This window comes from Melitaea cinxia, chromosome 6 (assembly GCF_905220565.1).
Source record: "Melitaea cinxia chromosome 6, ilMelCinx1.1, whole genome shotgun sequence".
Lineage (NCBI taxonomy): Eukaryota > Metazoa > Arthropoda > Insecta > Lepidoptera > Nymphalidae > Melitaea > Melitaea cinxia.
The window spans coordinates 9,468,847-9,540,935 of record NC_059399.1 but is presented as its reverse complement, the minus strand read 5'-3'; the positions used below and the strand labels follow the sequence as shown (position 1 = coordinate 9,540,935).

At 32.2% G+C, this 72,089-nt stretch overlaps 5 protein-coding genes across 5 annotated transcripts; 1 reads left to right on the top strand and 4 right to left on the bottom strand.

Moving 5' to 3' along the window:
• Nucleotides 1-17,003: 17,003 nt before the first annotated feature.
• Nucleotides 17,004-17,697, bottom strand: LOC123654658 (larval cuticle protein LCP-17-like). Its single transcript, XM_045590549.1, has 2 exons — nt 17,686-17,697; nt 17,004-17,488 (listed from the first exon to the last, which is right to left on the bottom strand). The coding sequence occupies exons 1-2, from the start codon at nt 17,695-17,697 to the stop codon at nt 17,117-17,119; spliced, it is 384 nt and encodes a 127-aa protein (XP_045446505.1). The 3' UTR covers nt 17,004-17,116.
• Nucleotides 17,698-21,937: 4,240 nt separating this feature from the next.
• Nucleotides 21,938-26,391, bottom strand: LOC123654569 (endocuticle structural glycoprotein ABD-4-like). Its single transcript, XM_045590469.1, has 3 exons — nt 26,368-26,391; nt 25,679-25,766; nt 21,938-22,403 (listed from the first exon to the last, which is right to left on the bottom strand). Exons 1-3 carry the CDS (start codon nt 26,389-26,391, stop codon nt 22,042-22,044), a joined length of 474 nt encoding a protein of 157 aa, XP_045446425.1. The 3' UTR covers nt 21,938-22,041.
• Nucleotides 26,392-29,565: 3,174 nt separating this feature from the next.
• LOC123654568 lies at nt 29,566-39,405 on the bottom strand. The gene is made up of 9 exons (XM_045590468.1): nt 39,185-39,405; nt 38,463-38,553; nt 38,190-38,265; nt 37,525-37,811; nt 36,003-36,031; nt 31,778-31,797; nt 30,696-30,825; nt 30,100-30,220; nt 29,566-29,727 (listed from the first exon to the last, which is right to left on the bottom strand). Exons 1-9 carry the CDS (start codon nt 39,403-39,405, stop codon nt 29,566-29,568), a joined length of 1,137 nt encoding a protein of 378 aa, XP_045446424.1.
• Nucleotides 39,406-54,199: 14,794 nt separating this feature from the next.
• LOC123654567 (larval cuticle protein 1-like) lies at nt 54,200-54,740 on the top strand. Its single transcript, XM_045590467.1, has 3 exons — nt 54,200-54,208; nt 54,308-54,435; nt 54,521-54,740. The coding sequence occupies exons 1-3, from the start codon at nt 54,200-54,202 to the stop codon at nt 54,738-54,740; spliced, it is 357 nt and encodes a 118-aa protein (XP_045446423.1).
• An 8,440-nt stretch (nt 54,741-63,180) lies between these two features.
• LOC123654624 (larval cuticle protein 16/17-like) lies at nt 63,181-64,249 on the bottom strand. The gene is made up of 3 exons (XM_045590519.1): nt 64,184-64,249; nt 63,959-64,086; nt 63,181-63,677 (listed from the first exon to the last, which is right to left on the bottom strand). The coding sequence occupies exons 1-3, from the start codon at nt 64,190-64,192 to the stop codon at nt 63,464-63,466; spliced, it is 351 nt and encodes a 116-aa protein (XP_045446475.1). The 5' UTR covers nt 64,193-64,249; the 3' UTR covers nt 63,181-63,463.
• Nucleotides 64,250-72,089: the final 7,840 nt, after the last annotated feature.

Genomic DNA, 72,089 nt, shown 5'->3' with positions numbered 1-72,089 from the left:
ATACACAGTTAAACCTTTTCGGCAAAAGAGTTATGAAACTATTTCTCTGTAATTTTATGATAAAAGGTAATAGTTTTGTTTATTTTATATATTCAAAGAACTTACCGAAACTTCTTTCTGTAAATGTATTGAAATGTGTCTAATTTTCCTTTTCTTGAAATGTACGGAATAAAGAAAGCACTGAATTTTCTCTAAAGAATTATATAATGTTGACAAATTTTATCTGTTTCAATGAAAATATTAATAAAAATAATTATTTTCTTATTTTTATTAATTGTAATAATAATATATCGGCTTATAATCTAATCGGTTTTATTAACTGACTAGTAGAAATGTTTATGATAAACAGTCGTTCGATGTAAATTTGTCATATATTGTAAGGTACGTGAAAACCTTTTATATAAACGGATAAAAAGTATGATTCTTTGAGGTTTTTTTTTTTAACTTACTATAAATTTATTTGTACCATATTTATTTGCTAATTGGTATTAATGCAAATATTATGTTAAATTTTGATGCAAATTTTATTTAAAATAGATTCAAAGTTCAAGTGAAAAAAAAACATGAAATGATATATAAAAATTAAAGCAACATTTGAGATTTCAAATTAATCATCCTTTTTTAACATTGTTGACGAAATGTATTGATATATACATAGTACATAGTACGTATACAATAACTAGTATGTAGATTGAGGTATATTATGTACTACTTTTCAAGTACACAAGTCTAGGATACAGGCCATATGTAGGTAATATTAAACTTTAAGGCGTCGTATTTTGTACAAGTTACGATTTAATTATTGTTTATAATCTTTGTATTTGTTATTTTGTTTTAGAAATGTCAAGGGTTTATTATATTGAAATCAATTTTACATTTATTAGACGAGTGCTAAACCACGAATCAGCCTGTAATATCCATCTGCTGGTCATAGTCTTCTTTCTCTATGTAGGAAAAGTATAGGAACAGTATAAGAGAGGTAGGGCACAGCCGAAAATCTCCTACTCAAAATATGGAGCAGCCCGACTGGGTTAGTACCTCGACCTTACAGAAGATCACAGCTAAATAATAATGCTTTCAAGCGATATTGTGTAGGAGGAGTTGGGGGTAGGGTCGGCAACGCGCTTCCAATGCTTCTGTTGCTGCAGGCGTCTATAAGCTACGGTAATCCTTTACCATTAGGTGAGCCGTACGCTTGTGTGCCGAAATAGTTGTATAAATAAATAAAAACCTTGCTCCACTGCGGGTTGGAGGACATATTCCCTACTATAAGTAACGATCGCTATCAGGTAGGTGTATACGATATCAACCGGGCCCGACAGCTTAACGTACTCTCCGAGGTACGGTAGGGAGACCCACAAGTACCGACGTCCAAACCGGAAACAAAAATTTGTACAAATTAAAATATCTATCCCGAACAGGAATGGAACCCGCAAGTCCCCGGTATTTTAGGCGCCTATACGTACCACTACACCAGAGTAGTTGTTGTGCTGAACAAGTTTGAATAGGTAAAATTAAACGTTCTGTTATTTTGTTATTTAATATTTTTATTTATTGTCTTTTCTCACTTTTCAGTTTTAATTTTATTTAACTTTACTATTTACACATATATACACATATATACAGAAAAATAAATAAAATATTTTCCAAAAAATTTAAGGATATTACACAAAAATGTTTAGCATGTTTGTATATTAAACGTATAAGTTATTAAAATTTCCATGTAATGTCTCTGTATATTACACAATTATGACATCATTATCTTTACGTTATGCCATTATTACAGCATAAAGTTTTACGGTTGTCCAAAACTTCCGAAATTTAACGAAATGCCGCTCATATTACTGCAATTCTGTATCAAACAAGCATTAAAATTCATTCCTCAACTATAGTTGCCAACAAACCAAGCCAACAATTACTAAACTTCGTTTGAGTTTTCTTATTAGCATGATAGTTTTTTTAAAAGAGATAAAACAACTATGTACGAGGTAGGGACAGAAGGAAATATCAATTGAAATCTAGTACCTCAATGTCACTCAAAATCACACAACAATTAAATAATATGCTCTTTAAAACTATAACAACTCTAGTTATTTTCTTGTGGTGAGTATGTTAACTAGAGCTCCTGGGGGTGTATTGTGTTGCTTCTGATTTAGTAAACGGCCATGATATGTAGTGCAATTCGCTTATCATAAGATTTAAGTACTCGTACTTAGTTTGAATTAATTTTAAAAATTAAAATCAAACAGATCAAGTTATTTAATTTTCTTGTCTACATAGGTAAGGCAGGTAGGCTTGTGTAATGACTTCTTATGTTGATAGTGAAAGGTTAATAGGAAAAGTTTATTTTATTCTTTTTAGCCTTTTTTAATAAAGGCTTGTCTTACTTTTTTTATTTTTTAGTTATCACTGGACAGATTTTTCAGTCTGGTATTGTGGTTTGTCATCTAAGAAATGCACCAACTTTTTTTTCGAGTCACCCTTAGCAAGCCCTTTTATTTGATAACCTAGTCTGGCGTCTTTAAAAGTCCGCCATATTGGTTTTAGAATGACGTTGAATAGCTTAGCATGCATTGTCATCCCAACTAAACGTTATTCAAAATTTCAGCTCAATCGGCTAAATATGATTCGAAATTAAGTTTCAAGATTCCACCCCAACAAACATAATAATATTTAAATACAGATTTTTAAATACAAATTAATACCGAAAGAACGTTTTTGAAGAAATGTTTTAAAAGGAGAAAGACAGCTTACTACCATAACTAAGGGTGTAAGGTATGTAACAACAATAGAAAATAAAATTTTAATAGCATATAAAAAACATATATTTTTATATATAATAACCAAACGACAGACCTATAACAAAAGTAACATGATATATCTGAATTAGGTAAATTTTATTTTAATGAAGGATATATCTGGTACGTATTACCTATTTACATCATCATCGTCATCATTTCAGCCTATCACAGTCCACTGCTGGACATAGGCCTCCCCGCTCCTGGGAGGATTGAGGATTGGGTCGGCAACGCGCTTGCGATGCTTCCGGTGTTGCAGGTGTCTATAAGCTACGGTAATCGCTTACCATCGGGTGAGCCGTACGCTTGTTTGCCGACCTAGTGACATCACTACATAGTATAAAACAAAGTCGCTTTCTCTGTCCCTGCACATGTATGTACGCTTAAATCTTTAAAACTACGCAACGGATTTTGATGCGGTTCTTTTTAATAGATAGATTGATTCAAGAGGAAGGTTTATATGTATAATAACATCCATTAAATAGTGGAGAAATACTGTTATTTTTGAGTTTTCTAATGTTATGTCGTAAATAATTATTATTTTTTCGCTTAAATTGCAAACGCAGGCTGAACCCTTCGAGATTTATCAAAATAATGTACTAAGTATTGTACACATTAAAAAGGTCTACAGAAAACTCCGCTATGGTGTATGTCTATCTCTTACGGATATCCCACAATAACATTTTTTTGTCATTTACTTTTTACGACAAATAATGGCTAATTTTCAAAACGATTTTAACCAATACAGCATTAATCTTTATCTAATTAAATACCTTAAATACATTGTTGATTTAATATAGATCTATATGTCCCTTTACAGCATATGATTTAAATGAATATTTTCGAAGATATTACAGATTTAAAAATTGCGGTACGTAGCGTTTGCGGCGGTTCCGGCCGGCTTTTACTCTAAAGTTAACGCGAGCGGGCCACGGGCAGTAATGAATAAATCAAAATTACTGGATCGATTATAATCATTTTTTTAGTGAATGATATACGCTATAATTATATTTTATACCCGTGCGAAGCCGGGGCGGGTCGCTAGTAAAAAAAAAAACAAGTTCACGCCGAAAATGGCGTGAACTCATGTGTTTTGCCCATAGTCACCACGCTGGGCAGGTGGCTTGGTGACCGCAGGGCTGGCTTCGTCGCACCGAAGACGCTGCTGCCCGTCTTCGGCCTGTCTATTTCAAAGCCAGCAATTGGATCGCTATCCCGTCATCGGTTGGCTTTATAAGCTCCAAGGTGGTAGTGAAACTCTCTTATCCCTTAGTCGCCTCTTACGACACCCACGAGAAGAGAGGGGGTGGCTATATTCGTTATCATTGATGTTATCATTGATATCATTGATGATTGATAAATAATTTTTGTATCATTCTTTTTGCGCTTATTAGGTAGACATACGTATTGATAAATAAATGAATGAATTCTATTTGTTAATCTTTTGGGCTATCGTGTACATTACAGGTAGATTTTTTTTGGGAGGTTAAATTTATGTTATTTCTGACTCTACCTTAATTTCGGTGCTGCGGTAAGTGTACTCATGTCCTGTACTGCGACTATCATGCGTTATTTTCGAACAAATTTACGTAAAAACGATCTTTACTGCAAGATCAAAATACGATACGAACTGACCTTTAACGACTGACAAATAGACACTTTTAAACAAAATAACGCGTCAGACATAATATTCTAATAAAATTAGTAACATTGCGTGCTAGAACATAGGTATAGAAATTCGAAAAATACCCAAAACCGAATCGGAGCACTCCACTGTCCACGTGGTCTTGGTTTGCCCTACCCCTAGAGTGTTTTTCTTTAAGCCGGAGGCGCGGAGCGCAAGCGTAACTCTATATACCTTAAAGGTGGTAGGTTAATTTTTTCCGATTTTAAAAATTGCACCTCAAAACTTCAACCACGATATCTCTGTAAAAACGGGGTTTACACGAAAATAGTTGTCCGGGGGTGTGAAAAACCCACACTTGTTTCCCAAATAAATAAATTAAAATAAAATAAAATTATTAGGTATTCAGGATAAAAAATGAAAAACCATTCCGGAAATATTATTAAGTGAAACATAATTTTATAGTACTTGGTACTTCACTGATTTCTTAAAAATATAAATCTAATGTGACAAATAAAACAACATGACAAATAACACTTCCATGTTATCGTATTTCAATAAAATATGATAATACGTTTAAAGTTCGTATCCGCAAAGCGATATAAATGTCGTGGTAATCTTACTATACTTCAAAAACTTTAAAAAAATCATATTTATATAATCTATCCAAATCACAATTTCTATTATTCAAAAATAAACACAAGGTTAATTTATGAATTATGACTGGATTAGAAATTATTGTCTCTATTTGTTCATTGATATCTGGGTCTAAATTCAGATATGTCAGCATTATATTGACATTACAAAGTATACCTACATAGTAATTTTCAATTACCAACTGTACTTTAGTGTGTGACCTCTAGCTATATTTAAATTTTACAAGTAACATGCGATTCCTTGTCAAAAGTATAATTAAATTAGACTTGCAAAATAAAATAACGTATAATATAATACTTTAATTTCTCGTTTTAACGATACACGTCTATTTTTAGGGCGTTGTAATTTTGTTGATTAGTCATCACGATAAAATTTCAAACTAACAACAGTTAAAATAATATTAATAGATAAGGCTTCGTAATTCTCTAAAAATATATAACTTAAATAATTTAAAATGAACTCACAACTTTTCAGTGTTCGTTAATCTTCAAAAAATGTTTTAACCGTCATGTAATGTGTCAATTAATAATAATTTTACAAATTCAGTTTTTCTTACGTTCTAAAATAATCCATACCTTAATATACTGTTGCTACTGACACAATCTAGCACTTAATGGTTACGTATAAATCTAACGCAATAAAACTCCTATAAGCTTCATTGTGATTAAGCATCATTTCTATGTATATCAAAATTTAATTTACAATGTAAATATTGTTATAAAATATTAGATAATGTTATAAATATTTCAAACTAGAAAATAAAACTACAACAATAGAAAAGACCACAAAGAAAAAGCAATAGCAATGGACGAAACTGTTCATTGAAGTACACCAGACATTATTTATTGTGCACGATTTAAAAAATATAATTTGTTGTTTTGATTATTATGTCTATCCCGAATTTCCACGACTTTTTTGATTATTTTATTACACGATCCAACAGGAAAAATCCGGGGCCCGTCTGCATCACTATTGCCTGAAAGGGTTCTCAGTCGACCGAACCTTGGCTCGACAACACCAAAGACAATAAGATCGGTCTCGATCACTGGGCTGCGACTGTCCCACCTCCTTGCAGGAACTACCGCAAAGCGAAGCTTAACAGCGTCGAGCACAATGCTTTTAGCAACAACTGTCTGGTAAGAAGGAGGTGGGATGAGCTGGCGCGATCATCGGTCGCATATTGATAAGGGCGCGACGTTCGGCTCAGGGGCTCACCAAGAAAAAGTCTCCAGTCCCCTGGCGAGATGTGCGCGGGACAGTCTGCGGGGGTCTTGGCTTCGGAAGAAACTTGTAAGTTTGTTGCGGAACAAGACCCTCGCAGAACAAGAGGGGAACGCGCGTCTTCCGACTCTCGTGCAGAAGATCCTAGCTGGGGTAAAATGGGAAACTTTTTTAGCTAGACAGGGACATTTTTAGCTATATCAGTAAAAATTTTCGACTCCTATGAATAGGCAAATAAATAAATTGTAATCAATGAAGCGATAGGCATGTTGAATAGTCGATAAGAAGGGTTGGTAAATTTTTAGTAGTCAATAATAATGTTAAAAAATTGATAAGTATAGTTGAACAACGATTTCGAGTAATAAATAGAAGATAAACAAGCAGTTGTAAGTTAAAATAGTCAAAATATGAAGATTAACATACACAAATTTTAAGTTTGATTAAAGGAAGTGATGTAAGAAATAACATATGAATAGAACTTAAGGAAAAGCAGCAATTTTTGAATTAAATTGTTTAAATAATAAAGATGGAAAAAGTTTATATAAAAATAAGAACTAACCCTGTTAAATCTAAAAAAGCTTCTTCCGTTGTTTTAGTACCCTTGCGTCTATTATTCGAAATAAAGTAAAGGTATAGTTCGCGTCATGTAAAAAGAACGCTGAAAGAAACTGGAGGGGGTGCGTTTGCGCATGGGTATACTCGCGCACAAAAGTACTACTGTTTTATTTTTAATTTGGCTTTTACTCGCTGCTTCGTATAATGGTTATTGGTAGGTACATTAAAAAATACTAAAAACACCAGTGCGAATAATTCGGACTAAATAAGTATAATAATTATCACTTTAAAAAACTACAATTTTTTTTCAAACAAAAGCAATAACAATTTTTTTAGTTATTGAAATGTCGTATTATAAAATATTAATTATCTGCACACTCGATATTCGTATCTTAATAGTTTTTATGTGTTTAAAATGATAAATTGATATATTTTTTTAGTGAAATAAATAGTAAATGGAGTTTTACGAGTGTCCGTATGCTAATGTATTGTGAAAGTGAGTGATAAATGCGGAAAAAACGTGAATTACGATTGACAGTGGTTTGTTTACCAAACAAGACTGTTCCAAAAAATGGACAGTACGAAAAAGTTTTTTCAAGAGTTGGCAACACTATAAATCGCCTTTGCGTATTTTGACAACCAGCGTTCTTTTTACATGACGCGAATTATTTATTATAAATAATTTTTTTCACTTATCTATGTAAAACTATTCCGTAATTTAAAACTTTTAGCGCGATAGTATTTTGAGTCGATGTCGAACTGTCCAACCAATAGCACACCGGCAAGCATGCTACACGTCATAAACACGCCCGCCCGCTACCCCATACCACCAAATAGACCGATAAATCGCTTCTGCGCAGCTTCAAGGCCAGCGTTCTTTTTACAGGCCAGGATAGGCCTGTGTGCGAAGACGATGAATACTAGAAAGAGCGACGAAGTACGCAGAATGCGAAACGAGTGGAATAAATGCGAGAACTGCTATGAAAGAGAAATAGCTAATACCGAATTTCCTAAGGTACATAGGAGGTATAGAAAAAAAATGGAGTACGATACTTTGTCTCCAGAACGACCGACTGTTTGGCGTTGATGGCCGAATCAGGGATACGGGTATTGCCCAGGGTGATTCTCTGTGCGCAATTGGCAGTGACCATGCACCGGAAAACACTATTAACCTCCTGGCCCGAGTCTGAGGTTAGAATAATTTCTCGGCACCAATTAAACTAATATAAAACAAAGTAAAAGGGTGGAGTGCGAACACTTTAAAACCCTTATATCTTAATTTATTTAATTTTTTATATATTAAATAGCAAATCAAAAACAAAAAAAAATGAACACAAAAACAACATTACAAGAAATAAATTATTCAATGACAAAAAAATTACTTAATATCAAACGATTATATTAAAAGTTAAGGTTACACCTAAACGGTAGAATATATATAATCCATAACCTATTTTGTAATTCACAATAAAAAATGTATTAAAGAACCTTAAAGTGCTGCTAACCATAAAAATAAATATATTAAAAACTAGCTACGCCCGCGACTTAGTCGTGAAAAAAAGGGATGCGATAAATAATATTAAATAGATAATTCAATCACAAACCGCTTGCTACGAAATAACTATGAAATATATATCCATGATAAAATACACGTTTTAAGACGCGTCTAAACCTTAAATATTATATTATATTTACTTAAAAAAACACAAATATTTTCTTTGATGTTTACAGACCTATTCGGAAAATCCTAATTGGTCGATTACTAAACAGAGGTATACTCTTCTACTGGTAAAAAAAAATTAAGTGTTATCGCCCACTTTCACAATCAATCACTCAAATTAAATAAATATATGTAAACTAGCTGGGCCCACGGTTCCACTCGCGTTGATTTGAGAAAAATATAGCCTTCCTTCTAAAAAAAGTTTAAATTTTTTAGCTATATTAGGATGACGGTAGAGCAAGCAATTTTTATCTATAAAATGATATATAATTTATGTGGAGTAATTGTGAGGTTTTTTTCTAAAAAGGGGATATATGATGTGTCTGAATTTTATTTGACATCCTTCAAAATTTTTCACCAATATAGAAAAAATATTTAAACTAGAGTTTTTATATTGGTGCTTACAAGTTTCCTGTACCTCAGATTTGAAACTAATTCGACGCACGTAATTGATTAGTCATCACTTAATGTAATTCTTCTAAACACTTATTTAATGTCATGGTTATAAAATGTAAATAAACCAATAATTTTATGATAGTAATATTGCCACTGACTTACAATGAATGCATTAAAATCAAATTATGTTAATTGTTTATAATATGAAGCAGTCATCTCTAATATTTCTTTGACTTGTTAAATTCCTGCTTTATGAAGATTATATCCGGGTTTCTACATAAATCTATGCAAATCCTCATAAGATATATAAATTTTAATACCTTAATGAACATGTGTGGTAACCATTGTGTATGATATATAATTTAAACCAGTGATTCCCAAAGTGCTCTATATCGACCCCCAGGGGTCTATGACAAGCTGAAAGAAGTCTAAGTCAGCGAAAAAAAAAATTGGAGAAATTGAATGAAAATGGTGATACGATAGTGGATCTCAACATACACTGATAGTACCTATTTACTTACTACTACTACACTATCTTACAGTATAAAGACATATACATTATTTATAAAAGTATCTATGAAGTTAAAAATTTACTATATATGTGTTTATATGTGCAAAACAATACACTTGTTACTTATCCCGCATTATGAAATATAGCGAGGAAATATTTAATTTCCCTTCCATCGTCATACCTAGTGGAAAGGGGGTTTAGCGCTGTTACCAATCTCCTAACAAAAAAAAGAAACAGACTCGACATCATTAGCCGAGGAGATTTAAGATTAAACCTTACAAAACTGATGCCAATTGTTCAGATTTATCCTTCTCACTAAAAATATATACTTATTGCTTAGTTTATTTTATATTTATTTTATGTTACGTATATTTTATATAACAGATACAAAATTTTATTTTGAGTAGTTTTAATTTAAATTCAATTAATAAATGTATAAAACTTAACATGTGTTTTTACTTAAAGTTTTTAACACTTAACTTTACTAAAGTTATAAACTTACAAAAAAAAAATGAATATCAGGTTAGTAGGCGGTCTACTCAAAACCGAAAAACATGGCAACGGGTCTACGACACAAAAATGTTTGGGAATCTCTGATTTAAGCTGTAGACTACCTAAGTAATAATATGCTTGCTAAAAATAAAAAAAAAAATAGGGGTGACTACCCTTAACATTTAGGGGGATGAAAAATAGATGTTTTTCGATTCTCAGACCTACCCAATATGCATACAAAATTTCATGAGAATCGTTCGGAGGAGTTTAACTACAAACACCGCGACACGAGAATTTTATACGAGTATATTAGATAAACTTCTTGTTAATGAGTAAACCTATTTAACTCTTATACATAGGGACGTATAGGTATAATGGATTTAGAAGTTTATAAATAAGACTAAATGATGTAATTAAAATATTTTACTATAATCTTATGATGAATTATTATATAATTTTAATTTAATCCTTTTTTGTATTTTTAGCTTTTAATTATTTTTATACATAACCAGCTACCAATCGGTTTTCTTTTTACGATTAATTTGTTATCGATCGCCTTTGGTAACATTAAAGCAATTCGTACAATTGCAGTTTTGCAAAGTCAATCTATCAGGACTTTTAAAAGTAACAAGGAGAAAGAACGAAATAAAAAAGTATTAATGAATATTTCTAAACATTCTAAAGTGTTCCAATAGTTACTTTAAAACCGTATATTTTTTTTTTCAAAAGATAATATTATATATATACATTTATATTTAACGTATTTTAAAAAAAAAAGGAAAGTATTTAAGTATCTATATATTAAATATCGTACATGTTTATAAACTACTAGTTAAATTTAAAAAAATATGAAAATAAAGTATTCCAATTCCAATTTTAAAACAGTATAATTTTTTTTTTCAAAAGATAATGTTATATGTATACATTTATATTTAACGTATTTTTTTTTTTAAAGGAAAGTATTTTAGTGTCTATATATTAAATATGGTACATGTTTATAAACTACTAGTTAAATTTAAAAAATATATGAAAATAAAGAAACTTTTTTTAATTTTTCAATTTGACTACAGACTGACAATCAACAAAGGAGTATAATATTCGTGTATGTGTCAAATACTTGGTAGTGTGTGTAATGTATTTTTTTTATTATTATTGATTCAATATATTTCTATGCATAATTTAAAAAAATATTAGCATTCTGATCTCCTTCTCTATGAACTATGAGTGAACGAAATTTCATACTACTCCGTTCGCGCCATTTTCGTAAAAAGGGGTACAAAGTTTTTACTTCACGTATTAATATCACGTATTAATATATAGATTTCTAGGGATTTACATATAAATTTCAATGTTATTTACCTTTGCGTATAATTGTTGTTCGTATAATTAAAGAATTCGTATAATTTAAGAGTTAAGGAATAAAAAATAAATAAACGAATACATCTATTTAAGTGTTCTTTCTTTCTTTCTATTTACGTTTTTATACATTACCTATACAAATAAATAAAATTGGAGTGTCTGTTTGTAATATTGAAATAACAGCTTTTTATTAAATGCATGTGGATGTTTACACGGTACATATACCAACATAACATTTTTTTTTTTTATAATTCTGTTGTCTGCCTGTTCCAACTAATCTCTGAAACGGCTGAACTGATTTTGACAAGACTTTCACTGGCAGATAGCTGATGTAATAAAAAGTAACTTAGGCTACTTCTATTTTTGAAATTTTTCATTTATAATTCTGTGAACTGAACAATAACTTTTTTGTTAAATTCCACATGGACGAAGTCGCGGGCATAGCTAGTTCATTAATATAGTTATCACAGAAAAAAAATCTAAATCATTAAATCATATTCTTGACGTCTTATATTTAAATGATTTGAGAAAATGTTTTAATTTAACGGAATCGAAACTGACGGATTAAAAAAGTCGTTAATTAATTATTTATGAATCAGGGTAAATGAATTCTCTCTAGTAGGGTTATAAAATAAATATTAGGTCGGGGAAAAACTTTATTCCTATTCAAATTTACAAGTAAGATTTTACAAAATTTATTAACATGAAGTTTATTTAACATTAATTATAATATATATTATATATGTACCATTTTGTTTGATAACAGACAGGATTCCGTTGCCGTAGAAATTTTGGGACTTCTCATTTAAAAAAAACTGCGATAAGTAGTTTTGACTGTCCTCTTTCGAAATTAACTTTACACTACCTAAAGAATTGTGAAGAGACCGTAACAGATGAAAACCTATGGGTCCAATATCGGGGCTATTGGTTGGATGCATTAAGACTTCCCAGTCAAACTCTCTCAATTTTCGTTGAGTGGCTAAAGACGATGTGGTCGGCGTTGTCGTCACTTATTCTCGACTTCTTGCTCAATTCTTATCGGCTATTGACAGAATAAATACAAATCGATAGGTTTGCTTTACGGTTAAAGCTCCTAATGAATTTGCAATAGTCTGTGCAACTTGACCGACCTTTGACAACGATTTCGTTCGTACAATCTTATCGTAGATGATCCGCTTTTTGTCACTTATTGTGTACACTTTCAATTAGGCTTCTTTTAGTGAGTTCATGTGGTACCCATATATCGAGCCTTTTTTGTATAGGCACCCTTATTCAAATGGGTCAAAACTGTTTTATGGTCCATTCTCAGATCTTCAGATATATCATAACTAGTAAAATATCAATTTAGTTTCACTTTTCAAAATGTCGTCATCAATATTTTCTGACCGAAATTGTTTAAACCAATTACGTGCTACTCTTACTGACCCTGCATAGGTTCATAAACGTCACAAACTTTTTTCGCGGCTTGAGTCGCATTTTTCCGTTTTTAAAGTAAAACTTTAACATGTACCGAATTCTTTTATTGGATTTACCTATTTTGGCGGACAAAAAAACAAATGAAAGGTGGCGGAACTGTTTTTTACTTTTTAATTTCATTTTAAAAATGTCAAACAACTTATATATAATACTTACTTACTTATATATTACTTATTTACTTATACAGTTATAGTGAGTATGTATATGTTTATGTATATGTATAAGTATATTTTGTATTTCGGTATGTATCTTTATATGTATTTGTTAATATGTAGTATGTTACATTTTTTTAAATATATATAAATTTTATTATCTCATATTTATTATTTTTTGTGTTTTTTTTTCTTCTTAATAAATAATTCTTGTACTATTTGCTTCGCAATATAAAACACTTACTCGTGACCATGGGTTGACTGGAAGAAATCTCGTTCAGAAATAAGTCCACCTTTGCCATAAACCTTACTATTATTTTATGTTTCTATATGTATTTTTGAGTGCAATAAAGTATATATATATATATATATATATATATATATATATATATATATATATATATATAAACAATACAAGCAAATAGATTTTTATTTTTTTATACAACTTTTTACTTGAAAATACGAAAAGACTTTCTTCCCGACCTACTAGCACCCAGAACATTGTCACATAACTGTATAAAAATAGCATTAATAAATACTTTAAAATAAAAGAAGAACTGAAAACAATCTCTACTTGTTAGTACCTTTTTTTACGTGAGGAAAATCCACCATAGATACCCTCCAGCGCAGGGGCGCCAGAGGGTTATGTCAGACTCCCTACTGACTAAAAAAACCACCACGTGTGAGCAGTCTTCCGCCTGGGTGGGCGAGATGAGGTCGCGCTAGCATTCGCCACCTAACTTGTTAGTACCCATGACAACGTAACGAGTAGATTGATTTGACAGGTTGTTAATGTACGTATTTTTAATTAAATTAATACAATTCGGAACGTAATGTCTATTATTTCGAGGTATATCAATTTCTACTTATTTCAACAGGCATTTTTTTTGTTATATTTTTCATTTCTACATTCAAAATTAAAATATCTTATGCCCATTAACTGAGCTTGATAACCTTCAAGTAACAGACGTACACATGTACATAAATCACCGCATACTAACTTTTAGAAAAACCGAAGACAAATTGAAGATGTCCGCACCCAACGGCCTCTAAAACTAGTTTTTTTTTTAAATGTCAACGACTATTATTATTAAGTAAAACCTCGCAAGAGGTCAGATGGGAAGTATATATATAGTCTACGTCCTCATTGGGGAATATTTGAGTATGTTGAATGAATACTTCTGGTTCAAATAAAGATGCTATTCAAGGCAATTTACAAGTGCGACATGCTAATAATATTTTAATAGAATTAATCATTTTATCATAATATTTATATATATTGTTCTGAATCTTAGTTCATTAATTATTTATGTCTATGTTTTGGAAAGTTTGTACAAATTTAAATTATTTGTCCGATAATTGAAAAAGAGAGAAAATAACCATAATATTATTGAAATTAAGTAATTTACATTGTTATATATGGTTATATGATACAGTTGTACGGTCATACTTAATATGGTTATATGATACAGTTGTATAAATGATATTATTTGATGAGTGCGCCATTTATAATATGTAATTTAAAATATTTTAAGCTTAAAATTTACTGTTGGGCAAAGGCGTCATCTTCTATGTAAAAGGGTTCCGCTTGTTTTATTTTGCTGCTCCGCTGTAAATGCTTTTGTAAGCCCCACTAATCATGCTAACATAGTATAGGCATTAAGATTCATCCTCTAAACTATATTATACAAATTCCGTCTGTTTCATCTCCCGAATTTTATATCCATAAAAATGTTGCTAAGCGCATAACTCGAGAATGGCTCGACCAATTACTATATTCGGCTCGGCTAATTTCTTTTTCGTATGTTCCTTGAGGTCCACAAAGGGTTTTAATACAAAAAAATAAATTGAAAAAATCTATATAAATAAAAATCTATTAACTTTTGACAGAACTAAGTCTGTCCGGGCAACTAGTGTTAAATAAAAATTAAAAGTTTTATACTCATTTCATTTATTACATAATTGTGTTTGCTCGCAAACGAAAAACACCGACTTCAATTACATCGACGAGTAATACAACGTAGATCGACGAAAAAATAGTCAAGTAACTACGCGTTATCAAAGATTACTCAAAAAGTAGTTATCAAATCTCGATAAAATTTATATGTGACCACATGATAAACATCAGCTTTCGATTAAATTACAAATTATCAAAATCGGTACACCCAGTAAAAAGTTATTGCGGATTTTCGAGAGTATCCCTCGATTTCTCTGGGGGATCCCAGAGAGGGGGGATCTCATCAGATCCTGGCTTCCTTATCATGGTACCAAACTAGAGATATTCCCTTTCTAACAAAAAAAGAATTATCAAAATAGGTATATCCAGTAGAAAGTTATGCGGTATAATAAAACGTAGGTCGACGAAAAAAACATCAAGTAAAAACGCATTATTAGATATAACTCGAAAAGTAGTTGTTAGATCTCAAATCAATTTAAATAGGACCAAATGACACACACCACTTTTCGATCAAAAGAAAATTTGTCGAAATCGCTCCACCCAGTCAAAAGTTCTGAAGTAACATACATAAAAAAAATACAGTCGAATTGAGAACCTCCTCCTTTTTTGGAAGTCGGTTAACAAGACAATATTTCAGTGAAAATATAATTATGTCCTTTATATGATTAAAATTATAATAACATTACGTATGAGAAAGTTTCTGTATTTTAGAACTTTAACGGCTGAACGGAGTTAGAATCGTATCATTTAGATGTTATACTCGTATTAAAAAAATTTTACTGTGCCCGCGACTTCGTCCGCGTAGAATGTTACAAAAAAGGTTTTGTTAAGTCCGCAGAGTTATAAAATAAATAAATGTCTAAAATAAAAGTAGCTTAAGTTACTCCTTACTACATCAGCCAGTGAAATTCCCGTCAAAATCGATCCAGCCGTTTCAGAGATTAGCTGGAACAAACAGACAGAAGACAGACAAAATTGTAAAAAATGTTATTTTGGTATATGTATACATCCATATGCATTTAGTAAAAATCGGCTATTTTAATATTACAAACAGACGCTTCAATTTTATTTATTTGCATAGACAATAGATTTGCATCTTTTTTGATTATTATTAACACTATTAATTCATTCATTGATTTTCCTGAAGTCGTCTATTTTTTTACGTAACACAATATTAGTATCTTAAGGCTCACTATCTGTCACTAAATTCGCCATGATTGTCTTTTCACCTTTGGATCACATAAATATGTATAAATTGTTTATATTTATATATGAGTATATGTGTATATTTGAATGTATGTAAGTGTGTAAGCATATGTATGTATGTATATATGAATGTATAATTTTATAATCTATTGTGATGTATTCTTATTTCTATAACAATTATTCGTACACTTCCTAACCGCTTTTCTATGCGCTGTCCTATACCCAAAGGTTGTCTGGAAGAAATCGCTCTTTTAGCGATAAGACCGCCTTTGTACATCTTCCTCTAATTATACTACTTTTGTTTGTATCTTTTAATGGTGTGCAATAAAGAATATTATTATTATTATTATTATTATTATTATTATTAATATCAGTCGCAAAATTAAGTAATTATACGGTTTTGACAATTATTGCGTGCAAGTGCAATATCTGCTTGTTATTATTTTTCTATCATAGTCAACTTTTTTTACTTGTCAAATGCACGATAATGGTGTAGTTTGTTGCAAACAAAACCATTATATTACTTGTTAATTTTTACTGTAAATGCAACTTATGAAAGCGTTCTTTCTTAAAAATACTAAGTTGTTGCAACCAGATCGCTTCTAAAAGAAATACTCGTAAAATAAGTAGAGGTAAGCTCTTGAGAATTTTTAACTCAAGAGAAAATAAAAATATTTTGTTATATAAAATTGTTTAATTTAAATCAGATGTCTATGCATACATTAATACAACACTATGCCAATCATCACCAATACATTCTTTGTTAATATGCACAACATCAGCTAAAACACATAATTTAGTCATTTTAAATGACTTTCAGTTCCGTACTTCTAAACACCATTCTTGGTGTTATTTTTAAAATAAGATAAAATTTAGTCTGATATGTGCATTGCCAAAATATTTCACTGGAGAGTCTTTAAAAATTTAAATATTTACATATTTGTTACAAAATTAAGTCCTATCATTATAATAAATTTGGCAAGTCCTTAACATTACTGTTCAGGTTGGGGTTTCGCGGTAGCGAGAATTTCTAGAGCACGCTGAATTTCAATTGGGATCGGAGGCGGAGTAGGGAGGATATCTCCTTGGGGTTGGTATCCATTCTCGTTAGCAACGTAGGTCAACTGGATCAGACCACCCTCATTGCTGGGGTACTGAAATTGCCCTTGAATTTCCAAGGCTGGTTCTTCTGCGCCGATGTTCTTAAGAGCTCCATTAGCTTCAGCAGCAATACCATTACCGCTTTCAAAGGAATATTGAAAAGAGCCGTCAGGGTTAATGTTGCTGTCTTGACGAAGAATCGGAATAGGTTCCGTCGAAGATTGAGGAGCGGCTAAAGCCGCAGCCACAAGAGAAAGAATGATCTGAAAAAATTAGAAAAGAATGTTACAATGCCCAAAAACATCCACAGCTTTTTTTACTAGAAAGTAAGCCGACTGATTTCACTTGCACTAAATATCATGCCTCAAAATATGATTATTAAGTTTTTATGTATTTTCAATGTTCAATTGAAAATAGTTGTTTTTAATCGCTTTATTAGAACACTTGCACTGACACTTACAAAGGTTTTCATGTTGTATTAAATTGTTGAATGCAATAGACAATGTTGATCTAAGAGTGTTATCGGTATATATACGGTGGTCACCTTGTCGCCTCCACCGTTGGGTGGTATTGCACCATACTCTGCGTCAGAGTAATTCGACAATATTATGTGAGAGCTTACCTATTCATTCGCTTGCGAGATATTTACACATCATTTTAATATGATTCTTTCTCATCTTTTTATAAATTGTCTCTCTGTGACCACGTTTCTTTACAAATTCTTATGTAAAATGAAAAGATAAAGACGAATACTCAAAGTTTATTTTAATATTACATTTGAATTCATTTTAAACATTTTTGCTGCTGATGTAAATGTATTGGTTTTACCTACTATTTATAACTATCATATTTCTATTAACCACATAATTACTTTATCTAAAAAAGTTATAGGTATTTTACGGTTTTACTAAGTTCTAGGAAACGTGATTGCAAGGAATTTTATTCCCGTTGAAATTTACACTATTCTGCTGTTGTGAGTCGTATTGTGATACCTAAAACCTATGTTTCGTCAGAATCACAGAATTATTATAAAAAAGTAATTATTAAAATTGTAGCGGGAGAATCAATATACACTATTTACAGTAATATAGTTATTAAAACTTGCAGAAAACCTTTTAATAAAAAAAAATACAAAAAAAATTCTAAATTTAATAAAGACTAAATTTATCGTATACATACAACGCAATATAATAGGATAGATAATAATTTATTGCATACCCAGATCAACGATTATACATAAAAATACACAGTACATGAATGATGCAAAGGCGGCCTTATCTATGTAAGTGATCTCTTACCAGCCAATTAAAATGTGTGAACCGAATAAAGCTTTCTTCAATTGGAATATGTACATATAGTTATATAGATTAAGCATAGAACACTTAAAAATATAGTGATAAAATAATTTCGTAAAAATTACCCAAAGATATTGAATATTGTTATTGCCTAAACTTTACACTTTGATCACTTCAGCCTATCGCAGTCCACTGCTGGTCATAGGCCTTCACAAATTCGCGCCAAAAATGGCTTGAATTCATGTGTGTTTCCCATAGTCACCACGCTGGGTAGGCGGGTTGGTGACCGCAGGGCTGGTTTTTCACACCGAAGACGCTGCTGCCCGTCTTCGGTCTGTGTATTTCAAAGCTAGCAGTTAGACACCCGCGGAAAGAGAGAGGTGGCTATATATTGAAACATACATATCATTAAAATTAGAATGATTATTTTTATATAATTTAATTTAATTATTTGTATAGATATTTACATAAAAAGTGAACGTACAATCCTATTGTTACATTATAGTATTTGTATGATTAAATTCTAAAAATAACTATTATGTATAATTTACATACATGTATATAAATAATTCTTTTAAGATCATCTTAATATAAAATGTGAATAATTTTTTTTTTACATGACACGTAATGACAAACACAAAATAAAAAAAAATGGTGAACTGTGAGTCTGAATGAATCACAACTTGTTTAGTACTTATCTTACAACCATGTTTATCATTTATATATGAATTTTACTCTTTGAAACTTTAATTGTTACAAATGCGTTGTGTAGCAGTTACTTAAATTAATTTTTTATAACAGTCAATTAAATACTGAACTAGACTTAATTTTAATTAAAATAAGTTCAAAAAGTATAAGTTTTGTTTTAAAAAAACAATGAAAACAGTTCAAATCTCTAAAGAAATATATAAGTCCAAATGCAGTACAAAGAATTAAATTTTTTAATTATGTTTTGATCGCAAATGCACTTATTAAGCACTACGTATTTCTAAGTTCAAATTTTGTTAGCGGGTTTAAGGGCTTGCGTGAGACGAGGTCATGGTAATCGATGTCTGAATACGACTTCCATATTTGCGTTTATTTTGGTCAACATTTTCCATCTTGATTTCGAAGTTTCAATGAAACTTATTAAAAATATGATTTCATAACCTTTAAATATTTAACAAGGTGTTAATGACAAATGACCATGACACAGGTGAATTCATAATTTAGGACTAATATTAATTTTTGATTGTGTCAAATCTTGATTTTCGAATTTGTGTCATTAATTTTTCGTACTTTATATAAATTTATTTTAAGTAAACAAAATATAAGTAAATGTGATAAGCAATGCAATAAAAACAATAGATAGTTTTACAGTACACTATATATGGAATCGTATTTTAATACGATTGTGTTTGTTCGCAAACGAAAAATAACCGACTCAATTATATTGACAAGTAATAAATACAACGTCGATAGACGAAAAAATAGTCAAGTAAATAAACATTATCAAATAGTAGTCATCAAATATTAATCAAGTTTCAATGGCTAGCCCGTTGGCGCAGTTTGTAGTGGCCCTGCTTTCTGTGCCGCGGGTTGCGGGTTCGATTCCCGCCTGAGTCTGGGTGTAATATAACATTTGTATTTATATATTATGTATGTACTAATTCTATGTATATTTATCAATATATATATCAATCATTACAGCCTATACAGTCCACTGCTGGACATAGCCCTCTACAAGTTTACGCCAAAAATAACGTGAACTCATGTGTTTTGCCCATAGTCACCACGCTGGGCAGACGGGTTGGTGACCGCAAGGTCCATTCAGTGAAAAGTTCTGAAGTAACTTACATTAAAAATACAATCGAAATCAGAACTTCCGCCTTTTTTAGAAGTTGGTTTAGAGGTGGAAAATTTAAGTCTCGTCTAAACAGACAGGCAGAAAATAAATTAGTAAGTAGTAGTAACAGTAAGTAGTAATAATTAGTAGTTTTAAACAATTACATAAACTAATTACATAAACACCATGTAGTGTGTTTAATTTTTTTTCCTGATTTAATGTATTTTTTATGCATAGTTAAATAAAAAAATATATTAGCATGGTGCACTCCTTCTCTATATAAACTTTAAAGTAATTGAAGCGGATGGAGGAGTATAAAATTTCGCACACATATGTTTTCCATCCGCGCAATTTTCGTAAAAAGGGGTACATTGTAAGTGTCAAGAATTGTACAAGTGGAAGCTACATACATAGATATTAGAAAAAAAATATAATCAACAAGTTTTTGCAGTGTTAATTATTTTCATGAATCCGGACTATGTTCATATATACACCTACGGATCAATAACGAATGACTCCAAAGGTTGTTCCTTTTTTTATTCAAAAACCAATTTTTAAGCCAAATTTTCTGTTCAAAATTCACATATTCCAATAATTAGTCTGGAACTCATAGCAATTCGAGAGGCTCTGTCATATATAGAAAGCTCAGAATACAAGAATGGACTTATAGTTTCAGATTCCCAAGCAAGTCTAGCATTTGATTTCCTGTGCCTAGGACGGATTAGGGTGAAATGAGGCTTTCCGCATTATTAAGTATATTTTAAAATTAATACGTAATGGGGTAAATGTCCGACTTCAGTGGTGCCATCTCACGTCGGTATTCATGGCAATGAGATGTCCGAGGTCTTGGCAAAAACAGCATCATATGATAGGATTCCAATTGACGTGACTTTTCACTACACAGATTTCCTGGGTCCAATCAAGAAAAGAGCATACTCGGCGTAGGATTTTGAAGACAAATCTGGGGATAAGGGCTTGTGGTACCGAACGTTATCAGATAAACCGCCAAATGTTCCTGGGTTATCCGTCAATAATTGTACACATATCTAGTATTTAAGACTTATGAGCCGACTTATTCTTTAAGGGTGTATGGCTGTTATAAAGAATAAAAAAAAATCACATTAGTTCAGGCTCATTACAGAGTCATTGCCACTAATTGACTCATCATATCGGGATATTTTATTTATTATTAAAAGCCAAGATTTTGACGTATAGAATATTGGCTTTAATCGCGAGGTACTTATTTAGAAATCTAAACTTTTTACTTAATTTTACTTTACTAAATCTAAAATCTAAATAAAGAATTTACTCTTACACCTAAAACAAATAAAAATCATAGTTTAGTTGAGCCTGTTTCCAAAAAAAAAAAAAAAAAACTGAGTGCGAAATGTTGAATAACAAATAAATTCTTTTATAATAAACTACGATGTTTAAGCTTAAAGAAAAATTTGTATTTTAACTCAATCCTGACATTCTCACGTGACAAATTGTAATTTAAAAGTAGTACTTGCTATGTAATTAATGCACCTACGTATCATAAGTTATTTATTAGCTTTATGTTAAATATAGACATTTTAAATCATAACATCGTGTAGCTATAATTATTTTTATTTGGTCTAAAAAAGTACAAAATTTACATTAAGAAATCTTTGTTTATAATTGAATACCATTTCAGGTACATTGTTATACTTTTAATCTATTGTTCTGGTTGTGGGGGGGCGGTGGCGAGGAAATCAAGGGCGCGTTGAATGTCTGCTGGGACTGGTGGCGCAGTGGGAAGATGTGCTCCTTGGGGCTGGTAGCCGTTCTCATCAGCAACATAAGTCAATTGAATATTTTGTCCATCTTCACTAGGATATTGGAACTGTCCGTGGACTTCTATAGCATCAACATCACCGACCTTCTTCAGATCACCTTTCTGATCGGCACTGATACCATTACCCGTTTCGAAAGAGTACTGGTAAGATCCATCACCATTGATCTGGCTATCCTGACGTACAATAGGAATGGGTTCTGGTGTTCCCTGAGGAGCAGCAAATGCCACCGAGGCAAAAAGAGCTACGAATACCTGAAATAAAGTATTTTTGAATTAGCTATAACTATATATATATGTAGCAAATATACGATTATCACTCAGTTTATGTTTGCACTATACTATCACTCTCACAAATTATCAAGATTCAAACGAACACTTACAAAATATTTCATTTTCGAATGATTGATTGTCGAACTGTAGTGTAATATCACTTATGCCTTTATGACATGATAATTTGCGTATTTATAGTAGGCTCTAGGTAACCACCTCTCTGCATTCTTTCTTCGATGTCGCAAAATCTATGAAATAAGTAAATAGCAGATGCATTACCTCGAGATATGCCACAACAGTGCGTCGACGTAACGCTTGTCAACAAGCTAACGGATTTTCATTTGTTCAGTATTGACCTTACCGAAAGCGTTTATTTACACCCGTCGTATCACACTGTTTTGCACAAATTTATCACACCGTTCATTTGTGCGTTGTTACACAAATTTATTGCCACTAGGTCTTCTTCATTGAATTTCATCACAGTCAAGATTTCTTATGCGCCGCTAATTTAAAGATAATTTGCGTTTTGCGTGATTATCACCACTTCGAATTTAGGCTAAATTTTAGTCAACCTTGATAAAATATATATAAATGAAACCTCATTAAGTACTATTAAAGTAATGCTTATATTATTATGCACAAAAATAATGTAATAAACGATAATATAATATACATTGAAATGTCTTAAGATATTATAGTACAGTACCTGGGTGTACGAGCTTAGCTCGGTATTTTTAGTAAATTGGGTTTTTTGGATATCATATTTAAACACGAATTACATATTGATAAAATATGAATAATATTTTTCGATCTTACCGACATAATAACAAAGAAATATGAACATTAAATAAAAAATTACAAAAGCAATTAGAAAAGAAGGGAAAACAAACGATCTGGAGATATAAGGACTTGAACCGGGGTCTTCTTGGTCGATCTCGACCGGCCAATTTCCCAGCTGTGCTATTACAACTTTATAGAAATTGCGGAATTTACCTTCGTATATAATGATATTGTAGCCACTTTTTCATTGCCTAAAACCAGGGATAAAACATTTTCTAATAATGAATCCTAGCTAGATCGATTTATCGCCCCCAAAATCCCCTGCATACTAAATTTCAGGAAAATCTTTGGAGCCGTTTCTGAGATTCAGATTATAATATATATTATATATTAATTGCTCGTTTAATAGTATTAGATAGAAAGGTGTATATTAAGCGCATTTTTGAAAGTAATTGTTTCGCTTCTATTTCATCCGCAGTTTGAATCATAAATTAATTTTGAAACAATGCCTAGTATTAAAGGAAGAAAACTTTCACACCTCATGCTCCAGAAAAAATTCGATTAACAAAAATACATTTGTAAATAAGAAGATATAGCATAAGTCTGATGTTAGAAAAAAGCCATGTCACTAAAAAAGTTACCAAATTTTGATAGAAATTAAATTGTCAAATTTTTTAATACTTAATTTTAAAACATATTTTTAGGGCCCGCCCTCGCACAGATATTATATAAATGATCTAAGCAACATCGTCGGGCGTGACGCGAGGACGACCCCGCCATCAGCTGAGACGATTATCGGTGTAACTATTTTTAACCGACCTCAAACTTGGAGTTTCTCAATTTGACAGTATTTTGAATGTGTAACATATCTTAATATTTTGATAGTTACACTGATTTTAATGTATTTTTGTATATAAAAAAAATATATATATACAAAAGCTATGTATATTGTAAACAATAAATAAACAAAAAAAAACTTTTTATATTAAAATAGGCGGATTGACAGAAAGACAAATACTTACCATGGAATACTTTACGTTATAGTATGCAGTGTTAATGACAAAAAAGATTGTATTTTATAAAAGACAATTACCTATATACAACGCTTAATGAAGCTAAAAGATTATATCAAATTATTACAATAAGATCCTTGATAATTTTGAAATCATTAACACAATATGTGTGAAGAATATAGCTAACAACACAATAAATAACTATTATAATTCTTGTCTATATTTTAACAAAATAACTTGTTGTGTTATTTTTAATAATAATAAAATACTCATAATTGTGTTTGCTCCCAAACGAAAAAAATCGACTTCAATTACATCGACAAGTAATACAACTTAAGTAGACGAAAAAAATTAACAAACGCATTAGTGGTCACTACGATTTTCAAGGGTTTCCCTCGATTTCTCTGGGATTTCATCACCAGATTCTGGTTTTCCTTATCATGGTACCACACTTGGGATTACTCCTTTCTAACAAAAAAAAATTATATTATTGTTATTATTATTTTTATGTAATTAATTTATTAATTACATGTAAAAAAATATACATATATAGGTCGAATTAAATAGCCTTCATCTTTTTTGAAGTCGGTTTAAAATGGCCTAATTTATTTGTGTGACAACATGTATTTTGTTCACTAAACTTATATGAGGTCACCATTCTGACACACTATAGTAATTTGTAAAAGAATTGTTAAAACTTATTCAATCATTCGAGTTACCTTTAAATATTAATTTAATATTATTTTAATTTATTTTTAAGTAACTTTTGGATTTTATTAATCCTAAGTCCTATCAAGTCGTATTTTATTATATATTCTAATAATGATAAGGCCACCATATTACAAAGCTTTTTAGATCTTATAACAGAAGAGAGGAGAGAAAATTTAGATCACCGAATTATCACATTATAACAGTTACATATTGCATTCTAACTAACCAAATGTGCTGAGTGATTCGATAAAAACCTGTTCGAATTATTGGTCCCAGACAAATGAAAGATCCCACATGTTTCGAAGCCTACAATGTTACGTAATATGATAACCGTTATGATCAATAGGTATTCAGACAACAAAGGATTTCTCTTATATCGGTTATGCAAATGGCGATGTATTGTATACCGGGTAGACACTTCAGGCGAATTTTGGTTGCATTGACATCGATTTGCTGGGAGCGGTATCAATGAGTGATGTGACGACGTTAATGTGTGTGTACCAACCTAAATGATGAAATTATGTTATTAAAATTGGACACGGATAAAATTCTAATTTCTTGCAACTAGAGTGAGTTTACAAATAAGTTACACTTTAATTTTAAAGCTATTTACGATTATCAACGAAGTTCACCTAAACTTCAATATAAGGGAATCAAATATTAAAATCCTATTATATATATATATTATATTCTATTATATTATATTCTATTATTCTATTATATATATTTTTTGTAATGCCAACTTACTAAAATTAGAGATTTTTTTTCTAGAACATAGGTAAATAAAAATTTCGTCGTAGGTAGAACAACTCGATTACGACTTAGCTTAATCTAAATTTAGATTAAATATTTGGGCGATATTAACAAAATACATAGCTTACAGGTTAAGTAACTCTTGACGCATGGTCTTCACGTGTTCTTTCTAGGCCTTGAACAATCAAAAGCATCGTAAGGTTTAGCATAGACAGCTAAATAAAATGAAATTAACTTATTTATATTCCTAAAACAAGTTTTGTCGTCTTTCTTATTTAATCGATAAATAAACAATATCTACCTGTCAATATAACTATAAATTTATACTAGGTATATAAAGGATATTCAACATTCTCTTTATTTCTTAATATTGAAAATATATTAAATAGAAACGATCAAAATCCCTTGTACAAAGTGCCAAAAATGCTATAAATCTCTCGACGACGTATTTCCAACAAGGCAAACAACTTTTTATGTGGCAGTCTGAGGTTTTTTTCTTTGTGTCGGTAATTAAGTTCTGCAGACAAAAACGAGAGACACGGGAATGTATTTAACAACTAAATTTCACACACATCAAAGCGACCGCAATTAAATAATTTAAATTATCTTTTAGTATATTTGTATGACATTAGTAACTACTTACTTTATATTCTTACCTATATACAATATCATACTTTACTTGTTCATATTTATTTTCTATCATTATGATCAACAAAATTCATAACTGAAAAACACAAATAACTATACTTATTTATTTCTCGTCCTAAAAAGCTTTAAAATATATTTTAAAAAAATAGTAAGACTACCTTATAGTATTTTTATTACCATTAACGGTCTTACTTATAAAAATCTCGCTAAGCAATACTTAGCCACCGCTTAGTTAAACCGCTCTTAAGCTACAAATCCATGTTTAACTATGGTTTACTTATAAACGTTGATTAGCTGTTACTTAGTTAAGAAACAAACAAAGAATGATAATTTTTTTTTTCTAACAAACACACGCAAGTAAGTAGATCAAACGTCACAATATAACAGCTGATTTATGTGAAATCCGCCATCTTGCCGCTTAGCAGGAGTTAAACTATGCCTCGGCAGTGTTTAAATTTGACGGCTATTTAAACACTACTTAACGACTTCTTAACGCTAAATAGTGTTTATAAGTGAGGTTTTTGCTAATCCGTTGCTAAGCAATTGATTAAAAGTTAAGAAACGTTTATAAGTAAGACCGTAAGTTTCTGTATGTATGTTTGTTTGTTTGTACGTCTATATATAATATTTAAATAAAATTGAAGTGTATCTCTGTGATTTCAAAATAACTGTGTTTTTTCAAGTACATACAGCTTTTTGGCGCAACGGTTTCTTTCTGTTTGACCGGGCTAATCTTCGGGTCAGCTGCATCAATTTGAATGGGATTTTCACTGAAAGATAGAGGTGAAATAAATGGGCTTACCGCACCCGAGTACCTACCGCCCAGATGGATGTGAAACCACCAAACATTTTTCTAATCTAAATAAATATGACAATTTTCTCTAGCAAAAATAACTAAAACCCAAAAAAATACTTTGCTTTGCCAAGCCTTTCTTATTATTTTTTATTTACATGATAAATTAAAAACTTTTTATACTGTTCTACATGTCTGTACATCTGTCGTAAGGAGGTCGCATAGCAACATTACTTTTTATTCCATAATTCCCACGGGATCAGGATCACGCCGTTAAAAAAAATAATGAAGTTTTTAATGTTTATAAGAATTTAACTCATTATAATGAAACAACTTTTTTGGATTTTATCGCAGTTTTTTTAGGTTTTTTCTGTGCCGGCGTTTCGGAGACTACGGCAACCATGGTCACGGGGGGACCTCTTTAGATCTAAAAACTTAATAAATTGAGATAAAATACGAAAATGTTGTTTCATTATAAAAAATAATAAAGATCCAGATAGAATCTCGACGAAACCGCTAACAGTCGCGGGTACAGCTAATCATCTAACAATTTTGAAAATTTCTTTATTTATTTCTGTATAAAATCTAAAAAAAAAAAAACTTCGTTTCAAAGTTTTCGTATAAATTATTGTCATTGCTTATTTAACACAGAAATCAGTTTCCTGAAACTAAGCATACTTCTAACTTTAAAAATATCTGACTTGAATTTATCAGAAACTTTCGTCTTTTATTCACTCACAGAACATTTTTTAACTTTCCTGTCAGTTAATTATTTTCAGTCGATAAAAGAAAACAAGTTTAAATTCAGTAATAAATAGTAATTCTATTTTATTTTATTTTGATTTATATTTGTCAGTCATATTACATTATTTTATATATACACAAAGGTATTTTTTTTATTAACAATTTTTTTTTAAAATGTATGATAATGACATCTGATTAGCGAAGATCGACTAGGTACATGAAATTTATAGCGATGGCAAGCGACCTTGACATGCGTAGAGAAAGTGAACTGACGGGTCGTTGGGCAACTGAGGTCGCCATGAAAGGTTCACACTCGACGCCCGCGCTCACGCATGTATAACCTGCTTGTAAGTAGCGTTTTTAAAACCGACGAAAAAAACAAAGAAGATTATAAATACGATCCGTTTATTTCTTAGTTAGCTCTTTTTTAAACTTTTTTATACAATAGCTATCAAAACATATATAGCATGTCTAAACAGCTGTACTAAAACAATATTTAAATCTGCGAACGTTTTTCATATGACATAGAGCATTTACCTCAACGCTAATGATATTATTAATCATCGATACACATAATAAAAATGTGAATGTAAATATGTTTGTGCAAGCTAATCTCAGAAGCGACTTATCCGATTTAGATGCGCTTTTCATTAATGTATTGTGGTAAGGTTAATAAATAAAAAAGTTATGCCAATTTAAAGAATCACGTGTTGAACATGAAGTCACGTTGAAAAAGCTGAGTCACTTTTGCACACCGACGAAGTTGTGAGCACAGCTAGTTTAAGAAATAAAAATTTCCTTTAGAATAAACAAACTAGAAACGATTGACTACTTACAACACAATTTTTACTTCTTAACGATTATTGTAACTTTATACCGCTTTATTTGAATTAAGTATTATTAAATAATTAGGTATATGTAGTATAACCTTATAATCTTATTCAAATGAAAACTTTTTGTATACAGACATAAACAATAGGATAGGACAGAAACACGTAATGATAATGTAAGTAACTTTTTTAAAATTAGTTTATACTTTTTTTCATCTACATACCTAGATAATAATAATAAACAATAAATAAATAAATAGCATATAACATACACACACGGTCGTCTGTTCCTATGGTAAACAACTTAATGCTTGTGTCACAGGTAACAGCCGACTGTTATAACTATTTTTTTATAAACATACATAGAAATAATACATATATAAAAATATAAATACAAATATTATATTACACCCAGAGTCAGGCGGGAATCAAACCCGCAACCCGCAGAACAGAAAGCAGGGCCACTACAAACTGCGCCAACAGGCTAGTCAAGATAATTGATATGAAACTTTATAATAAATACAAAATGAAATTAAATGCTTTATGGTAAATTTTTGTATGGTATTTTTTAAACTAATATATTTACTGTACAAAAACCTTTTCTTTGGATTGCAAAAATTTCGTTGAAGGTATATCATGTGCTATTTTAAATACTATTTGCAATATTTGACCTATTTTTTTAAACTAAAGATTACGTATGAAATAAAACAAAATTTGAACCTTATAGTTTAATTGACTTGTTTTATAAATTTCAATTATTTAATAAATTACATAACTATAATAATCTTAAAAGTAAGACAAAAAGCTGTGTTTATATTTTTTCCATTTTTACATCAATTTAAATATATTATATACTATTTAATCAAATAAGTTTGTGTTGATTTTGTTCCGGTACTTGTGGGGGGAGGGTAGCAAGATGATCAAGTGCTTTTTGAATTTCCACTGGAATCGGAGGCGGCGTAGGCAGATGCGACCCTTGAGGTTGGAAACCATTTTCATCAGCGATGTACTGTATTTGGATAACCTGTCAAAATCATAAAAATAGAGTAGTTCAAATATTTTTAACGTTTTTTTTTTTTATCGACACTATAAACTAACACCTAAATAAATATAAGAGTTAAATCATAAAGGCATCAAAGAGTAGAAGCAAATTAACACAACAAACGAAATGCTTGATATTTTTTAAACAGGCGTTTACTTTTTACACTCTCAAACTATAAATGATTAAGCTGTCTAAACATTTTTTTTTTACTGTTAAGATTTTTATGCAGGTTTACTTCTCTTCTCGTAAATTCTAATTACAACAAAAAAATAAAAAAGGGAACCCACATTTTTATACATTTTATATTTATAGATCCATGTTACTATTTTTGAGAATATTATAATTAATACCTACCTGCCCATCTGGAGCTGTGTATTTATACTGCCCCTGAGCACTTTGAACCTCTTGTTCAGGAATACCTAGATTCTTAATATAACCCGCCTCTTCAGCGCTGATTCCATTTCCAGTTTCATAACTGAAAATAATGTTCACCAAACATATAAATATAAATTTCATATAAGTCGACAATTACTATAAACTAAGAAAAAAAAGTAACTAGTATTTTTCATTGTTTCTGTATCCTTAGGAATTGTATTAACAGCACTTAAGCTTAGTACTGTTAACGCAATTATTTATTATTTTCTCAGCTAAAAAATGACAGTAATGAAAGACAAACAAACACTATCGGACAAAGCAGAAGTAAATTGAAGTGTCTTTAAAACGATACGTATTGGGGTGTATTAAAAGGGATTGTCTTAGATTACCAAAAAAGATACGTATTTTAATTTCAATAACTTAGTGCCTAGAGCTAAACGAACAAAAAAATCAAATATATTTTTAAAAAATAGATGTATGCAATACAACTTATATATTGTGCTGACTTTTTTCTTTAAAAATATGATGAACCATATTATATTTATATTTATAAAATTAGCAATTTTCATACTAACTTCCATTTGTAAGATCCATCTGGGTTGATGACATGCTCTTGTCGAATGATGGGAATGGGCTCAGTTGTATAAAGTTGCTGCTGTTGTTGTTGATAAAGTAAAGGCTGTATGCTATTTATATCTGCAGCCACTACACCAATAACTAATATCGATGTGAGCTAAAAATTTAATTCGTTTTAATGAGTTAATTGAGATTATTAATTTAAGCAAAGAATAAGAATGTACAAAGTTGTTTTCTTAGTGATGTAATGATTTTAAGCATATGTTTTTAATATAGCCCATATATAAAAATACAAGAAAAAATATGGCTAATTTAAAAACTTACAAAATACTTCATGTTGGACCCAAGTCAAGAACAAGTTGAAACTAACAAAAAGTAAAGAAAGGAATGATGCACTAAAGAGTAATCCCACGTATTTATATGATTTTTTGCATTACGCACCGGCACAGATTCACCGCTCATATTTTATGACAGTTCTTGACAAAGGATAAGTACCGCGAGACGTCCCTATTAAGCGGTTACGTGCAAAAATGTCCCATTTAAAAATATTATCATAGTACTCCGGTTATTAAGTTACCAATGACACTCGATCATTTCTTACCACAGAACAATTATTTTTATAAAGTAATATGTCTAGAGTGGATAATTCGCGAAGTACACACGAATATTACACAATATGACCCTTTACCTAACCTAGGTATTTCTTCATAATAATAATTAAGGATTTTGTAGAAATGCCATTTCCAAATGAATAAAATATATAACGATAGTTTGAATGAAACATATTATTTTGAACCTAGAAACTTTAAACTATTTTAACTGACTTAAAAAAGAACAGGTTGTGTTTTTCTGTTCGCAGATATCTTCGTCAATTAGGAGCCAATTTCGAAAAATGTTCTTCTTTTCAGCCATAAGTTTATGATGCCACTTTTTAAGCTAAACGTTATAAAACAAAATAAGCTAGTGTTTGAGCTTTAGCTTGCCAAATTTAATGTCAGCAAAGCAAGAAGTTTTACTCAAATTGATTTTTACATAACTAATATAAATTTTGGAAGAAAAGTTTTCTTTAATTTCAAATTACCAGACGCAGATGTTTCGTCTCTAATATAATTTTTACCACCAGTTTCACGCCTACCGACCATACTTAACAGTAAGCCCGTGCATCACAAAAAAAACTATTTCAATTTTATATGATTGACTCCAGTATCTTTAGTAATTTTATGATAACACTTACAGCTAGTTTTATTTTGCTAACTAAACGAAATATCTCATACCTTATTTTTTTTATTGACGTATGCCACAGCAGGAAATATCTTTCTCAAAACTTGGACCAGCGACAAAGGAAGTACTACAACCTTACATAAGATAACAAATAATACTGCTTTCAATTGGTGAGCATGTGGTGAGCAAGGAAGCCAGAACTTCGAGGGAGGGTAAGGGGTTGGGGTTGGCGTCACGGTTGCAATGCTCCTAGTATTGCATGCTACAACTATCTATAGACTACGATATTATGACATACGATAGTATAAAAAATAGTCGTAAAAATAGTAGTAAACGATATTTGTAAGAAAAATAATAAAAATAATCGATTTCCTCTATTTCTATATTTTTAATTTTACTCATTATAGTTTAGTAAAATAGGTACATACAAATTTTCAATGAATATAAATCTTTTTTCTAAATTTGAAAAATCCACACGCTAGACTCATGAGGAAAATTCTTAAAAATGAAAGTAAATCTTGTTGTTCCTACAATAAAATACGTCATATCTTGATCTTATCAAATTCCATACGAAACGTTTGTCATCATACACCTGTGCGTGAGTCTTAAAATTATTTCTTAAAAGTTGCAAATATACAGGTATGATTAAATTTCTGCATATACGATAACCACACTAAAATACATTTGTGTGAAGTTTTTAATTGGTCACCAACTAGTGTAACATTAACGATGGCTAGAAAATAAAATTAATGTAGGTAATATATATTATATACTACAAAAAGATAAAATAAAGCTTAAGCCATTTTTTTTATACAACCAAATCGGCAAACAAGCGGTTACTGTGCATCTCGATGGCTCCTAAGTATACTGAGTCAACTCTACTTTTAATAACTTTATTTTTTTGTTACATAGGTAGATAGGAAATGAAGTAAATGTTATTAATATCTTAAAAAATTAAATTATCAAAAGTTGTTAGTTGACTCAGTATACTTAGGAGCCATCGATCTGATGGTGATCGTCGTACGCGTTGCCTACCTTACCGCCAATCATCCCCAGGAGCTCTGGTCTCCTTGCTAAGCACAGGAATACAAGACTGCTTGAAAGCAGTGTTATTTAGCTGTGATCGGTAAACTTTACGCAAAAAGAATTTTCAATTTATAAATTATGAGCGACCCGCCCCAGCTTCGCACGGTTGCAAAAACTATCAGTGTTCCTCTACTTTATAATGCATGCATGCATATAAACCTTCCTCTGGAATCACTCTATTTACTAAAGAAAACCGCATCAAAAGCCGTTGCGTAGTTTGAAAGATCTATACAAACAGACAGTGGAAAGCGACTTCGTTTTATACTATGTAATGACAAACAAGTTAAACCTATAAAAACGAGTGTGCTTTAGACCACACGACTGAAGTAAAACTTCTTTAGCTTCATCTAACTTATATCTCCCTCTCAACTTTCTTACAGGTAACAGACGACTGTTATAACTAAGTATTTTTTTAATAAATATCATAGAAATTATACACATATTACACCTAGACTCAGGCGGGAATCGTACTCGCAACCGGCGGAACAGAAAGAAGGGCTACTAAAATCTACGCCAAGGGGCTACTCTAAGTATTTTACTTCAATAATCAAATATTTCAGTTTTATAATATGGACTACACATATCGTTTTCATTTTCTTCTAATAATTTCATTTAAGACTAAAATTTTACTAGTAACCATGTATATTATGAAAGAAATTTGTGCAAATTTAACCTTAACTCTTAGGTGCATCAAAAAGACGTCTCCGCAAACCTGTTACAAGAATGCATGACACACTTCAGCAAGGTTTTTTAAAACAAAAATTTATTGATCTTGCTTCATCGACCCGTCATATATAAACAAAAAATATTGTCCCTAAGCTTATTCACGTTTAAACTTTGTATTACAAAAGGCTTAACTCGTTCTTAGTAATTATTATCAAAGATAAAAAACGGGCAGATTGATAGAGCATTCCAACTTCTTGACCTTGAAAATTTCAAATGAAGTCACTTATTCTCAAATCTATTTAGTATTTTGCTTTATCTCGTTATAAAGCGAATAGTAAAATATAATTACAATGCGTTTAACAATAATTTATCACAATTATTAATATGCATTATTTATTATTTTAAGCTAGCTGACGTCCGCGACGTTTGTTTGCGCTATAAAGAATAAAATAAACTTTTCCTTTTAAACTTTAACTATCAACAATATAACGGCATTTATCTTATACTATTAAACGAGCAATTCTTGTATATATATATATATATAATCTGAATCTCGGAAACGGCTCCAACGATTTTCATCAAATTTAGTATACAGGCGGTTTCGGGGGAGACAAATTCATCTAGCTAGGATTCATTTTTAGAAAATGTCGTTTTATCCCTGTTTTTAGGGAGTGAAAAAAATATCGTTAGAATACGAAGGTAAATTTCGAGTCTGTCAATTCAGTTGCAATAGCTCGGTGAGAAGTCGGCCGGTCGGGATCAACCGAGAAGATCATGGTTCAAATCCACATGTCCCTGATCAATTATTTTTTCTTTTTCTTTTTCTAATTGCACTCTTTATTTTTTATTTAAATAGGCAGTTCTTATTTTTTATTATTATGTCGGTAAAATCGAAAAATATTATTCATATTTTATCATTATTATTTTATAATTATTTTTTATTCATGATTTTTTATTTTTATTTATAGTTTTTATTATTGTCGGTAAAAAAATATTATTCATATTTTAAAAATATGTAATTCGTAAAAATGATTTTCAAAAAAACACGATTTATTGGAGCGCCTGTCAGTTTTGAGAAGCAATTACTCTCAATCTTGTAATTGTGTATTTTATATCAATTTTTAATTTATCGTTATTTTTTATTTTTATTTTGTGTTAATTCATTATTAGTAATTGTGTTTGCAGGCAAACGAAAAAAAAATCGACTTCAATTACATCGACAGGTAATACAATGTAGGTACACGGAAAAATAGTCGAGAAATACGCATTATCAAAGATTACTCCAAAATTTGTAATCAGATCTCGATGAAATATGACCACATGATAAATATCGGCTTTCGATTAAGTTAAAAATCATCAAATTCAGTACACCCAGTAGTATGTTAAGTATTATGTAGTTAATGTAAAGTTATGTGGATTTTCAAGAGTTTCCCTCGATTTCTCTAGGATCCCATCATCAGATCCTGGTTTCATTATCATGCTACCACACCAGGGATATCTTCTTTCCACCAAAAAAAGAATTATCAAAATCTTTTCATAAACGACGAAGTTATCCCCGAACATACATTAATGTATATACTAGCGACCCGCTCCGGCTTCGCACGGGTATAAAATATAATTACAGCCTATGTCATTCACTGAAAAAAAAATGATTAAAATCGATCCAGTAGTTTTGATTTATTCATTACTGCCCGTGGCCCGCACGCGTTAACTTTAGAGTAAAAGCCGGCAGGAACTGCCGCAAACGCTACGTACCGCAATTTTTAAATCTATAATATCATATACTGTAAAGGGCCATATAGATCTATATTAAATCAACAATGTATTTAAGGTATTTAATTAGATAAGGATTAATGCTGTATTGATTAAAATCGCTTTGAAAATTAGCCATTATTTGTAGTAAAAAGTAAATGACAAAAAAATGTAATTGTGGGATATTCATAAGAGATAGACATATATACCATAGCGGAGTTTTCTGTAGAACTATTCAATGTGTATAATACTTAGTACATTATTTTGATAAATCTCGTAGGGTTCAGGCTGCGTTTGCAATGTAAGCGGAAAAATTGTAATTATTTACGACATCACAATAGAAACCTCAAAAATAACAGTATATCTCCACTATTTAATGAATGTTATTTATAGGTATAAACCTTCCTCTTCAATCACTCTATCTATTAAAAAAAACCGCATCAAAATCCGTTGCGAAGTTTTAAAGATTTAAGCATACATAGGGACAGAGAAAGCGACTTTGTTTTATACTATGTAGTGATATATATATATATCGCAACTTCGGTGCAACAAAGTCACAACAGCTCATTTCTTAATTTTACAGGAGAGGACTTTTAATTTTTTTTTTTCGCTTTTAGTTCCTCATTTCTGGATTATTATTTATGGTAGGTTTGAAATCTTTATAAAATTAATAGTTTACTTTCTTTGCTATAGTTTAAAAATCTTATATTAAATTATCAAAAAGTCCTAATAAAAGACATAACAAAAAAAGTGTCCTGAATTGTGACTTTGTTGCACCGAAGGTGCGATATATATATATTGAGTTTCCTTCAGCCGAATTGAGTAACCTCCTCCTTTTTTTGAAGTCGGTTAAAAAAGACTTCATCCAAACCGGCAGCGAATCATTTTAACTCTCTCGTCTACTACTAATTCTTCACGATTTACTAAAAATACCGAGCGGAGCTCGGTCACCCAGGTACTACAATTTATATGATAAAAAAACTTGTCGTATAATTCATATATTCGTATTTACTTAGTATAAAAACTTTAAAATTATAACGAATTAGATGAAGTTATTTCATGTACTTAAATTTTAAATTTCACGACAAGCTTTTATATCATATAAACAATTATATTATTTATTTGTAACAATATCTAAAAATATATACTATAACAATTAACCTAAAACTAAAAACCTTAGTCAAGGTTCCGAAGATACTGGCAGCGTACCACCTTTGAATAGCTAGACTAAATCTTTGTCCGAAGTAGCGCCAGCTCTTCGGTCTCCTGTGATGTCGAATAACCTTTTTGCTATTTCCTTAAAAAACCTTATAGTGCTAGGACCCCACGGAGCAAGGGTAAATAAAATTAAGTCGCAAAATCCGTTCTCATTGGATGTCTACTAACTTTTTTCAATATATAATTAGATCGGCAAACAAGCGTACGGCTCACCTGATGGTAAGCAATTAATATTACAAACAGACACTCCAGTTTTATTTATTTGTATATAGATAACTGTATATAAATGTCATAAAAATTCAAAATTCTCAGCACTACCGACAAAAGAATCGATATCAATGTGGGTTCAAAGTTTTGTTTCCATTCGGGATGCAATAAGCTCAAAATTTGACCAGGCTATTTTTTACGTACAGGCTATATTATAATTGCAAGTTACTGTAGTTACTGGTTGTACTCCATTTACTTACTTTTATATTTACTTCGTTGGAAAATAAATAGCCAATCCAAATCTTGAGCTTAAATTGCAAACCAAAACTTGGCACACTAACTCCTAAAACAAGAATCACAATATCAGTTCATTTAAAGTCTGTGTATATTTATTTGATTTACGAGTAGAACACGAATCAAAATTAATGTAGTGTGAATTTAGCCAACAAAATAAAATTTAAATTCCACCAAATTATTCTACAGAAGGCAAATAATTTTGTAAGTTAATTAAACAGTTCATATGTCTTGTTTATGTAAAACTCATTAATAAAAAAGAAATAAAAAATTAATTTGTTCTTAACTCGTTTATTTACTAATGAATACATGACCAGCATAAATAAAATTTAAGTGGTGTTTCTTTAAGCATGTTTAAATTCTTTTATTTTATTGGTTAAAAACATTGTTATATAATCCAGCTCTGTAAGGGTTGTAGGGATTATACCGTTGGTTATTAGGATATCTGGGATTAAATTGATATCTAGAATCATATTGATTTCTAGAATCATATGGATATCTAGGATCATAAGGCTTGAAATTGTTTTGTTGTCCTAAGTAACGGTTACGGTTAAAAGGGTCGTAAAGGTTGTAGCCAGGGTTGTAAGGTGTTCCTCTGAGACCGCTAGCCAAGGGTGTTGGTACGGCACCTCTTCCATCAGTTGAAAATTGGACAGCCCCAGGTCTAAATCCTGTAAAAATGTATAAACCTTTATACAACAATATATGTAAATCTTAAAAATTCGTCATTTGTTTCTAATTATCAACGTCATTTTATTTTTACAGCATTACATGTATATTTTATGTTTAAAACCAAATAGAATGACATCAAATAAAACGTAATTAGTTAACATTTTAATCATAAATCTAGTTACATTCCCTTTGACCGTTTATAATTGCTTGGCTACCCAAAAATATTTGCACGTATTATTGTCTATGTTACTCCTGGGTGATGTCCCGTAGTTAAAAAAAATGTATGCAATTGTATTACTTAAAAATAAAAAATATATATTTTCAATTTGTAATATAAGTAAATTATCTCTATAAAGATAATTTTAACATGTTAATACCTTTTTCATCTGCCACGTAAGTCTGTTCAATAGAGGTTCCCTCAGGAGATATGTAGCTGTAGCTCCCTTCTTTAACCTAGTGATTAATTTTAAATAGTTAAACCTCAAAGTAGAGTGTTTTATCATTTAAAGATTGCTGTTATTGATTTGTTATTATTTTAAGCAATTTATATTTATTTCATTATTTATCATTTTCATTATTTTGTATTGAAATCTTGAAATGTATTTGAGAGTACAACTTTATAAAAGTAAAAAAGTAAAATAAGTTATTACTTGAATGCCTTGTGTTTCTCCCGCGTTGTTGATATATCCGTCCTTCAAATAGCCAGTTTCTTGAGCTTGCTTACCATCAGCAGTAGAAAAACTGAAATAATCGCAATGACACAAATTATAAGTAGTTAAATATGTTTAATTACATAATACATAAAAAATCAATGGACGTGAGTAATGAATCAACGAAAATTTTGTAAACATTAATTCTTCTTTCTGTCTCTCTCTACTTTCGCGATTTTTATAATTAAAGTTTAACGGTTTTCTTTAATTTTTTATTACACCGTTTGAAATTTTTGAAATCGATTTGATTTTTTCCGGCTATGCATGATTTAAGCGCAACTTTGTAATAAAATCTGCTTATTTGATCAATTTGCTTCAATCAATTGGCTTTGAAATACACAGGCCGAAGGCGGGCAGCAGCGTCTTCGGTGCGACAAAGTCAGCCCTGCGGTCACCAACCCGCCTGCCCAGCGTGGTAACTGTGGGTAAAATACATGAGTTCACGCCATTTTTGGCGTAAACTTGTGGAGGCCTATGTCCAACAGTGGACTGTGTTAGGCTGAAATGATGATGATGAATGATGATTTGATCAAAATTTATGTGATGTCAACCGAAAATTACACGTAAATAAAACTTTTAGCTCACATAATAATTTAATGAGCAATAAAGAGACCACTCCTCTTTAATATAGACATACAGAAAATAAAATTTTACGTAAATACCTAAACGAATAGCTGCCATCGTTGGCTTGATTGCTGGAGTAACTCAAAATGGGAACCTGGTTGTCATTTGTTTTATAATTTGGATTGTATCCAGAAATCTGTGGATTTCGATTTGGGTAATAGGGGTTAATGGCAGGTGCTGCTGTCTGAACTTGCTGTAGTTCTTCTCCATACACGCCACATACTACTAAAACCAACGCCCAAACGCTGAAGTAAAACATCTGAAATTTTTTCTTTACGTAAATAAAAATAAATTTTAAATCTGATTAAATATTTATTTGTGTATTATAATAGTATATATCGAACATCAAATTGTATATTAATTATATTTTTTATAAATTATCGATCTACATATTTAGTTCGTAAGGTCGTATCTGCTGAAAAATGAAAATAAAAAAAAAATATTATATTAAACCAAATTAAATAGCAACCTTAAAATATTACAACCTCTTTAATCTCGGTTATGTCTCACTAAAAAATAAAGATCACTTGTATAAAGGAAATAAATTGGAACATAATCCACCTCGTTCCTCTGTTGTGGATTAACTAATGTCTCAGAATTTCTCCCGAAATATTCAGGTTTTGGTCATCACCAAATACTAGAACAATTTATATTTGGGTATATGAAAGCTTGGTAGGTACCATCTACATGTTCTAATCAGTGGACCACGTAACTATATTTTCTAAACTACGCCAATGATAATCTTAATTAATGTAGTATCGTCTCTAAGAGTAATTGTTAATTACAGACACGACAACAGTTAATTATAGCAGAAACAGTAACATAAATATATAGTGATTCGTTAAAGACAAATCATTTAAATTAATAACTTATAAAATATTTAATTAAAAATTACTGGTTACCTTATGATATTTTAGAACCGACTACTCTTGTATTTACTTTGATACTGTTAGCGTGGAATTCGAATTAACAATTTATAGTCTGGGTTAATCAGTGTACAATTTTTTGCTGTCCCAGTACTCCTCAATCGTAAAAATTACACACCTACCTATTGTATTTACACGTATAAACCCCAAATTTACGCTAAATCGCAAGTCAAGAAGATAACATTTAAGCGTTTTAACCTCAAATAACTGTAAGCGTGTTAATCTATGACGAATACATATAATCCAACAAAATACAGTATTCATTGCGAAGATATCACTAATTATTAAGATTATATCAGTTACTTTAATTTTAATGCCTTAAGCAAACTATTTAATGTACATAATTATAAATATTTGTTATCAAATGGATTCAATTATTTATATGTAATAATATTTTAGAAGTTGTTTTAATTCACAGTATGTCTCGCTGTGTGTTATTTTTTTTTTATTTTTTTCCTCATTTAATGTTTATTTATTTAATAATTTTATAAAAATCTTTTCCCGAGGGATTTTATAATAATAATTTATACTATTAAACGAGCAATTCTTGTATATATATATAGAATCTGAATCTCGGAAACGACTCCAACGATTTTCATAAAATTTAGTATTTAGGGGGTTTCGGGGGAGATAAATCTATCTAGCTAGGATTCATTTTCAGGAAATGTCGTTTTATCCCTGTTTTTAGGAATTGAAAAAAATATCGTTAGAATACGAAGGTAAATTTCGCATAAGTCAATGTAGTTGCAATAGCTCAATGGGAAATCGGCCGCTCGGGATCAACCGAGAAGATCGTGGTTCAAATCCCCATGTCCCTGATCAATTATTTTTTCTTTTTCTTTTTCTAATTGCACTCGTTATTTTTTATTTAAATATACTGTTCTTATTTTTTGTTATTATGTCGGTAAAATCGAAAAATATTATTTATATTTTATCAATATGTAATTCGTATTAATTTATACTTTATGATTTCCAAAAAACACGATTTACTAAAAATACCGAGCTTAGCTCGGTCACCCGGGTACTAATAATAATATTCCTTAAACCTTCCTCCTTGTGTACACAGAACGCAGCGATCACAGCACTGGCTGTTGCATTAGCTGACATTTGTATCGGTCATATAGATGTATGTCGTGGTCTGGGCGTTTGTGCTTGTCTATTTTGTGTGTTTCCGGACCCCTGACATAGGAGAAAATTCGACTGAGGGCTAAAGGCGGTGTTATCGCTAACAGAGCGACTTCTTCCAGACAATATATATATATATACAGGGTGGTCCAATGGGTGACGTCAAACGTCAAATGTGGTGACGAAATTTTTTTTTGGATTGCTGACATCTGGAGGTATTCGGAAATACCCCATGTATGTTCTGCGATTTTTTGTAGTTTAGGAGATATAATTTTTTTTCATATTTTTAAAAATTTTCGACCTAACTAAAAAAAAATTTTTTTTCGTTATGAATTAAGCCATTTTCTTTATTTTTATTTTTTGCGTCTTAGTCCTTATGAGTTGTACTCTCACAAATAAAATACCTAGCTTCCTACTATTAATAAAAGTTATTAAAAATTCAGATCGAAAATAAATAATTTGGGTTTGAACGAGTCGGAGTTCAATTTTAAACTTTTAATTAAAAAAAACGAAAAAGTTTCATGACTTTTTAGTAATTTTAAAAACTTTCTAAAACCCTCAGCTTTGATTATAATACAAAAAAAGTGGTACTTAATAGGCCTATTTTAGCCGTAAACTGCCTTCAAATGTACAGGGCCGTAAAATGTCCTAAATTAATCAATTATTTTAAAAGCACCTGTTGTTCATTTCTATGATAAATAAGGTTGGTTGTGTGTGATATAATTACCATTCATGATAAATAAAATAATTAAAACAGTTATGACTGATTTTTATTTATAGCATATGGTTAGGGTGACTAACGGGGTTAATAACATATATGGCAAAACAACGTTTGCGGGGTCAGCTAGTATGTCAATAATGTATTTATACTAGCTGTGCCCGCGGTTAAGCCCGCGTTGAAATCAGTGTATCACAAAGTTTTCCCAGCAAACTTCCAGTGAAACTCTCATCAAAATCGGCTTAACCATTCCGTAAACCTTCCTCTTGAAACCCTCTCTCCGTTGGTGAAACCGCACGAAAATCCGTTCAGTAGATTTTGAAGGAATCGATCACATGCATTTTTGGGGTCTTTGTTTTATAATACACTAATTGTTGCCCGCAACTACGTCCGCGTGAAGCGGTTCGTTGAATTTATCAGAATTTGTGGTATGAAATAATGTAGTAATAATATAGTATTGTAGTGTAAATATGTTTCAAATATACTGCATGCAATTTAGTTTTTAATATGGTTCAACGTAAATATATGCCACGGAATAGCGTAACGCACGCTCCTCCGTGACTCCGTGACGACAGGGGTAGATAAAATATCCTAGTAATAAATTATCCTAGTAACGTAAAGGTTAGATATTGTATGAAATATATTTTTTTGTACTACTTATAAGTGATCAATATAAATGTTTCTTGAACACATAGGGTTGCAAACGTGGCTATTTTCCTTTAAACCGACCGACCCTGCTGTATATGTTTCATACAAACTACCAACCCCAATTAAACCCCCTTAGCGGTAGAATATGGCAAAATCCGTTCTTAGCGGACGTCTACTAACTATAATCTACCTCCCTGCCAAATTTCATCTTTGTCAGTCCTGGATGGATGGACCATTCAGCGGTTTTTGAGTTCTCGTTACGAGTGAGTTAGTGACCTTTCCCTTTTATATCTCTAGATTACGGTGCATTACTTGGACACCTCCTCACCATCTATAGATCATACATTTTAAATTTCAAGTATCTTACTTAAAAAACATAGGACTTTCATATAAACTTCCAACCCCAGTTTAATCCCCTCAGGAGTCGAGTTTCGTAAAATCCGTTCTTAACAGATGTCTACGCCCTATAAAGAACCTACCGGCCAAATTTCAAGTTTGTAGCTGTTATAGTTTCAAAGATTTCGTGATGAGTGAGTCAACCTACCTAACCCCGTTTTAACCCCAAAAGAGAGTTGGTTTATAAGGATACATTATTTTAACACCTTCTCACCATCTATAGAGTATATACATTTTAAATTGCAAGTCTCGTACTTCAAAAACATAGGACTTTCATACAAACTTCCGACCCCCGTTTTATCCTCTTAGGTGTCGAGTTTCGTAAATTTCGTTCTTAGCGGATGTTTACGTCCTATACAAAATCTACTTGCCAAATTTCAAGTATGTAGGTGTTATAGTTTTGGAGATTTCGTGATGAGTGAGTCAACCTACCATCTCCCGTTTTAATCCCAAAAGGGAGTTGGTTTCTAAAGATACATTATTTGGACATCTTCTCACCATCTATAGACCATACATTTTAAATTTCAAGTCTCTTACTTCAAAAACATAGGATTTTCATACAAACTTCCAACCTCCTTCTCCTTCCAAATTTAGTTTCGTATATATCTTATATATAAAAATGAATCGCAAAATGTGTTGCTAAGCGCAAAACTCGAGAACGGTTGGACCGATTTCGCTAATTCTTTTTTTAAAATGTTCCTTGAAGTACGAGGATGGTTCTTACGGAGAGAAAAATTCTAAAAAAAAAAAAATTAAATTTCCTGAAAAAGTCTAAAAACAACACTTTTCTATACTCCCATACAAAAGATTTGTGATAATACTTAAAAGTCAATTTGAACTTTAATACCATACGATAAAGTTTGCGTTAGGCGATACGAAGTTCGCCGGGTCAGCTAGTATATATATATTAATAATATATACAATTCAAAAAAAGAATTCCAGAGCTTAACAGTTCTTACAGAGAAGGAGTTAGCGTAAACGGAAGAAGTGTGACAAGAGAAGGACTAACAAAATTGTAACTCCAAGTTTCCGACTGCGCAAAGTAAACGTTTCCTTTGTGGGTCATGGTATTTGCATGTACATATAATAAAATACCACAAACGATTTTGGAATTGTCTCAACATAAATATAAAGTTTTTATTTAAAAAAATTAATAGATAAAGCTTATTACTCGGTGCAGGATTACATAGTTGATAAAGATCTGTGGACTTAGTGACGCTGTATTTCATGCAACATGTCTCTAATTTTGTAGTAAAACACAGTTTATATATTATTTTCAAAAGAGTAACTGCGGAGTTTCTTGCCGATTCTTCTCTGCAGAATCTATATTCCGAATCGTAGTAGCTTCACTTTTACAAAAATAATAATTTATTTTTAAAGTTTTAATTTGTAAAATGACGATTCCAAAGTGCTCTTGGAGCCTATTTGAACAAACCTATTTTTGATTTTGATTTTGTGATGTGGAGTTTCACGCCAACTGGTGACTAGAACTGGGTCTAGGACTAGCGAAAACGAGTCGGCTGAATAATTTTATATGTAAACTGTATATAAACAAATTCGTTTTTAAAGTTTTATTCATTACAAAGCTTATAAAAGAAGATTAAGTTAAGTTCTGTTAGTAAAAAATATGTTTTTATCAATGTATGAAGTGTTAGATCAGTGTGGTTGGCCAAAATTTTATTGAAGGCGAGCAAGTTGTCAATTGCAATTATTTACTTTACAAGGGGAATCTTGAATGAAAATGATTAACAGTATGAATTGTTATCTTAATGTATACAATCATCTAACACCCGAGAAAAACTGGTAAGGTTATTTCCTCAGAGTGCAGCTGTACAGCCGAAAAGAGTGAGACATGTAAACATAGTGCTGGTGTCTTGATATTTTGTACACGGTAGGTTTTAATTATTAGATATATTTTAAATGCTTCTTCATGTTTAATTTTTCCTACTAAAGCTCAATAAATCATATTTTAATTATTCTCGTAACGATTTGACTGGCTAGGAAATCGTTTCATCAACGGACAGAAAAGTTTGTGTAAATAATCGTTCTTTAAATATACATATTTTTAAATAAATATTTATAATATATTCAAGTTTATTATATATATACTAACACTAAATTACATAGTTTTAATAGAATATCACATAAATCGTCATTTAAATTTGAACAAACTTGCAGGTTATCTGTAACACTTTTTCCAATTTTTAACACGATTTGAAAAATTTGTTTTCTACAATTAACCTTTTCTTTTTCACCGAAAGCATTTGTAAATTTGACAAAATTATTTTCTTAAGGAAAAAAATGAAATCGAATATCTTATAATATTATATTAATAATTTCCCTACAAGCTTTACTTTTACACCCATAAACCAACAATAAGCTGTACTTTTAGTTTCTCTGGGAGAGAAACGTACACTCGCGTTATTAACAGTACTTTCCACTACAATTTGTAATTGCTATACGTAAAGTTCACTCAATCGTTAAAATCTATACAAATAAATAAAATTGGAGTGGCTGTTTGAGTGCTGTATTAAAATAACCGCTTTTTACTAAATGCATATGGATACAGTACATATACCAAAATATATTTTTTTACAATTTTTGTCAGTCTGTCTCTCTGTCTGTTTGTTCCAGCTAATCTCTGAAACGGCTGGACTGATTTTCACGGGACTTTTTCACTGGCAAATAGCTGATATAATAAGGAGTAACTTATTCTACTTTTATTTTAGAAATTTATTTATTTTATAACTCTGAAAAGTGAACAATTTTTTTTATTCCACACTGACGAAGTCGCGGGCACAGGTAGTCAACAATACATTTATGACAGCTGACCTGTTTCCACTAGTTTGAATTTTGAACACCAGGCAGCAATACTTTGACTTACCACTTACCAATAGCAACGCGAGGGTATGAGTAATCCTCTTAAACTAATTATTATAATTTTAATATCCTCTTCATGTCGGCAAAAGTATTTTCCTTTAAATTTTCATAAAAATATCTATTAAAACTTTTTTTTTCTAAGCTGCTACTAGCATGTGAAGTATCAGAATTTTAGGTGGGTAAGCGAAGATTGTTCGTGTACGTCCTAATTAATAAAAATGGGTTATTTTTCAAACGTGTAGAACAAATTTTAAAGGACTTAACTGGCAGGTAAATAAAGTAACCAATTTATTAAACAAAAAAAAAAAAACAGAAATAGGACTATTCAAAAAAAATCATTCAAACAAAGAAGAAAGATGGTAGTAATCAATTTGTAATTTACTTATTCATTCGTCAGAAGTTAAAGCATATGGCAAATATTAAGCATCATGACCATGGCATCATATCGATGCTGAAATTACTTTTGTTAATCATTCTTTGAAGTACGATACAAACCAAATTCATGTGTGTGGGTTCTCTTTTCGAGACGTATCTAGACTTTTATCGATATGTGAGCTCAAATTAGCTTGTCTGTTCTGACATACCAACTCATCAGTAAAACACTATCTTATTATGATTAGAGCATGCTATTTAAACCTCATTATATAATGTCATACGTTTTCAGTCATTCATCATCATCATCATCATCATAATCATCATCATAATCATCACTTCAGCCTACCGTAGTCCACTACTAGCCTCTCGAAGTTTGCGCCAAATATCCCAGTTTTCCGTAATTCTCATCCACCACCGGCAATCTTACGTATAAAATATGTTACTTTAAAAATAATAATATAAATAAATAATATAGTATAAAATAATAAATATTTCGTTACCTTATTTCAGAGATGAACGGGAAGTATTTATTGCTCATTATATTCTCTTGAAACAAGGTCAACAATTTTTATTAGTTTCGGTTCTAACAATAATGATAATAATCTTATCGTCAATTAATATTAAACCTCTAGTTGCTCTTAATTAATCGTAAATAATTTACATTTAAAGCTTATGTATATAATTGACTGTTTTGTAACTTTTTTTATATTTAGCAAAAATCACAACGTAATCTATTTGTTTACTTGGAGCATTCAATTTTATTCATGTTCGTTACGTTTAAACTATGTATTAATGCAAACATTAGGTTGGATGGATATGTATTTACTGAGATTACAGAATTTGGTTTTTTTAACAGTCATGACTACAAACAAAGCAGCATGAATACTAAGTAATGAAGTCATTGAATAATCATGAATATTAACATGATGGAATAACACTACGATATTTAGGATGATAAGTTTTTAGAACAAGAGCAATTGTTATTTTTTTTTGCGTTTGCTTTTAATCATAAGATTTTTGTAAAAATTATATATAAAATAATATAGAGTTAGCTTAGAAATAAACTTGACAAAAACATCACCATGACAAACAGTTATAAAAGAATCATCTCACTATAAAACACACCATTCGTGAGGAAGCAGATAACATTGGCCAACAATAGCAACGAACTAGAGGTCGAGCGCAGAACAAGAATTGCGTTGAATAAGTTCTAGTGCTACAGAGAAGTAATGAAAAGTAACATGCCAACAGAAGTGAAAAAGAAAATGATGGACACTTACATTTTACCATGTCTTGCATATGCTTGCCAGACATGGAAATTTACGAATAACATCAAGAATAAAATAATAACGTGCCAGAGGGGAACAGAACGTAGCATGGTCAATACTCGTATAAGAAAAACACACAGAATCCGTCATTCAATGATAGGAAGCCCAAAACAGTAGATACGGTCAAATATGCTCAAAGATCGAAATTCAAGTGGGCTAACCACCTAGCACGACTCAAAGATAGAGATGGACATCTAAAGTAATCACACGGGACGGTCCACAGGGCAAGCCGGGCGTCGGTAGACCGTACACGAGCTGGGAGGACGACATTAGAAAAGTCGCTGGACAGCACTGGATTTATGTCGCCAGAGACAGATACAAATGGAAATCTTTGGAGGAGGCATGCATGTGAAAATTAAAATAATAACTTAAATATTGATAATTTACTCATATTATGATATATTTATATATCACGTTACTCATTTCATAAATCGAGCATCTATATTAAAAATGGAAAGTTGTAGGCAGTTACATCTTGCCACAATGCTGTTTGGCATAATTAAACACAGTGTATCTGTCTATTTATTCGAGAGGTTGGAGTGGGCAAGAGACATTAACACCACACATTTTACACGATCTACTCGCTGCGCACTGTCTATGCCGGTTCACCACACGGCAGCATTTATAGGTTGCTTTAAATACTCAGCAACCAAGTGCTGGAACAACCTCCCTCCTCCTCTGCGGGACCTTAGTACTAAAGCCAGCTTCAAGCGTCAATATAAAAAGTATTTATTGGAGGTACAAAAGAGAGATTAGTTTTTTTTTTTTCTCTGTAGCTGTGAATTTTTTTTCTCTTTTCTTTTAAATGTTTATGCGAGTATTATGTTTATTTAAGTATCTATCTCATTTCTATAATAAGTATTTTATTCTGGAAGCGTTTTCCTTGGTGCCAGTATATAGAACCTGGTAAATCCTATATGTATCCATTTATAATTATGTGTTTATATAATAAGCAAGTATGTTTATGAGTATATATTTATATTTCAATTTATTCAATGTAATTATGTAATAGATGGAATAAACGTATTATGCAGTATACTTTTTTGTGTTGCTCATATCGCGTTTTTTTCTTTTATTAGTATTAGTTATATTGTTTTACAATATTTTATATAATTTATAGATTTCTATGTTTATGTATGTCCATGTGTATGTGTATTTCTATCAGAATGCCGCCAAAATAAAAAAGAATCACAAAACTTAGGGTGGTCCTGAAAACCAGTGTTAGGACTAACAGTCCTAACGTAAACTGAGGTCACACCTTTTTGTGAGGCATGCTGCAAACTTATATATATAATGTATTTAGTTAAATACTTTTAATCGATAAGCTTATGTTGTATCTCTTTTTTTTTGTTTTGTTTTACGATTGGACCCTCTTTGTATTTAGTCCTTGTTGTAAATTATGTACTATGCGTTTTTTTTTTTTTTATATATAATTTTAACCTGATGCAGTGTGTTTTCACAAATAAATTTATTTATTATTATTATTATTATTTTACTGAATATCACTCCGCCCGCCCAATACATAATAGATACATATATTATAATAACTACTTATATAGTAAATTTACTTATACTTACTTAAATAAATATAAGCGGATGGAGGAATACGCCCCGGCAGGGAAATCGAACGGCCGGGGGTTAGGGCTGTAGGCCGAGAAACCGGCGGACAATCCCAGCCGAGTCAAGTAACACCGCCTTCTGCATCCTGGCTGCGAGCGAACCGTCCCGGATCCCCAGTTGCCCCAGATGGTGAGCGAGGCTAACCGGGATCAAACCATTGGCAACCATTATTATTATTATTATTATATTCGATTATTCCAATTTTTCTATTAGATACATATAACCGTTTTTATTTTTAATTTATATTCCTTAATATTTCAAAGGAAAATAATCATAATCATCAAGCATAAAATTTGGAATTCAATATTGTAAAATTATTTTGTAAATGCATGGAATAAAAGGCGTCTTTATTATATTATATTTTTATTATATTTTATTTATTAACTTACTTATTTATTCAAAGATACGTTAAAATACAATTTTTTATCTGGGCATTTTTCGATCTAGATAGATATATCAGAATCCCGAATGGAACATAACATTTTATATCGGACTTTTGCCACAGGGCGGCGATCTAGCGCAGACCGTATTTCCAGCGAGCTGGAAATTATCGCACACTGCTTATTGGGGTGTCACAAAAAATCAAAGTCTTTTTGACGCATATTATTAGAGGGTAAATAAAATTTAAGAAGGTAACCACGGTAAAACGTTCTGACTTACATTGACACATTTCATACTTGCTCTCTATGGCTGACGGAACCTAACGTGTCGATGTGCTTGTGATTACTTGTTATTTGGTTATAGAACACGCATTGTTTTCGTTCAGTCACATGCCAGTGGAATTACGCAGTTCTAAAAGGGATATATTTTTAATAGGTGACGTAAAACATCAAATAGCGGGTTCAAAACTTTCGTCTAATCGACAAGTTCTAACAGTTTCATTTTATAACTAGCTATTCCCACGACTTCGTCCGCGTGGAATTTAACTAAATAATTATTGTTCCGTTCGCAGTTACAAAAAAATGTCCCGTCTGAATCGGTCCAGCCGTTTCAGAGATTATCCGGAACAGACAGACAGACAGAGACAAAAATTGTAAAAAATATTATTTTGGTATATGTACCGTGTAAACATCAATATGCATTTAGTAAAAAGCGGTTAATTTAATATTACAAACAGACACTCCAATTTTATTTATTTGTATAGATGTACAAGAAATTCCTTCGAAAACGCTTAGTAATTCACACAATTTGACATTTTAAGAGTATGCATACGGAATACTAACTGGTCTTTAGCAAACGGAAGAATCTGCTTTGAATACAAGATTACTAGACGTTGTCTGAGGCTTTGAACTCGAAAAGTCATTTTGGTTTCTATCGAGCAGACGCGCTAATAAGTTTGTATAATATTTCTCGATAGATTAGATTCCCTCATCTACCCATGCTATCTATTAAATTAAATTTTAGTGTGATTTGTACATATAATTAATAATCTATGTAATTTTAATTGTAATCGATTTTCGTAGAATTGAAAATGTGTAGGAGTATACCTATGTACATATACTTCACATAAATCGTACATCTATACAAATAAATAAAATTGGAGTGTCTGTTTGTAATATTAAAATAACCGATTTTTTAACCGACTTCAAAAAAGGAGGAGGTTACTCAATTCGAAAGTATATATTTTTTATGTATGTTCGGAGATAACTTCGTCGTTTATGAACCGATTTCTATAATTCTTTTTTTGTTAGAAAGGAGATATCCCTGGTGTGGTACCATGATAGGAAAACCAGGATCTGATGATGGTATCCCAGAGAAATCGAAGGAAACTCGAAAATCCGCATAACTTTTTACTGGGTGTACCGATTTTGATTTTTAATTTAATCGAAAGCCGATGTTTATCATGTCACATGGTCACATTTAAATTTTATCGAGATCTGATTACAACTTTTGGAGTAATCTTTGATAATGCGTACTTGACTATTTTTTCGTCTACCTACGTTGTATTATTGTCGATGAAGTATATGAAGTCAGTTTTTTTTTTCGTTTGCCAGCAAATACAATTATTATTACTAAATGCATATGGATGTGTACGCGGTACATATACCAAAATAACATTTTTTAGAATTTTTGTCTTTCTGTCTGTATGTCTGTTTGTTCCGGCTAATATCCGAAACGGTTGAGCCGATTTTAAATGGACTATCACTGACAGATAGCTGATGTTGTAAGGAGTAACTTAGGATACTTTTATTTCAGATATTTATTTATTTTATAACTCTACGAACTGAATAATAACTTTTTTGTTAAATTCCACGCGGACGATGTCGCGGGCACATCTAGTCTATACATGTATATTAATATCTATTCAAATAAATAAAATTGGAGTGCCTGTTTGTAATATTAAAATAATCGCTTTTTACTAAATGAATAATGATGTATAAACGGTACGTATACCAAAATAACATTTTTTACAATTTTTGTCTGTCTGTCTGTTTGTTCCGGCTAATCCCTGAAACGAATAGACCGATTTTGACAGGATTATCCTGACAGATAGCTGATCTAATAAGGGGTAACTTACGCTACTTTTTTTTAGAAATTTTTATTTTTTAACAATGCGAACTAAACAAAAACTTTTTTAAAAATTCCGCGCGTACGATGTCGCGGGCACAGCTAGTTAAGGTATATAATAGGTTTTCATCTCATAAGTTTGTAACAAAGTAGTTAAGTATTATTACATGAATATATTACACATATTCAAAATGTTGTTAAATATGAGGAGTTAACTAAAAAATTTAGATAGATAGATAGATAGATTGATACTCTTTATTGTACACAACAACAATCAACACAATAACATATTACAAGTAAAAAAAAATAAAAATAAAACAGTGTACAAAGGCGGTCTTATCGCTAGAGTAGCGATCTCTTCCAGACAACCTTTGGGCATATAGGACACAGCGTAGTGAAAAAGCGGTAGGGAAGTGTATACAGAGAAGTGACAATTAGTGTCACCTAGAACAATATCAGCTATCGAGTACAAATACACATACATATACAGCACAATACATACATACATAGATACATACATACAAACATATATATATATATATATATATATATATATATATATATATATATACACACATACATACACATATATATACATACGCATAAAAATACTATACCTACATATAAACGAAATACATATAATATGAATAATAGCATAGAATACAATATACAAGTGAAGCGATTTATATTTTCATAGCTTTATATATTATTATCGAAGAGTATTTCGAAAAAAAATTCTCTACATTTTTTCAAATATTTTTTTAACATCAGTGGAGGTAACCTTTACTTTTAACTTAATTGGCGTTAACCTTGTTTTGGAAGTAAATACATAAAAAGAGACTTAAACAACTATAGTACGACTGTACGACAAACATTTGTATGGCCTCTAGTATATTTGTCATGTACGGGGATCAAACCAGCGAATACTAACCAGTTACCAAGCTGTCAGTTAATTGATATTTTATGGTGATAATATCGACTATTTTACAAGTTACAGAATTATTGTTAGGGCAAGTGTACAGTGACATGTAAAATAATATTTTTATATAGGCCAATCGTGAAAAGATTGGTAGTAATCCAAGAATTTTTTTTTTTAATATCACAAAGTTGGTAAACAGGCGTTTGGTCCATTTGATGGTAAGCGGTTACCGTAGGCTATGTACACCTATAATAACCAGGAGCCCAACCCTTTCAGGTGCTCTGATTACCTTACGCAACACAGGAACACAACAAACCTGAGAGTAGCACCATGTGTCACCATGTGTCCTCTGTAAAGTATAGGTACTTTCAACAGTCTGGCAGCTCGAATTGTTAAGCAAATTATTTAGGATAATACTTATGTATTATCCTTACAAAATATTTTAGCAACTCTTTCTTACAAGCAAAATTACTCATATTACTTTATTATAAAATGTATTAAATTTAATGATCTTATTTAATCTTATTATCGGCTTGATGCTTCTACATAGCTGTTGATTTACAAAGAAACCTAATCTTAAAATCACAACCTACTTGGGGTCGTTGAGTGTGTCGTACAGTTTTAAAAAAAATCTATTTTCTTCTTACAACTAGCTTCTCAAAACAAACAAATATAATTTCAAAACAAATTAGTAAGCCAAATATTTTACATGAAATATTAGATAGTACCTATCTGTATATGTTATACAATTTTGACATGGACTTGATACAAAATGTGTGATTAATCTATTAATAAATGTGAGCTAATGAATTCATATCATTGACTGTCGCGGTAAAGCTATTGCTATATATTATTTATTTTCTATTTATGCAGTATTTTTTTTTCTTTGATATTAATTCAAGATTAAATTTTGCGAAGCCGACCAAAATGAAAATCAGTATTACTAATTTGGTCGCATTCGCGATATTATCACTGACATTAGATCCTCCAACGCGCACCTGGAGACTATTTTGATAGATATGATTGAATTTGAACTTTGTGCAGCGGTAATAAATTGTAAATTGACTCTTTGAAGTTAGGAACACACCTACATTTCTTAGACAACAGTGAGTGATTATTAAATATGAACTTCATTGAATAGCAATAAAGTTCAAATTGACGCTACATTTTATTTTTATTACTTTTTTTTTACCTTTTAAACCCTTCCTAGACCTTCACCATCATTTCAAGACCAAGATAAGATAAATCCGTTCAGCCGTTCTTGAGTTTTGCTGAGACTAACGAACAGCAATTGAATTATATATAGATAGATACAGATTGGTCAAGTTGTACTTCTTAATAAAAAAAAAAAAATTTTTTGCATGATTATATCCTGCTATTTAAAAAGCTTTTAAAGCGCAAGAGTACAAAAAGACGATACCTATCTTTAATTATTTTTATAATTACACCGATGACGACAAAACAAGTGAAGTTTTTTACTGAGTATTTGGAACTGATATTAAAATTATAAAGTTTTGAAGTCGAGATAAATGTATAAAAGAATTAGACCTATTCTTCAAGGCATCAGTCGTTCCCTTGGTACCTAAATAACCAGACTTATTTCATCAACCATGAAATTGGTAAGTTAAAAACATTGACAAGTGAGTTTTAGTAGTATTATTGAAGCTAACAAGTATCAAATTTTATAAATTTATGTGTTTGTTCTTGTATTCTTTCAGATAATTTTTGCCGTTTTCTTCGGGACCGCTGTCACAGCTCAGCCCGTACCAGACAATGATCTTCATAAAGAGATTAATATTCTTCACTTAAAATATGACAGAAACCCCGCGGGTAGTTATGAGTTTAGGTAAACTTAAACAAAATACATTTATATAATATTTTGTTCCTAGTTTCTATTTGAAATACAGTGATGTTTAAACTTTTCATTGCAGTTTCGAAACTGAAAATGGAATCAAACGTATCGAGAATGGAGAAATAAGAGAAGTTCTTGACGAGGAGAATATTTCTCATCCTGTCGTTGTTGTTCGCGGCTTTTACTCCTACCCCAAAGAAGACGGCACGCCCGAGACCGTCACCTACTACGCTGACGAAACCGGCTATCATGTTGAGAGAAGCTCCACTCGCAAACCCGTCTTAGTATCTTCTTCTTAAATAAATCAAAGTTTGCTTAAAATGGAACGACGACTTAAGTTTTTAAGAGAATTTGTATTGCTGATACTTATTTTTTTAATAAAAGCTTATTTTTAAATATTTACTTGTTATCATTGATGTCGTATGTCCTATAATAAATAGAGTTCCTGAAATATCCTGAGCTCTGAAATCAATACTATTTTTTTTATGCTATTACCAAATGTATCAGTCCAATTGTATCAGTATTATTTCTTATGATATAAAACTTTTTTTATTGTTTAACTGATCAGAAACAACCATTGAATTTTAAGTTTGCCAAACACATCAGGTGAAAGTTTGTGCGTCTATTACTACTTTTCAAGTAAGTCTATGTTAATCAAAAACGCATTTTTTACCCGACCATAACTCCTTCTTTTATTAAATTATTTAGCATCTAAGGCTCTTTGATATTAATATATTTTATTTATATTTATTTACACTTTATTTTTATACAACAAGTTCGTCAAACAAGCGTACAGCCCACAAACTGTACCTCAGATGTAAAGATAAAATTATAATTATAAGTAAAATGTAAATAAATATAAGTGCATGTAGTTAGATTTTAAGCAGATACCCTGTAGCATTAGTTAATATTAATATTTTCACCTCGTATAATGCTAGAAATAGATAATATATTTGATGTATTGTAAGTAAATTTTAGATTTTGAGTTTCAGTAAAAAAATTTTTTTTTCCTCTGTACATTAATTTCCTACAAAAGTATAAGCGATACGTAGGAGACCATAAAATGTACCAAATAACCGTTGTAGAAATCCAATACACCCGGGTGATAAAAGAGTAAATCTATGTACAAAGAAAAAAACTACTAATAAAAATAATATTTTAATAAAAATTCGCAATGCAAAAAAAAAATTAGCACAGTTCTATATTATATTACGAGTACATACACAACTTCGAAAATATAAATTAATATTTGCGGTTCTATAGATTTTCTATTTGCAACTTTATATATAAATTAATATTTGCGGTTCTATAGATTTTCTATTTGCAACTTTATATATAAATTAATATTTGCGGTTCTATAGATTTTCTATTTGCAACTTTATACACCTGATCATTGAAATGAAATGAAATTAATGAGCTGTTTGGCTCTTTTGAAACTGTTTAACGAATAATTTCTAGTACCAACATTCTTTTTACATACCATACAAAGGTGTCAATTTGAACTTAACTCTCAACAATAAAAAAATCTGCAATATATTGTCGTGTAAAATAAAGAATAATATTATATATTGATTTTACAAGAAATAAATATGCAGATCTAAGAAATTCTGTAAATATCTTTGAATAAAAAATAGAATTACTAATATTTTATAAATATGCGATATATATAAACATCGTACTTAAAAAAGTTTTAAATGAAGTTTTTTTGAAAACATCTTTAAGTACAACTTTTAAGTAGTACCTACAATAACTTGATCATATTTGTATCACCAGATCTGATTTCGCATATACACTCAGAGCTAAAGGAATAAAGGAAAGTAAGAACTACGAATCGAAAAGAGACGAAGGTTGAGTATACAGAGACCCGTATCTGTACTACTCTTCAGCCTGTAATATCCCATTGCTGGGCATAGGCATCTTTCCCCATGTAGGAGAAGGATCAAAGCTTAATCCACCACGCGGCTCCAATGCGGGTCGGCGGATATATTCCCTACTATGAGTAACGATCCCTATCAGGCATACATTTATTTATTTATTTATTTACAGAAGAAAAAAATATACAATTTATGTAATAAACAGTGCATCAAAAACAATGAGCAGTTTAACAGTGCACTGTGTTTCTAAAGTAATAATGTTTCTAAAGTACATACGATATTATATACTAACATAAAAATATGATATAAAGCTATACAAATATAGATTATACATATGAATATAATTGGAAAGAAAAAAAATAACATTAAGTGGTTAAAAAATAGTAACAATCATAATAAAAATAATAAATGCAGTCATGTCAATCTCTCTCTTTAAGTTGGTCTAAAAAGAATTTTTTAATATGTTTTTGTAGTTATTCTTTTTTGATTTTTTTTTAAATTTTAATGGCAGATTATTTATTAAGAAAGGAATAATATATTCAAGCGTACGTTTTCCATAAAAATTACTATGCCTAGGTATTTTTAATGTGTGATTTGTAATATTTCTTGTTAGTTTATAGTGACTCATTTTTATTTGAATGTTTGAATTAAAATATTGTTCTATTAATAATGTATATTTTATTTTAGTATGTATTGGCATTATTTTGCAGTAGTTAAATAATTTCAATGAGTTGTTTTTGTATTTATTTCTTATGTATATGGGTACGATTGTTTTTAAGATTCGTAATTGGAGATGATAGATTCTATCGAGATGTGATTTAAATGTAAGACCGTAGGTGCTTAGTCCATAAGATTTAATAGATTCACCTAAAGATTTATAAATACAATAATAACAACCGGGACCGAAAGCTTAACGAGCTCTCTGGGGCACGGTGGGAGACCCACAAGGATTGCACAAACACTCAGACCATTGCAAACAACTACACTGCCAATACAATTTTTTGTCATATGCGGGTATCGAACCCGCAACCGTCAGCGCAACTTCAACTAACTAGTGATGTGACCGTTGCGCCAACGTGGCATATATGTATTGTAATTAATTATGTACACAGTTAGGTACTTTTAAAATAATAAAAATCACAGACATTCTCTGAGTAAATAACAGCATGAGTTTATAATCTATAATAATCTATAATCTATAATATATATAAAAGCGAAAGGTCACTCACTCATCACGAAATCTCCAAAACTATAACACCTACAAAGTTGAAATTTGGCAGGTAGGCTCCTTATAGGACGTAGGCATCCGCTAAGAACGCATTTTACAAAACTCGACCCCTAAGGGGGTAAAACGGGGGTTGGAAGTTTGTATGAAAGCCCTATGTTTTTGAAGTAAGAGACTTGAAATTTAAAATGTAAGCTTTATAGATGGTGAAAAGATGTCCAAATAATGTATCTTCAGAAATCTACTCCTTTTTGGGGTTTAAACGGGGGATCGTAGGTTGACTCACTGATTACGAAATCTCCGAAACTATAACAGCTACAAACTTGAAATTTGGCAGGTAGTTTCCTTATAAAGTATAAACATTTGTTAAGAACGGATTTCACTAAACTCGACCCCTAAGGGGGTAAAACGGGGGTTGGTAGTTTGTATGAAAGTCCTATGTTTTTGAAATAAGATACTTGAAATTTAAAATGTATGTTCTACAGATGGTAAGAAGGTGTCCAAATAATGTATCTTTAGAAATCAATTCCCTTTTGGGGTTAAAACGGGGGATGGTAGGTTGACTCACTCATCACGAAATCTCCGAAACTATAACAGCTACAAACTTGAAATTTGGCAGGTAAGTTCCTTATAGGGCGTAGACATCCGCTAAGAATAGATTTTAGGAAACTTGACCCCTAAGGGGATAAAAACGGGGGTTGGAAATTTATATGAAAGTCCTATGTTTTTTTAAGTAAGAGACTTGAAATTTAAAATGTATGCTCTATAGATGGTGAGGAAGTGTCCAAATAATGCATCGTAATCTATATATATATAAAAGAGAAAGGTCACTGACTCACTCTTCACGAGAACCCAAAAACTGCTGGAGGGTCCATTCATCCAGGACGGATAAAGATGAAATTTGGCAGAGAGGTAGATTATAGTTAGTAGACGTCCGCTAAGAATGGATTTTGCGATATTCCACCGCTAATGGGGCTTAATTGGGGGTGGATAGTTTGTATGAAACATATACAGCAGCTATAAGTTCGTCAATAGGTTATTTATACTGCAGCCTGAAAATAAAACTAAGAATGTGGTGTATAGAGAGGTTTTATAAAAACAACTATTAAATTATACTAAATTGTGCCTTTTAAAAAGTTACTCAGTGTAATAAGCATTTCAAGTGACTGAAATAAAAAAAATGCATTAAACATCTTAATAGTAATGAATATCTTCATAACCACGCGGATGTAGTCGCGGGCAACAGTTAGTGTATTTTAAAACAATGCCGCCTAAAGTGTATGTGATCGATTTCCTCAAAATCTACCGAACGGATTTTCATGTGGTTCAAGAGGAAGGTTTACGAAACGGCTAAGACGATTTTGATGTGAGTTTCACTGGAAGTTTGCCGGGATAACTTTGTGACACACTGATTTCAACGCGGGCGAAGCCGCGGGCACAGCTAGTAATATATATAAAAGCGAAAGGTCACTCACTCATCACGAAATCTCCGAAACTATAACACCTACAAACTTGAAATTTGGCAGGTAGGCTCCTTATAGGACGTAAACATCCGCTAAGAACGGATTTCAAGAAACTCGACCCCTAAGGGGGTAAAACGGGGGTTGCAAGTTTGTATGGAAGTCCTATGTTTTTGAAGTAAGAGACTTGAAATTTAAAAATGTATGCTCTATAGATGGTGAGAAGGTGTCCAAATAATGTATCTTTAGAAATCAACTCCCTTTTGGGGTTAAAACGGGGGATGGTAGGTTAACTCACTCATTACGAAATCTCCGAAACTATAACAGTTACAAACTTGAAATTTGGCAGGAAGGCTCCTTATATGACGTAGACATCCGTTAATAACGGATTTTAGGAAATTCGACCCCTAAGGGGGTAAAACGGGGGTTGGAAGTTTGTGTGAAAGTCCCATGTTTTTGAAATAAAAGACTTGAAATTTAAAATGTACGCTCTTTAGATGGTGAAAAGGTGCCCAAATAATGTATCTTTAGAAATCAGCTTCCTTTTGGGGGTAAAACGGGGGATGGTAGGTTGACCCACTCATCACGAAATCTCCGAAACTATAACAGTTACAAGCTTGAAATTTAGCAGGTAGGTTCCTTATACGGCGTAGACATCCGTTTAGAACTGATTTTACGAAACTCGATCACCAAGGGGATAAAACGGGGGATAGAAGTTTGTATGAAAGTCCTATGTTTTTGAAGTAAAAGACTTGAAATTTAAAATGTACGCTCTTTAGATGGTGAAAAGGTGCCCAAATAATGTATCTTTAGAAAGCAACTCCCTTTTGGGGTTAAAACGGGGGATGGTAGATTGACTCAATCATCACGAAATCTCCGGAACTATAACAGGTACAAGCTTGAAATTTAGCAGGTAGGTTCCTTATACGGCGTAAACATTCGTTTAGAACTGATTTTACGAAACTCCATCCCTAAGGGGATAAAACGGGGGTTGGAAGTTTGTATGAAAGTCCTATGTTTTTGAAGTAAGAGACTTGAAATTTAAAATGTACGCTCTTTAGATGGTGAAAAGGTGCCGAAATAATGTATCTTTAGAAAGCAACTCCCTTTTGGGCTTAAAACGGGGGATGGTAGATTGACTCACTCATCACGAAATTCCCGGAACTATAACAGGTACAAGCTTGAAATTTAGCAGGTAGGTTCCTTATACGGCGTAGACATCCGTTTAGAACTGATTTTACGAAACTCGACCCCTAAGGGGATAAAACGGGGGTTGCAAGTTTGTATGAAAGTCCTATGTTATTAAGGTAAGAGACTTGAAATTTAAAATGTATGCTCTATAGATGGTGAGGAAGTGTCCAAATAATACATCGTAATCTATATATATATATAGAAGAGAAGTCACTCATCACGAGAACTCAAAAATCGCTGGATGGTCCATTCATCCAAGATGGACAAAGATGAAATTTGGCAGAGAGGTAGATTGTAGTTTGTAGACCTCCGCTAAGAAAGGATTTTGCGATATTCCACCGCTAAGGGGGTTTAGTTGGGGTTGATAGTTTGTATGAAACATATACAGCAGCTATAAATTATATATAAGAAGCCTGAAAAGAAAACTAAAAATACGGTGTATAGAGAGGTTTTATAAAAATAACTATTAAATTATACTAAATTGTGCCTTTTAAAAAGTTACTCAGTTTGATAGGCATTTCAAGTGACTGAAATAAAAAAATAATTTGCTTTAAGCATCTTAATAGTAATTCATATCTTCATAACCACGCGGACGTAGTCGCGGGCAACAGTTGGTGTATTATAAAACAAAGTCCCCAAAAGCGTATGTGATCGATGCCCTCAAAATCTACAGAACGGATTTTCATGCGGTTTCACCAATGGAGAGAGAGCTTCAAGAGGAAGGTTTACGGAACGGCTAAGCCGATTTTGATAAGCGTTTCACTGGAAGTTTGCTGGGAAAACTTTGTAACAAACTGATTTCAACGCGGGCGAAGCCGCGGGCACAGCTAGTATACTTATAATATTACTTACTTAGACAGGAAATGAACCATGACTAAAGAAAATCTCATTATGTCACATGCTAAAATAAATTTGAAGTAAGGCGTCTTTCTGATTACACCAGACAATCATCAAATACTCAATCTGCAAACCATAACCGACTCTAATATATTTATTTACATAGACGTTAAATTATTCTCATTGCGTAAGCGTTATATTTAGTAAACAATTTTACCTGTCCTATATACTCCTATTATGAAATCCTCTAATGAACTTTATAAGAATTCATGATATTGCTAGAAAAAATTGAAAGAGAAGACATTAATGCTTTCGATGTGAAATAAAGAATGTAAATTAATACATTTAAATATAATTGATAAGATATGTACTCAGTTATTAGGTAGTCAATGTAGCCGAAATTTCCGAAACATACCTACTAACTACCAGCTAGTTGTAATATCTAAGCTCTTATTACTCTTAATGTATAATTGTTTGTTTTTAACCGACTTCAAGGAAGGGGGACGTTACTCAATTTGACCGTATATATATATAATCTGAATCTCGGAAACGGCTCCAATGATTTTCATGAAATTTAGTATGCAGGGGATTTCGGGGGCGATAAATCGATATAGCTAAGATTCATTTTTAGAAAATGTCGTTTTATCCCTGTTTTTAGGCAATGAATGCGCAATTGTCAATATAGATGTCATAGCTCAGGACCATGATACAAATCCCATGTCTCGATTATTCACCATCGATTATTTTTTCTTTTTTTTATAATTGCACTCATGATTTTTTATTTAAATAACCAGTTCATATTTTTTATTATTATGTCGGTAAAATTGACAAATATTATTCATATTTTATCAATATGTACTTTGTATTTAAATATGATTTTCAAAAAACACGATTTACTAAAAAATACCGAGCTAAGCTCGGTCACCCAGGTTAATATATATATATATATATATATATATATATATATATATATATATATATATATTAGGAAATTTTTCTGTGTCCAAATCAATAGCATTCTTTAGCATCATCGACATTAGACACACCGAATATTAATTGAGCGATGAATATTACAACCTCGATAAACTTTAAGGTATCTTAGGTATTTTATAATTAATCCTTAAAGTAAGACTTCTGATTTTAATACCGATCACTTTGAAAATTAAAATTCCACGATGGTCAAGGACAATTCTTTTCATAATATAATAATAATAATTAGATTAATAACATTAAACTAAAAAAACCTTAAGTATATATATATATATATATATATATATATATATATATATATATATATATATATATAATATAATAATTAAAAAATATTATTAAAAGGAGTCCCTTTAGGCAAGGTTCCGAAGATACTGGCAGCGTTCCCCCTTTGAATAGCTAGACTAATTCTTTGTCCGAAGTAGCTGCCAGCTCTTCGGTCTCCTGTGACGTCGAATAACCTTTTCGATATTTCCTTAAAAAGGGTTATAGCACTAGGACCCCACGGACCAAGGGTCTCGACACCGAATGGGACAAAATCATATTCGGAGCCTAGACCCCTGTATTTGTCTGCTTTTGTTTTTTCCGCCGCTTCACAAGCCGCACCAGCTCTGTTGTTGGTTCCATGTAGATGGGAAGGGGCCAGCGTGTCTGAACAGGTTGCATCCCATACCAGCACCCGGCCAGGTCGACCTTATTATTATTTACCTTAGGAAATTATGTATGTTCGTGGATACCTTCGTCGGTTATGAAACGATTTTGATAATTCTCTTTTTCTGATGATGGAATCCTAGAGAAATCGAGGGGAACCCTTGAAAATCGTAGTGACGACTAGTGCGTTTGTTATTTATTTTTTTTCGTCAACTTTACGTTATATTACTTGTCTATGTAATTGAAGTCGTTTTTTTTTTTTTCATTTGCGAGCAAACACAATTTTTAGTAACATTCTCCAAATGTAGCTTTACATCTAATAAGTATTAACTAAGTTGATTTTTTTTTTTTTTTTTTTGTTAAATAATTTAATTAATTAAAAAATTGAGTATTGTACATTTTCTTACAGCAGTTTTATGTTAAACATCTGATTTTAAGTACCTACATAGTTTTTTTTTTTCTTAATATCTTCAATTTTTTTTTATGAGTAATTGGTTATTAAAAAAATGAATACTTAATCAGTGAACTTTATTTGCTGTACAAAACATGTCAAAGTAACAAACAACACAAATGTACAAAAAATTGTGGCAGTGAATATTAAATCGTACCGAGTATGAGTAGAAGAGCTTTATGGCGGATGTTGCTCCCAATACTCAAAACGGCAAACGTCATTTTCTTAAACACAAATAATCCATTAAACATTGCATTATTCCATGAATAATTGATCAAAATACTCAAAGCATTAAATCAATTATGCATTGAACTTAACGAAGGTCGCCTAAATCTCGCTTAGCTTAGTTGCTTCCGGGGACCTTAGGGATGGATGGGCCCTCAGCATGGTAACCGTTCTCGTCAGCATAGTATTGGACGATCTCGGGCTGGCCGTCTTCCTTGTTGTAGGAGTAGGAACCACGAACAGTAATGACAGTGTGAGGTTTGTTCTCTTCGTCACGAACTTCCTTTAGTTCTCCGTTTTCCTGTCGTACAATTCCGTTTTCAGTTTCGAAGCTGAAAAATGTCGTTTTGAATGTTATATTTGACTCTGTTGCAAGATAGTATTTTGTACATTGTGGTTGAAGTTTGTAATATTTTTAGAAATTACTAGCTGTGCTTCGCGGTTGAACTTGAGGAAAATGGACTATCCAAGGCAAAAGAATTTCTCAATTCGCACCAGTAGTTTCTGAGATTAGCGCGTTCCAACAAACAAACATTTCAGCATTATAATATTAGAATAGATAACCGTTCAAAACAACCAATATAATAAGAGTAAAAATCTATGTAATACTTACCCAAATGTGTAGCTACCCTCTGGTTTTTGGTCGTACTCTGAACGAAGAGTCTTAATTTCATGTACAGTTACAGATACATCTGCAGGTGCCGCGGCAGCAACAGCTACGAGAGCGAGTGCGACGATGATCTAAAAGAAAATAAGTTGAATTTTCGTAAACCTGTCGATTTCATCCTAGTTGTATTAAATAATAAAACTAAATTTTAAGAATACGTCCTCAACGTACCAGTTTCATGGTTGATTATTTAGGTTTTGTTACTTGGGCACTAAAGAAGCGACTGTGATCTTGACGCTTAGCGCTTATTCTTTTATACATTTCTCCCGGCATCGACGATCTAACATAATGTCAAACGTCACAAAACATGCAGTGTCAATTTACCGGCTCCTCGAATATTGACTACGATCATCATTACACATATATGAATCGACGTAACGATGTGTGCGAGCGTACTCACTGAGAATATTTGAAGGATTTCTTCCACCTATTTACCTTATAATTTGTCACCAAATTGAAATATCTTCTTCAATATTAGTGACTATTAGGTCAAGGCACAACTTAAAAGTTTGTAAGTTTTTGTTCAAACATAATCTTAAAAAACCATTTTAAATACATAAATCCCGACATATTGTATGTGGGTACGTCCATCGAGTAAACTGATAATATTGTTATAGTTCTGAATGTCAATATATGGCAATAAAACTCAAAATATACTTACAGTACTTTAATACTACTCGAGGATAAAAACTTTATTAATTAGTATTGTAGTGTTGCTTATAGTATTAAATAATATTTTGATTTTCTAAAACCCTGTCTTTTGTTCGTTGTATTCCATTTGCTTAAATATTTAGATAAAAAATCATTAAGTTATCATTTTACTATTACTAAGGTAGGGTAGGGTACTTATTTTGTGGTTAACGATATCAAATGATTATTTTTTGGTAAATGATATTTTAAGATCCTGACTGAGACTTAAATTTGTTAACTGAACGTACACTTTTTTTATAAAAGATGATAATTTATAGTAAAGACCCCTCAAACGTAATTTTTTTTCGCAAAATTGATGAACACAGATGAACCGTACTCTTTTTTGGCGATCTAGTTACATAAAAATAAAAGCTAGGTCGATCGATGGTAAACTTACTGACTTATTTTATAAACGCCAATTAGAGTGTACCACAGATTTATTAATATTTTTTCTAATAAAAGTTATAAGTATATATTTTTTGTATTGTTAGTACTCGTATGTATACAACTTCATTTTAATGTTAAAAAATATTACTTCTGTATGTTGTGTTTCCGCTAATCCGCATTGGAGCAGCGTGGTGTATTAAGCTCTGATCCTTCGCCTAAATGGGGAAAGAGGCCTATGCCCAGCAGTGGGATATTACAGGCTAAAGCGATTTATATTTTGTAACCATTTTAAAATTATTATTATCCTGACTAATTTTCATCTTACCTGTTTTTACTTAAAATACTAAATATGACAAAGCAACCATTATAAAGTAAATCATCTGTATATCAATATATACGTGAATACGATTGTGTACAAATGAAACAGTACAATAGACTCCCTGGCGTTTATGCTTAGCACCTAGGTGACCGAGCTTGGCTCGGTATTTTTAGTAAATCGTGTTTTTTGGAAATCATATTTAAATACAAATTACATATTGACAAAATATGAATAATATTTTCCGATTTTACCGACATAATAACAAAAAATATGAACTGGTTATTTAAATAAAAAATCGTGTGCAATTAGAAAAAAAAGGAAAAAAAATAATCGATTCCACGTTGCCGCTGCTACACAATGTTTAAATGGATAAATAATAATAAGTAATAACTTTATTCTTGTATTTATATTAATTAGTATACTATTTAATAATATACAACTTATTGATTGTTTTATAAGAATCACCAAAAATAAATATATTTTTCCATTTACATTCCGAGACTTTTATAAAAATCCTTAAAAATAAAGAAGGTAAAGTTTAAAACTATTTTTAGCTAGTATTCAGTGAAAACATTGAGATGATTTGATATACTGAAAGAAGAAGCATTATAAATATTTAAGAAATACTATAAGCACTGCATTTTAATTGTCTACTTAATAAATAGAGTAGTTTCGTTATACTTGTACGTATTAATAATCTTAAGTATATAGAGAAAGCTCTTCGACTAAAAAAAGTCACTGAAGAAGTAGTTCTTCAGTGACTTTTTTCTTTTATCCTTTTTTTAAATCTAGTGATGTCAATAAGGACTTTGAAGGTCAAGCATTTAAATAAATAACTAAAACTACATAAAATATAATTGTCATATACCGCCATGCATATTTTAATATCGAAGCATTAGAAAAACTTGTCCGGATTCGTCGCTATGCAAGACGCAAATAAAAGCGATGTGCTCTTGACCTTTCCAGAGGTCGGGATCCATCTTTGTTAATATTATGAAATTTAGATTCAAGGTTAGGGAGTATTTTAAAAACCCAGAATACCTATATTTTTGGTAACAAATAAAAATATGTCAACAAAATGTTGAATTTAATAAGATAATAAAATACCAATTCAATTCAATAGAGGGAGAAAAACTTTGATACAAGTGCGTACCTATTTGTTGTTTTGAGGCTTAGTATAAGACATGCGGTTTGAAATAATATGGGGAGTTAAATTCTGTGAAACAACAAAAGAGCAACGCGGGAGAGTGACGGTTTTCCGCGTTTTTAGCGGTAGCAAGATATAGTTATAATAGGTTACCAGCATTTACTGTAAAGATTCAAATAGCACGTATCAATTTACAGTTATGCCGCTGTATGGTTACTACTCAATCACATTTTATACAATAAATTTGTTAGGTAATTCGATTTATCCTGGATATGAAACTCGCGCAGATTTAAAATTGAAACTGCATCTTGCAATCACCTGGCCTTAGCAAAACTACCTTGTTAAGTCAAAGGATTAATGTAAAACTGATTTTTTGTAAGCTAGGATTGCATAGATATCTTACTATTATATGTGTAGAATACCAACGTATTCTACACATATAATAGTTAGTACCTGACCGAGCTTAGCGCGGTAGTTTTAGTAAATCTTTTTTTATTAGAAACTAGCTGACCCGGCGAACTTCGTATCGCCTAACAGTCGATTCTTTAATTTTATTAATTTTTTTTTTATAATTTTTCTCTCCGTAAGAACCAGCCTCGTACTTCAAGGAATATTTAAAAAAAAGAATTAGCGAAATCGGTCCAACCGTTCTCGAGTTTTGCGCTTAGCAACACATTCAGCGACTCATTTTTATATTATAGATCACATTTAAATACGAATTACATATTTATAAAATATGAATAATATTTTTTTACCGACAACGATAAAAAATATAAATATAAAAAATTTAAAATAAAAAAAATAATAATAAAATAATAATGTCAGTTAGTCTTATATATAAAATACTCGTGTCACAATGTTAGTTACCATACTCCTCCGAAACGGCTGAACGGATTTTGTTTGCAAATCGGGTAGACCTGAGAATCAGCCAACATCTATTTTTATACCCCTTGATAAGGATGACCTACCCGTTAATATTTTTTTTTACAAAATTTTATATCTTTATCTTATTATGATTTGGTATTGAAAAATACATACAACCCTAAATTTTTAGCCTTCTACCATCAACCCTTGTTTTTTAATAGCGTGTAGCGGCCAGACAACGTTTGCCGGGTCAACTAGTCAGCATATTAAAGTTATGGGCCAAGTTTATTAATCAATAAAGCATTATAAATAACTAGCTGTGCCCGCGGCTTCGCCCGCGTTTAAATCAGTGAGTCACAAAATTTTCCTGGCAAACTTGCCACGATGTCCTTAGATGGCGAAGTGGCTTCTTCCAGACCTGGACAGATATACTATCATAAATAACGGTTCGTTATTAAACAGGTTTGTTATTTTTGTTGGCGTCCTGTCGTGTTGGCGCATTAGCGCGTTGGCACGTTGGCGCATTGGCGTGTTGGCGTGGCACATTGCGCCAACACGCCAACACGCCAATGTGCCAATACGCCAACACGCCAACACGCCAACACGCCAACACGCCAATACGCCAACACGCCAACACGCCAATACGCCAATGCGCCAACACGCCAATGTGCCATTACGCCAACACGCCAACACGCCAATACGCCAACACGCCAACAGTCCAACACGCCAACATGCCAACACGCCAATACGCCAACACGCCAACACGCCAATACGCCAATGCATCAACACGCCAATGTGCCAATACGCCAACACTCCAACACGCCAATACGCCAACACGCCAACACGCCAACACGCCAATACGCCAACACGCCAATACGCCAACACGCCAATACGCCAATGCACCAATGCGCCAATGCGCCAACACGCCAATGTGCCAATACGCCAACACGCCAACACGCCAACACGCCAACACGCTAATACGCCAACACGCCAATACTCCAATGCGCCAACACGCCAACACGCCAATGTGCCAATACGCCACACATACACCACATATATAGTAGTATATACCACATAACTCCAAAACCGGTTCGATTCGCTGGAAACTACTAGCGACGTGGACGAGATAACCGACAACGTGGTGAAGACGGTGTGTACACTGGGTCGCAGGCACTTTCCACCAACAAAGCCAACGAAGCAGTCCAAACTTTCTCCCGAAGCCTTGGATCTGATGCGGCAGAGGCGCGAGTTGCCGGCTGCTTCGCCAGAACAGAGGGCTCTTTCCAAGAGGGTACGGAAAATTATTCGCCGAGACCTCCGCTGCTCAAATACGAGAGAGGTTGCTACTCTGATTGAGCAGAATAGGGGGTCCAAAGTTTTCCAAAGACCATTGGGGAGAAGCCTTCTTGCGAAGCTTAAAACAGCAGATGGCAGAACCGTCTGCTCTCGCCCTCAGGTCCGAGAAGAGGTTGAGAATTTCTATGGACAGCTGTACTCGTCGAGCCCACGCAAGCCTGCGACTTGGGACACCGAAGATCCACGGGCACCATTGTTGCGCCATTATTCGGAGTGTATCCCGGACTTCGAAGAGGATGAGATTGGTGCAGCGCTCGGGCAGCTTAAAAACGGGAGGGCCCCGGGGGATGACGGAGTTACCACTGAACTCCTTAAAGCCGCAGGGCGACCTGTCCTGAAAGCCTTGGCAAGACTATTTAACGCCGTCATCCACCGAGGTACCACGCCGGAGGCGTGGTCCAGGAGTGTGGTGGTGCTGTTCTTTAAGAGAGGCGATAAGTCTCTGTTAAAGAATTACAGACCGATCTCACTTCTGAGCCACGTCTATAAGCTGTTTTCGAGGGTTGTTACGAATCGTCTCGCCAGAAGACTCGACGAATTCCAACCACCGGAGCAGGCTGGGTTTCGAAATGGCTACAGCACCGTGGACCACATCCATACTGTTCGGCAGATTATCCAAAAGACGGAAGAATATAATCAACCGCTGTGTATGGCATTTGTGGACTACGAGAAAGCCTTCGACTCCGTCGAGACCTGGGCTGTCCTGGACTCTCTGCAGAGATGTCATATCGACTGGCGATATATCGAGGTACTAAAATCTATGTACGACGCGGCGACGATGACCGTTCATGTCAATGACCAAAGAACAAGACCTATTTCCCTCCGGCGCGGGGTAAGACAGGGGGATGTAATATCACCGAAACTGTTTACCACTGCGCTAGAGGATGTTTTTAAGACCTTGGATTGGGGGGAACGGGGCATCAACGTCAACGGTGAATTCATCTCTCACCTTCGTTTCGCCGACGATATTGTCATCTTTGCGGAGACGCTGGATGAGTTGGGCCAAATGCTGGCCGGCCTAAACGAGTCCTACCGACGTGTCGGTCTCTGTATGAACTTGGATAAGACGAAAGTTATGTTTAACAACCAAGTCATACCGATACCGGTATCGGTCGATGGTACCCTTCTCGAAGTTGTTCAGGATTATATTTACCTAGGCCATACTATCCAACTAGGCCGCAACAACTTCGAGAGGGAGGCCGATAGGAGGATTCGGTTGGGCTGGGCGGCGTTTGGCAGACTCCGTCGAGTCTTCACTTCGAAGATTCCGCAATGCTTGAAGACAAAAGTTTTCGAGCAATGCGTCCTGCCTGTGTTAACATACGGAGCCGAGACGTGGACACTGACCAAGGGACTGGTCCACAAGTTTAAAGTCGCTCAACGTGCAATGGAACGGGCTATGCTTGGGGTCTCTCTCAAAGACAGGATTAGAAATGAGACTATCCGCGAGAGAACGAAAGTAACCGACATAGCCCACAGAATTAGCAAGTTGAAGTGGCAGTGGGCTGGTCATCTGTGTCGCAGGACCGATGGCCGTTGGAGTAGACGGGTCCTAGAGTGGAGACCGCGTCTTGGCAAACGCAGTGTGGGACGTCCTCCGGCCCGTTGGACCGACGATCTACGTAAGATTGCCGGTGTAGGCTGGATGAGGATTGCGGAAGACCGGGATGTGTGGCGCGAACTTGGGGAGGCCTATGTCCAGCAGTGGACTGCGATAGGCTGAAGTGATGATGACCACATATATGTAATATAGTATACACAACATTTTTAGTTTTATTTTCAGGCTGCAGTATAAATAACCTAGCAGGCGAACTTATAGCTGCTGTATATGTTTCATACAAACTATCAACCCCAATCAAACGCCCTTAGCAGTGGAATATCAAAAAATCCGTTCTTAGCGAACGTTTACTAACTATAATCTACCTCCCTGCTAAATTTCATCTTTGTCCATCCTGGATGGATGGACCATCCAGCGGTTTTTGAGTTCTCGTGATGAGTGAGTCAGTGACCTTTCTCTTTTATATATATAGATTTACGATACATTATTTGGACTCCTTTTCACCATCTATAGAGCATACATTTTAAATTTCGTCTCTTTTTTAAAAACATAGGCCTTTCATACAAACTTCCGACCCCCGTTTTATCTTTTACGTCCTATACAAAACTTACTGGCCAAATTTCAAGTATGTAGGTGTTATAGTTTCGGAGATTTCGTGATGAGTGAGTCAACCTATCATCCCTCGTTTTAACCCCAAAAGGGAGTTGGTTTCTAAAGATACATCTTCTCACCATCTATAGACCATACATTTTAAATTTCAAGTATCTTACTTCAAAAACATAGGACTTTCATACAAACTTCCAACCCCTGTTTTATCCCTTTAAGGGTCGAGTTTCGTAAAATCCGTTCTCAGCGGATGTTTACGCCCTATAAGGAACCTACCTGCCAAACTTCAAGTTTATAGTTGTTATAATTTCGGAGATTCCGTGATGAGTGAGTCAACCTACCATCCCCCGTTTTAACCCCAAAAGGGAGTTCATTTCTAAAGGTACATTATTTGGACATCTTCTCATCATCTATAGAGCATACATTTTAAATTTCAAGTCTCTTACTTCAAAAACATAGGACTTTCATACAAACTTCCAACCCCCGTTTTACCCCCTTAGGGATCGAGTTTCGTAAAATCCGTTCTTAGCGGATGTCTACGTCCTATAAGGAGTCTACCTGCCAAATTTCAAGTTTATAGGCGTTATAGTTTCGGAGATTTCGTGATGAGTGAGTGACCTTTCGCTTTTATATATATTATAGATAACCACACAGTTTAAAATATAGGCGATATAAAGCTAAGTCGAGTAGTCGAAAAACAACGCTACATGGGACCATGGTTCTATGTCAGCTGAAGATGAGCCAATTCCTATTGCCCATTCACAATACTATCAACATTACATTTTGTAAATTTTAATACGTTTATTGTGTATTTTATACGTAATAATGTGATGTCTTTATCTTTTTTTTTTTATTAACATATGTCACTCCACCTCTTTAATACATAAAAGATACATAAAATATAATAAATACATAAACTAGATAAATAAAAATAGATACATATAAATGGGTATTAGGATTGAGGATTACACCCCGGCAGCAAGATCAAACGGTCGGGGGTTAGAAACGTAGGATCAGAAATCATCGGACAATTCTAATAGTAGTAGTAATACCACCTTCTGCATCCTGGCTGCGAGTGAACTGTCCCGGATCCCCAGTTGCCTCGTTGATGGTGAGTGAGGCAAACGGGGATCAAACCGTTGTTAGATAT

Coding starts and splice junctions, on each gene's coding strand:
- LOC123654624 (XM_045590519.1), bottom strand. Junction 63,678..63,958: donor GAGGGTAGCTACACATTTGG/GTAAGTATTACA, acceptor GACATTTTTCAG/CTTCGAAACTGAAAACGGAA.
- LOC123654567 (XM_045590467.1), top strand. Junction 54,436..54,520: donor GCGGGTAGTTATGAGTTTAG/GTAAACTTAAAC, acceptor TTTTCATTGCAG/TTTCGAAACTGAAAATGGAA.
- LOC123654569 (XM_045590469.1), bottom strand. CDS start 26,391: ATGATAGAAAATAAATATGAACAA. Junction 25,767..26,367: donor TAGAAAATAAATATGAACAA/GTAAAGTATGAT, acceptor ATCTAAATTTAG/ATTAAGCTAAGTCGTAATCG. Junction 22,404..25,678: donor AAAATCTCTAATTTTAGTAA/GTTGGCATTACA, acceptor AGGTATTCGTAG/CTCTTTTTGCCTCGGTGGCA.
- LOC123654568 (XM_045590468.1), bottom strand. CDS start 39,405: ATGTTTTACTTCAGCGTTTGGGCGTTGGTTTTAGTAGTATGTGGCGTG. Junction 38,554..39,184: donor GATGGCAGCTATTCGTTTAG/GTATTTACGTAA, acceptor CGATTATTTCAG/TTTTTCTACTGCTGATGGTA. Junction 29,728..30,099: donor ACACAGCTCCAGATGGGCAG/GTAGGTATTAAT, acceptor TGATTTTGACAG/GTTATCCAAATACAGTACAT.